Source organism: Acinonyx jubatus, chromosome D3 (assembly GCF_027475565.1).
Source record: "Acinonyx jubatus isolate Ajub_Pintada_27869175 chromosome D3, VMU_Ajub_asm_v1.0, whole genome shotgun sequence".
Taxonomy (NCBI): Eukaryota; Metazoa; Chordata; class Mammalia; order Carnivora; family Felidae; genus Acinonyx; species Acinonyx jubatus.
The window spans coordinates 21,925,557-21,987,587 of record NC_069392.1 but is presented as its reverse complement, the minus strand read 5'-3'; the positions used below and the strand labels follow the sequence as shown (position 1 = coordinate 21,987,587).

Here is a 62,031-nt window from a genome sequence, read left to right as displayed (position 1 = left end):
CAGACAGGGTGGCAAGGTGGTCAGGAGCCCAAATGGTGAAAAGAATTAATTGGGGCTATGCAGGGGTGAGTGTGCTTTTACACCATTGCTCACACAGACGAGAAGAAATAGGGAAAGGTAAACTCAGGTTTCATTTTTTTTTAATTTTTGAAAAAAAAATTTATTTTTGAAAGAGAGAGAGAGAGCACAAGTGGGGGAGGGGTAGAGAGAAGGAGACACAGAATCTGAAGCAGGCTCCAGGCTCTAGGCTCCAAGCTGTCAGCACAGAGCCTGGACGCAGGGCTCAAATCCACAAACCAAGAGATCATGACCTGAGCTGAAGTTGGACACTTAACCAACTGAGCCACCCAGGTACCCCAAACTCAGGTTTATTTTAATGCTGTTTGGTATCCTTGGAGTCTTGCCATATGAGAACTCCAACCTTTAAATATTTCTGGAAGAGGGGCACCTGGGTGGCTCAGATGGTTAAGTGTCTGACTCTTGATTTTGGACCAGGTCATAATCTCACAGTTTAGGAGTTTGAGCCCTACATTGGGCTCTGTGCTGACAGTTAGGAGCCTGCTTGGAATTCTCTCTCTCTCTCTCTCTCTCTCTCTCTCTCTCTCTCTCCCTCTCTCTCTCTCTGCCCCTTTCCTGATCACACATTCTCTCTCTCTCACTCAAAGTAAATAAACATTTAAAAAAATATTTCTGGGGCACCTGGGTGGCTCAATCAGTTGAACATCCAACTTCAGCTCAGGTCATGATTTCACAATTCATGAGTTCGAGCCCCACATTGGGCTCTGTGCTGACAGCTCAGAGCCTGGAGCCTGCTTTGGATTCTGTGTCTCCCTCTCTCTCTGCCCCTCCCCTGCTCTCTCTCTCTCTGTCTCTCCCTCTATCAAAAGCAAATAAACTATAAGAAAATAAAAAAATTTTTGAATTAAATATATTTCTGGAAGAGACCTTGCTTGGGAGTTTGAATCTGAGTTCTGCAGCTGAGAAGCTGCATGTAACACCCATGGGCAGATGGCAGCAGGACTTCCTGCCTCAGTGTCCACATCTGAAAAATAGAAGTGGTTGTGCAGTTCACAAAGTATGTGTGAAATTGCCCCCAAATGGCAGCTATGATGATACTCAGTGCTGGTCAAGCTCATTTGAGCAGCTTCTCTTTGGCCTTCCCACCCCCATTACCTCCCCTGGGGTAACTTGCCCAGGGCTTGCCCTTCAGTCTGGCTGTGGGGACCCACCAAACGCCCTTGACCTGTGGTGCCTCTTTCTCTGCAACCACTCAGCCTAGGCCACTCCTTGGGCAGGAGGTGAACAGTTCTGTTGCAGGTGGCCTGTCATTGACCCGGCATGGCCCTCTGAAGAACCCCTTCCAGGAGCCTTCACCCTGTATCACAAAGCCCCAGCAGGTGACTCTCCAGGTACTGCATGGTGAGTCTTGGGCTGTTGTGTATATGCGTGGGGGGGGGGGTGGAGTGTGGACCCCCGAGGATTGCCTAAGGGGGAGGTCAGAGTGTGGTCTACCTATACCATCTTGTGTCTGGCCTCAGTCTCCTGCCCTTGGTGGAACAGGTGCGCACCCATTTGGTAGATGAGACTGGGGTAGAGAACTGAGGTTCAACCGTCTCTTTGAGCCTCCATCATCCTACCTGTAAAATGGGTCTAGCAAACACTTCTAGGACCATTCAGGAATAAATGGAATTATGGTTGTGACCTAACAGGCATGCAGTATATACTTGTTAGGAGGTGGCCATGACTACTTACCAGGAATAACCCTCTTCCCTCTCTTCCCCCAGATGCCTTGCCACCTCCCCATGTAGAAGGCTCATGGCTGACTCTTGAAGCCTACATCCAGCTTGTGTCAAACTAGGCCATGAAATTCTACGTGGATGAGCGTGTGGGCTCTCAGAGCCATTACCTGAACCACTCCCAGAGAATATACACCCTTGTCTTCAACTGAGGGTCTAAGAGGCTACAGAGGGAGTAAGAGGGAGGGCAGGGGCTTATCCCTACCCTGATGTCTTGCTGAGCTGGGCCATTGGTGTGATAATGTAGAGGGGTCTATCTTGTTGTACTTGGTCATTGGTGACCAGCCTTTTTTTGTGTCTGATCTAAACTTGTCTGCGTCTGAACCTGCCACCTGGGCTGTGAGTTTGGCAAAGGATGGGCTGTCCTTGCTAGCCAGGATGCAAGCTGTTGAGTGACTATAGAGGCCTTAGGGTCTTGTCACTTGTGGCTGATTTTGTAACATCTGCCGTTTGCTCAGGCTAAACACAACTGTCCTTGAACTCTGGTAATGGGGTGGACATTCTTTAATGAGGCTTTAAGGAGCAAGAAGGTCCCATAGTATGAGCTTCTCTGTGGATTCACAGGAAACTTGTTCCAGCCAGTCTCTGAGTTGAAGATCCCTGTGGTCCCCTTGGCTGTCCCCCGGGTGCCTCTCAATAGGCCCCAGATCTGGCCCTTGGTCCAGGCAGGATAATGAGACACTACAGTTCAGCGTGGAGGCCTTCATGCTCAACAATGATGTGGAAGAGAATGAGGCGAGGACCATGCCTCAGGCCCAGCTGGAGGTGTTGGGGACTCTCTTCCTGTTACTTTGCTTCCTTTCCCAGAGCTATTTTGGGCAGAGCTGGAGGTCAGCCCAGGAAGGGAGTGCTGGATCCCCTGATAGGGTCTACAAATAAAAATATAGGATATCCAGTTAAGCTTGAATTTCAAATAAATAATGATTTTTTTAGTATAAATATGTCCCAAATATTGCATGAGACTGATTTATACTAAATTTTGAAAGATTTAACTGGGTGCTCTGAATTTTATCTGGCAACCCTAACCCCTGAGAATGGCAGTGGGATAGGGATCCAGAGTTGGGATAACACCCACAGCACTGGCTTTGGCTGCAGCTCTGACCATAAGGTGAGTCCCTCAGGGTCTCACATTTCCATGTGTGGGATCAAGTTTGGGATCAGGCCTGGCTCAAGGATTGCATGTTGGGGGTGGGTGTTGGGAATTACCACTCACCCCAGAGAGATCTTGATAAATGTGATTATGAGTGAAGGAATCTGGGTAACCATGGCTTCTGTCCCTCTGGATGCTGAAAGCCTGGGGCTACTTGGAGCTTCCTTCCTTTTGTATCTTCCTAAGATACTGTCATCATGGGAAGTACAGATGTGCAACAGACAACTGTCACTGCTTGATGGTTGTCCCGAAATGGCACTGGAATTTCCTAAGTGTATGTCTATTTATAAAGAGCTATACTTGACACTTGACTCTTCGCTTTCTTTCTTTTCTCGATTTACTTGTTAACTCATGCATAGAACAGGAAATGAAAATCATGAAATCCTGAGAATCACTAATATTTGTATATATGCTAAGTTAGTGTTTTGTAAAATAGAATTCTTTTTTTAATGTTTATTTATTTTGAGAGAGCATGCGAGAGTGCATGTGAGTGGGGGGTGTGCAGAGAGAGAGAGAGAGAGAGAGAGAGAGAGAATCCCAAGCAGGCTCCGCAATGTCTACACTGAGCCTGACGGGGCTCAAACTCACGAACTGTGAGATCATGACCTGAGCTGAAACCAAGAGTCGGACACTTAACCAACTGAGCCATCCAAGAACCCCTATAAAATAGAATTCTATGTGCCATTACAGAATTTGTGTCTGGCCCCCACTCTCAACATTAAGCACATTTCTCTGCATAGGAGAACATTTTTGTATTCTCTTATGAAAGTTAACAGCTACATAGAACCCAGTGTCTGACCAGGTTGTAGCTTAACCAGGGCCCTGTTCGAAACCAGGACTGCAGTGAGAAAATACTCATAGATAAGGGAAAATAAGAATTTTCTTTCCCTCTAAGGACCTGTAATAGACTGGGGCTGTGCCTTCCACAGACTGGCCTGACTTCCTCCCTGCAGTGCCCAGCTCAGGGAGATAAATAAGATACAACATGGTTCTACACGTGGGTGGCTGTCAGGGGCCATGGGTGCCCAGGAGGAACCTCTAAGTGGGTGTTGGGGTCCCAGATTCTTCCTTAATCCATCCTTCCAGGTGTATATCACTTGCTGACTGAGCACCTGGAGTTGGACAAGACCCTTTGAGTCTGGTCGGAAATCCTGTTTTTATAACACTTCCTCATAGAGGTGAGTGTTCTCTGTTTCAAGCTGTGGGACTCTGGACAATCCCTTTCACTATTTTGGGTCTCCAGGACCCCCATTTCTAAAATGAGCATGTTTGCTGCCATGATATGTGGGCCTTAAGTCCTGGAAGCTGGCCAATGGAGAGAGGTTGAAAGGCCTCACCTGGCCCTGTACTGGGATGCTTCATCTGGACCAGTGGAAACCCTTACCCTGGAAATATAGGTGGCCTCTCCCTGGTATAGGCAAACCAGGGAGAGGAAGGTCCAGGGAGGCCAAGTGATGGCCTGCTGTCACCCAGCTAATACTGTCATGCTGGAATCGGACATGGGGTAGACTATCCCCCTCCTACCTTCCTGACTGAGCGTGTCTTTCTGTCTGGACCACTGGCAGCTGACAACTGACAGATAAGTGGGAGAGCTGTGTGTGTGACTGCTGTGACTTTGGCTGTTCCCACCCAAAAAGAGGCCGGCGCTGTGGTAAGGCAGAGCGGGACCAGGTTAGAGGGGCTATTGGGGGCCTTCGGCTTGTGTGGGCAGATGGATGTTACTGAATCTGCCATGGGCACAGCCCCTGGGCTGGGAAGGTAGCAAGGTGGTGAGTCAGGGGGCAGGGGCCAGGAAGAAATTGTAGCTTGGGTGGGATGGGCTGTGGGCTGTTGGGTAACCCATGTGGGTGCCTTGAGGAGGAAGCTTGCTCTGGTGAGGGCAACCCTGCTTGGTGCCAGGACCTCATGATATGTATACTAATAACATTCCCCTGCCCTCCTTTACCAAACAAATATAATAAGTATGTAACCATCCAAGACAATTTAGAGACTTCAAAAAGATCTAAACCTACAACTCAGACCATTGTTAACTAGCATCTTAGTGTAACCATATCCAGACAGCTTTTGTTGTATATACACATTAATATAATGGTCCAGTTTTTATTCTGTATTCCAGTATTCTATAATACTCTGCAGACAGCTCTGTAGGTCAGATATCTCTTTTACATTTATGACCGTACGAACCGTGGAATGGAGGTATTAGAATTTATTTGGTCCCTTGTGGATGGATATTTGTGCTCTTTAGTATTTTCTCTTAAACCCTGTTAAGTGACAGCTCACTGTCCTTTGCCCCCTGCCCCCATTTAGTAGTTGAACACACACCTGCTTAGGAGTTACCTGGCTCCGAGTCTCTGCCAAGGGCTGGGAGGGGAGGAAGATGCCAGGGCTAACAGCTTCCCCTCCACAGAGTTCCAGGTGAAGGGAACACCCATATGATAGTCGTGGGGCCACTGACAATCAAGAAGCTGCTGATGTCATGGTTTAAAAGTAGGTGCAGGGCTGGGAGGCAGCCTAGGCCCCAAAAGGTCTGGTTCTACCATCCAGGTTCGTGGACACTTGCTCTTGGTCCTGATCTCTCTGCCCTATCTTATCCCAAGCCACATCCTGTTTTTCCCCACATGTTCCTGGTTTTTCTTTTTCTCCTTTGAATAACTCTGGGCTCAAAGTCTGCCCCAGCTGTCTTGTGTGGCCTGCCCTAACCTCCAGGCAGTCCTGAGCCACTCCCTGGCCCCATCCTTCCCAGCCTCTTGAAAGACACTGAAGCACTTGGTGGCAGTGGTGCTGGCCTTCAGCTGTGTCACTCTGCTACCGATCCTGTTCCTACTGGCCCTGAAGAAGTTAGTCCAGGCCTTTGCGCTGCACTCTCCCCTTGGCTGCCTAGGGAGCATGCTGGCCGACCCAAGATGCCAGGAGTTGAAACCAGTGGCTGAAGCAATGGAGAGACCCTCTTCTGAGGAGGAGATTGATATAGTGTCCCAGTCTTCCATCAAGGAAAGCTTGGAGGCAGCAGGCCCTTCAGAAGACAACTAAACCACTCTTTTGCACACAATAAAATTTTCTATTTCTCTAGTGCTCTTGTCTTGGGTTAACTCTCTCTGGCTGGCACTTGTGTATGTTAGCACCGTGTGTTGGGGGTCGAACTGGACCTCTTAACTGCATGGTGTGAAAGTGGGCTCTCTGGAGAGGCCACTGCAGTGGTGGCTTCCTGAGGAAGGTGCCTGTTTGGCACCATTTGGCTTGTTCTCTGCCTGTGGGTTGCCCTGGCCTGGGGTCTGCATGGTAAGTGTCCCAGACTGCCAAATTTGATCCCTCTTATGGGAAACAGCCCGTAGCTACCAAGGGAAGCTGAGGCCTTTCCTTCTCAGTCAGTTCTGGGCCATTGGAACTGAAAGGTAATTGACCTTCACACACTGTAGGGAGCATGCAGACCTCAGTCTTTCTGCCCCTACACTGCTTGCCGACCACTGCTGTAATGGGGTGTCCGTCAGCCAAGGTAACAAAGTAGGGCCTTTTCCCCTCCCCCTACACCACCTCCTGGACATTCAGAACTGGAGCTAAGTGGTCCCTGAGTGAGGCTGGGAGCTGGGGAGGGCTATTTCTCCACTGGTGGTGGAAATGAGGTGGGAGCTGATTTGCCATGGCTGGGTGTCAGCAGATGCTGAGGGACACTTTTTGGTTCTCAGCTCCAGCCCTGGCCTGGGCTCTCTGTGCTGCCCTGTCTTTTGGTAGCAAGTACCCTTCTGCTCAAAGTGATATCCCTGAGCAGCAGTAGAGGAGGTGAGGCAAATGAGGGCATCCAGTGGTGCTTATGGCTGCCTCAGCTTCGAGGGTGCAAAGGTCCACCCCCTCATCCTCTTTCTGACTCCTCTGCAATGTGGGATCCTTTCCCTCAGGGGCAAGGGTGAGAGCGCCATGTCCATCTACCATGCACCACTGATGCCTGAGCCAACCTCTCCCAAGGACCCCTTGGCCCACATTGCTGATGCTACTACAGTCTTCCAAGACAGTGAGCCCATCCTCCTCCTCCCTTTCTCCCTTGCTTCACCCTCCCTTCTCCCTCATTTGTAGGGTGGCCAGATAAAATACAGGATGTCCCATTAAGTTTTAATTTCAGATAAACAATAAATTTTAAGTATGTCCCAAATATTGCATTTCCCCCCATAAATCTGACAACCCTCTCCTCCTTTTCCTCTCTTTCTCCCTCCCTCACCCTCCCCACCTCTGAGAGTTGGCAGTCTTATTCTGGCATGTTGCTGTAGTAACATGAATTTGGTGGGAGTGAGCAGGTGGGGAGGGTAGCCTTAACTTCAGTGCTATTTCTGCCATGCATGGGCCAAAGGAAACAAGGCCAGTGCCTTTTGGGAGCTCAGTTTCCCATCTATAAAATGGAGATAAAATCCTGTACCTGTAAGCGCAGATGGAAAGTGCTAGCTGCTGCTGAACGTTTGCTTGATTGGTTTCAGAGTCAGGCCTCCCACTCTGGCTCACTCCAGCAGCCTTGGTCCTGGGCAACCCATTCCCAAGGACCAGTTAGCCCTTTGGTTCCCACCCACCCATGTTCTCTGTGTAATTTGTTTCCTCCTGGCAAGAGTTGTGTCAGGATGTAGGGCTCAAGCCAGTGAGGGACTCCAAGTCCCTGACTTGGAGTAGGAACATCGGGGAGACCCTACTTCTCCCTCAGTCACCCAAGGCCATAGTGGGTGTCAGAGGGTCATGCTTCTCAGAGGCCATGTGAACAGTGGACAGCATGCTAGGTTTAGAAGCATAAGGTTTAGAAGCATAAAGTTTAGAAGCTGGCCCATTTTCCCATGAGTTTCCTTGAACAAACATTATGCAGTTGAGTACTGGTGGGTCTCTATTGCCTCAGCTTCCCAATGGGCATAATACATATTTTGTCCTGGGTGTCAACTAAGGACACATCTACTGGAAGCTCTAGGACAAACAAATCATTCCTTCTCTCCTTCTTTGTGTAAGTAGGCTCTTAGGAAGTGGTATTAAGGGACAATTAAAAGCAATGTCTTTGGAATAAAGAAACAACAACAACAACAACAAAAACCCTGGATCTTGAATCTGCCACTTAAGAGTTGTATGACATTGGGAGTGACTTCACCTCTCTAAGCCTTAGTTTTCTATCCATAAGATGGCCATGATAAGTGGTCCCAGGGAAGGTTTGAGTGTGAAATGGGCTAAATTCATTAAGCACTTGGCACCATGTGTGATATGCAAGACATCACTTATCAGATGATAGCTGCGATTTTTAAATTTTTACTGCCAGGCAGCAGCTAGAACCAGATAGGACTTCCTTTGCTTCCAGTAAAATTTCTTTAATTGTTTAAAATATAAGCTGTGAATTCCAAGGGAAAAGGGTAAGGGTCAGAGTGATGGGTTGGGAAAGCTGTGTGCTGAGTCAGACAAAGCCTTATGCAGGCATCTCCTACCTACCTGAGGGGGCAGCCACTCCCAGAAACCTGGGGGCTAGATCGCCTGGGTCCTGCAGGAGAGTCCCCTGCTTCCACAGCCCTGTCTCTGTCCGAGGTGCTGAAACCTGCTCCGGGTAATGTTCCTTCTTGTCAGGCATACCCGTGAATTACTTGCTCATTACCTTAATTCAACTTCACAAGTATACACTGAACATCTACTGTATATGGAGTAGAAGTAAAAAGAATTTAGATATACCTGTAACCCACGTGGCTCATAGATGATAGGGAAGAAATTCAAACACACACACAAATGCCTTAGAAGAAGTGAGGACAAAAGCTAAGGATTCATTTCCTATTTCTTGGGTTTCAGTGACATTCACCTCTTGCTTTTGCCTTGCTTCTTCCCCTATGCAATCTTGGCATCCTCCAAAACTGTGCCTCTCATACCTTTCCTGATCTAACCACAGCATATAAGTCTTCCCCAAGGCAGCTTTTTCTCTACACACTAGTCTCAGTGTCAAGAGGAGTAATGATCAATTTCTGAGGGGATAGTATATAGATAGACAAAGGAGAGGGTCAGGGGTCTCTGAGAAGTTAGGGGGCTGCCTAGACAGGGGTGAGCTCCTTGTCATACTTCTGCATGCCCTCGTCTGGGAGCAGCACCTCCACTGTGAAGCTGACCTTCTTGGCGTGAACAAAGCTATAAGTGTTGTCAAAGCGCAGGACATCTGGGGGAAAAAATGGACAGATGGGTAGTTAGATCTGGCTTCATACTCCCCATGTCTCTGCCCTGGCCACCAGAAGGATGACAGGCTCTGTTCCTAATTGCTGTGTTTGCTAAGCTGGGGCAAGTTCTCACTACTCCTGTCCCTTTCCCATGGGAGCTGTCACCCTTGAGCCATGTCTGTAAACAGACACTGACCTCCTCTTGGCATGTGCCCAGGCTGGCTTTAGTTGCTCCAACCGACAATGAGAACAATGGCCATTCCATCCTATTGTCTCTACACCTGGACATCGCATGATAGAGGTGTGGGGTGGGCAGTTGAGAATGTCAAAGGCCTCTCAGCCTCCTTGGATAAAGTGAGATACTGGATAAGGCCTGTGCACACCCTCTACTTCCTCACAACCACCCCAAAAGACAGGGTTTGTAACCTCTGCTTCACAGATGAGCAAGCTAAGGGTCTGGATTGGTAAGATTTTGCCCAGTGTAATGCAGCTACCATGAAGCTGAGGTGGGACCCTGGCATCACACTCAGCTCTGTGGCTCTGGACAAGTTGATTTACTTCTCAGAGCCCCAGTTTCCTCCTGCAAAATGTTGCATCTGCCCTATTCTCTGCCTGTGTCCTGAGTGCTCTCACTCCCTGCAAGGCCTATGTGTCTCTGGCTCTTGGTGTGTAGCAAATGCTTGAGAGTGGGGCCTGAATGAACAACTGTGTGAATGAATAGCACTAACCTAGGCTGTATGTTCCTGGGGAAGGGGGTGGTCACTGATCCTCTTTTTCTCCCTCTAAACTGTGAGACAGGTGGCCTTCCAGAGCTGGGGCCCAGCCAGTGTAGACTTACATACACCAGCTTCTGAGCAGGTGAGGCTCCCGTCTTCAGGCACCATGTGGGCATTGTAGCGCTGGCTGGGCAGCACTTCTGTCATCTCCCCAGCCCTCTGTCGCTCCCCCATCTTGGTCTTCAGGAAAACACCAAAACCAATGTCTGCACCATCGGATGAGAACTGCCACCTGGATGAGCGGGAGGAGGACAAGTTTCTGCTCAGTCTGATGGGAACTTGAGGGTCTAAGACACAGCCAGGGATGGGTTGGTGGCCTGGCGCTTACCTGAGGACACAGCCTGGGAACAGAATCTCATATTCCACCTGGTGTGAGGAGCCACGGTTGATCTGCACTGAGTGCTCATACTGAGTCTTCACTTGGTCCCGCACATACATGGACTTGGGGATCTCCCCACCGTAGTTAATCTGCAGACACAGGACAAAATGGGCTTGCTTCTCTCTTTTGGCCATTGCATTGTTTGTGCTGTTTCATCTGCTTGAGATGCTTTCAACATCTTCTGGAAGTATCCTGCTCACCCCGTCTTCTCCCACCCCCTGGGGAACCTTCCCTGACCCTACAGGGTCAAGGCCTCTTCTGGAAACTTCCCCTTCCAGTTCATCCCTCTGAGTCAAATTTTCCTCATTTCTTGTTTGCCTATACAGCTTCTGAGAGCTCGGTGATGGTAGGGCTGGGACTGTCTAGCTCAATACCTGGCTCACAGGGGTTTCTCCATAGACATTTGTGGAATGAATGAATGGGTGAGAAAGGAACTCAGCTCTATTCCTTTCCCCTCCCCTGTCTGGGGCTCTTCATACCTTAGTTAAACATTTGGGGTTCCCATCTGGGTCAGTCAGAGTCCCCCCAAACTGAACAGGCAGTTCCTCGGGACGGATTAGTTTCAGCAAACCGTCCTTCCAGTTGCCTGTGGGCAGAGGGGTTGAAGAGTTGTTACCAGGCATGGAGGGGACTTGTCAGCCCCTCAGTCCCACCAGGGGGACCTGAGCTTGGGGAGAAACCCTGCAAGGATTAGGCTTCCAGGGCCAATTCCTCAGCTTCCCAGGCCTCAGACTGCAGGAAGTGTCTTCCAACATTATGTTGCTATGGAAACATGTTTCCTCCTAGGTGATGGGTTGGCACATTTTTGAGGGTCTTCCAGTCACGAGTAGTGAAGATAAGAATTATCTAATTGTCTCAAGAAGACTTTATTTTTTAAAAATGTTTATTTTTGAGAGAGACAGAGCGTGAGTGGCGGAGGGGTAGAGAGGGAGGGAGACAGAATCCAAAGCAGGCTCCAGGCTCTGAGCTGTCAGCACAGAGCCTGACGTGGGGCTCAAACCCACGAATCATGAGATCATGACCTGAGCCAAAGCTGGATGCTTAACCTAGTGAGTCACCCAGGTTCCCCTCTGAAGGAGACTTTAAAGCCTTATGAGGTCAAGGACCTTGTGGGGGACCATAAGTGGCATTTATTGACCTTTCCTTCTCTGAATCACATCTTCTCTTCTACTGTTCTTCCTCATCCTCCCCAGCCCAAATTGGCTTTAGAAGCACTGAGGTGTTGAGTGTTGAAAGGAAAATGAGGCTCATAGGCTCATTGGTTGATTGACTATCAACCAAACTGAAACTGATAAGGAAGAAGGTGTGAAGGCCTTAGTCACCAAAGACAGGGAATGAAGCAGAGGTAACTGGAAAGACTTTGTCATGTAAAATACATTTTGCTTCACTTTTGGGGACACATTTCTGAGTCTAAGTGGCACAGAGCTCAGGGGATAGAACTGGAATTACTTACTTCCCAATACTATAATTTTTCTGCGAGTGTCTTCACTCAGGAAGGGCTTCATGAGGTTGTAGCCCACAGGGAACAGTTTGGTGGCTGGAGAGATATAAGCAGAGATAATGGAGGAGAAAATAATTCCATTGGGCCATTCTCTCCATAACATTCATAGCCAATCATATGGAGGAGTCATGAATTGGAAAATGCCCTGCACCTGACAAACCATTCAACAACTGGTCAACCAGCCAACAAGCAAGCAAGCAACCAACCACCCAATCATTCATCCAATCTATCAACAAACCAACAGAATGGCCAATCAACTTATCTTCTATTCAGCCCACCAGTCAACCACCAACCAGTCAGCCAACCTACCAAATAGTCAAACAACCAATTATCAAATCAGCCAACCAGAAAACCCATCAGCCTGTTAAGCAACCAGCTAACCACCCAGCCAATTACCTTCTGCAGCCAGCAGAAGATCTAGCCAAACAACAAACCAGTCAGCCAACCAACCAATCTGCCAACTAGCTACTCACTTACCTACTCAACCAAAAATGCCAGCTGATCACTCAGTCGACCAAACTAACAACTATACAACAAACCAACCAGTCACCCAATCAACCAACCAACCAACCAACCAAACTATCCAACCAAACACCAGTCATTCAACTAGACAGCCAACCAACTTGCCAGTAAACTAGACAATCAACTAAGCAGCTAATCAACAAATCAACCAATTAACCAGCCAACCATCAAATATCCACTCACCCTTCCATCTACCAATCCACTCAAACAACAACACAAATACCTATTGAACATCCACATGGTCCCAGGCCTACAAAAGATACAACAGAAGTGGAAAATCAGAGGCCCTGCCTTCAAGGAGCAGACAACTCAGGAAAAAAACCAGGATGAACACACATAAGACAACTAGAGGCCTCCAGAAGACAGCAGACAGGAGAGGCCAGACTTGAATGTTCCAGATGCCAGTACCACAAGCAGTTTGGGAATGGAGAGATCAATGTGGGTGGGAGAAAAGAAGGAGGATTCCTAGAAGAGCTAGTGTTGGAACTGCCTCTTCTTGCAGTAAGGCCAACCATAGAAATCGCTATTTATGGAGCACTTACTTTGTTCCAAGCACTCTAAGTGATTTTTATGAAGCCAAGCAACCAACCTGCCTCACTACTACCCAGGAAAGAAGGCACTTTTGTTGTTCCCAGGGCTCAAATGAGGAAACAGAGGTACGAAAAAGTGAAATCACTTGCCACACCTTTCACAATGAGCATGTACTTCAGGGTCTCCGGGTAATTCTCTTCAAGGAGGCCAAAGAACTGTGGAACCAAGAAAGACCCCATCAGAGCCTACATCTCATCTTCTCCTATCCCCATCACCTTTGCAATCTCCCATCTGGAGTGTTCAAAGAGAGATAGAGGGTTTCCCTTCTTTTCATCACCTCCACTGGCCTCTGGAGGACAGCTTCGCACCTCAGACTATAACAACCACATTTTAATAATAATTATTTTTAGAGTAAATCTTATAGTAATTATAGTATAGCAATATTAATGACTATTATATATTAAATGTTCATTATTTGCCAAGCACTGTGTACACATTTTATATATCAACTCACTGGAATATCCCCACATCCCTTTGAAATGCAGAATATCAGTGTCCCCATTTTGTAGGTGAGGAAACTGAAACATGGAGGGGTGAAGTGACTTGCTGGAGTCACAGAGCTAGGGATGACAGAGCTGGGAAGGGTTGGCAGAAGGTGGTCCTGGTGGTGTCAGTACAGTGTTGAATCTGAGGCCTGATTTGTGGGCTCTTTCAGGAAACACATTAAGGCCATTTAGGTCCTGAGTCACAGTGCTGGGGCCCAGAAAGTCCACTGTCTTTTACCAAATCCTGGCTCTGAGTGAGCAAGAAGGTCACTGCAGACCGAACTCATCATTAAAGTAGGCAGGGGTCACCCAGGGGCCTTCTCCTCACCTCTTGGTACACTTCCACCAGAGGTTTCCAGAAGTGCTTCAGTCCCAGGCCCTCGCAGTCAAATATCATCACAATGGTCTCAATCTTCTTTCCCAGCTGCAAGGATGAAAACAAAGACCAGTACCCAGGTTTAGGGTGCAGGCTCAAAACTTGGGAAACGGTGACCCTAGCACATGACCCCTCAGAGATTCTTCCTGTCCCCTACTCTGAACAAGTGAACAAAACAGTGAATGCATTTACCCACACATCCACCCACCCATCCATCCATCCATTCATCCATTATCCATTTATAATCCATCCATCCATCCATTTGTCCATTCATCCATTAATTGGCCCACCCATCCATCAATTCACCCATCCATCCTTTCTTACTGCCATTCAATCAACCATTCATCCCTCCATTTGTCCAACTGATATTTATGAAGCACCTATTTTGTGCCAGACACTGAGAGTATAACATATAATACTCAATAATCCACAGTTCTGGTCCTCAAAGGGTTCACAGCCTGCTTAGAGAGACTGACAAGCAACTAGATCACTATAAGTTCTGAGATAGATGCTGCAAATAAACAGCACAGGAACTGTGAGAATATATGTTAACCCATATATGACGGGGACATCAGAGAAGGTGACATCTAAGTTTGAGACATGAAAGATAGAAGGGAAAGAGCCAAGGGGAGTGTGGGAGGTAAGGGTGTGCTGGAAGTAGAGTTATCCAGACAGAAGGAACAGAAGGGGCAGCCTCAGAGGGAATACCAGTAACTAGGGTTGAGAAATATGCATGAGGCTCTGTGTGCTGGGCCATACATTTGCATTATCTCATTTAATCTTTGCAACCATTATTTATTATTTATAGGTGAGGAACAGGCTCAGAGAGGGGAGACCACTCTCCAAGACCACACAGCTAGGAAGCAGCAGAGCTGAACTTTAACTCCAGAGTCCTTTGATGGCGATAGTAGAGAGCACAGGTGTATTCCTGGGACCATGTTCCCTGGCAGCCTCACCTCCCCACACAGGAGCTGGCCTTACCCGCTCTGTCTGCAGGTCACACTCATGCAAGATGCGCTCGCAGTCCCTCATCTTGGTCTTAAGCAAGTCCTGCTTGGTGACTGAGAAGAGCAGGCCCTTTGGGTCAAGCGGTCCAATGATGTCATACCACACGGGGCAGCCATCCCGGTCATAGCCACACAGGCCTCCAGGCATGTACTTCTGGATCACCTGGGCATGGAAAAGATACACAGAACTTGGCATTATTCACCTCCTGGAGACCCCCAGACTAGGTTAACTTGGGTGGCCCAAGCCTACACACAACATGATACAATCACTGTCCCTTCCCTGAAGGTGGCACTATTGTCCAGGTGAGAAAACTAAGGGACCTTCAGAGGAGGGCCTTACAATGAGTACATGGCAGAGCCAGGCCTTACCTGGGCCTGGCTGAAGGCTTCTGGAGTTCTTAATGTTCTGGAGTCCCCCCCCCCCCCCACATCTCCCACGTTCTTTTCCATTGAGAGAAGTTAGGTTTAGTGATGGGAAACATGGATTCTGAAGGTCAACATGTCTGGTTCAAATACAGACACTACTGCTTCCTTGTTGTGCATCCTTGAACAAGTGACACTATCTCTCTGAGTCCCATTCCATTCCCTCTTCTGTAAAATGGTTTAGATACTTCCTCCTTTAGGGGACTGTTGGGGAAACTCCCCAGTATCAGTGACTGGCCCACAGTTCACGCTCTACAAATGCAACCATGTCCATTGTTTTACTAAGGTGCCAGTGGGTGGCACTGTTCTCTCCAACTCCTTAGTGGGTTAAGTTTCTTTCCCACCAGACAGGATGTTCTGAGCAAGACCCTAGAGGTGAGGGCTCAGAGGCACAAGCTGACTGTGGTGGTGAAGAACCCAGCTTCATGAATTCAAATCCCAGCTCCACATTGGGGCTGTGGGACTTTGGGTAGGCTGCTTAACCTTTGCTGGACCTCAGTGTCTGCATCTGTAAAATGGGGACACTTGCACCCACCTCACTGAGCTGTGAGGACTAAATAAGTTCATGCGGCTAAAGTTTTAACTCAGGTCAGAATCTCATAAACACCCAGGAAATATTCATAATTATCATAGGAGAGGTGCCTGTAGGCCTGTGGGCAGTTCCACAAGCTTCCCAGGCTTTCTGGCCTTCACTCATGCTTTCCAGTGAGCCAGAGGCTGTTTGAATGCTGTGTCTGTAAAAACTTGGGATGTGTGTGTGTGGGGGGGGGGACGGTTGGCTCACCTCTGGGGGCTGCCAATCAAGGATGTGATCAATGTCCATGGACTTCCGGAACTCCATGTACTGAAAGAGAGAGGAGAGGTAAGGTCTCACAGGCTCCCAGCACCTCTGAGATGGGGCTCAAGACATGGATTGCCCCCCGCAAAGCCTTTCCCCAAATCTCCGGGGGTGGATGCGTCTCACCTTGCGGAGCATGGCCTCCGATTTCTGCAGGTCAAAATTTCGAGCTGTGTGAAGATGGAAGGAAGGTGTGAGGCGACATAGAGGCTACCTTGTGGTTACCTCGTCCTTGTTCTGGGCTGTGAGGAGCTAGGCATGGCACTGGGGGCCCGGGGAAGGACCTTCATTCTCTGCACCGTCCCTTCTCCTGGACCTGAACATATGAAGTGAGATGGCATGGCTGGATTCTGAGAGCCATGAGTTGTTGTGGAACAGTTGGGACAAGGCCCCTCTTGCTGCCCCTCAACCTGATCCGCCCCCCACCCCCCAACCTCTGCCCTCACCTCGGAGCCAGCGCAGAAGGAAATAGTCATCAGGATTGGGCAGGGCAGGCAACACATCCTGCACATTTTCTCGGAACTGGGAAGGGAGATGCTGGTTAAAGTGGCTTCTGCACTTAGCCTTTGCCTCCAGACCCAATAATTATTTTCATCATCCCTTCTCTTACACATGCAGTCTGGTGCATAATGGTGGAAGGATGGGTGGGCAGATGGGTAGAAGGAGAGATGGATCATTGGATGGATATATGGATAGATGGGTAGGTGAATGCAAGTAAGGATAGATGCTAAGTAAATGAATAGAAAGAAGAATGAATAGAGGAATGGGTGGGTGGATGGAAAAAGAAGGAAGGAGAAATCAATGGATGGAAGGAGAGAGAGATAGTTGAGTAGAGAAAGAAGAGATTGGTGGGTGAATAGAGAGCAGGGGGGATGGATAGATGGGTGGGTGGGGTGCAGGGTTGGATGAAAGAAAGGATAAATGAGTGGGTGGGATGTGGGCAAGTGGATTGGAGTATGGAGGTATCCATAGTTCTTTCCATGTGCTGACTCACCAAGGCTTCTGCCTTTTTTCATTCCATTTTCTACAAAAGCATGGTTAGTGATTACGTGTCCCCTTCCCCATTGACCATGGGGATGACAACACACCCTGCCCTATCTCGCTCTTCCAGACAGGTTGTCTTTCAGGGTCCTGGGGAAGGAGGGGGAACAGACTCAGAGGTGCAGACCATTAGCATCCTTAGTCTCCCACCTAAGGGGCCTGGGAGGGATAGGAAGGGGGCAGCTGTTTGGTAGAGCTCTCTAGTTCTGGTTCCTACATGAGAAGTCAAGTTTGATCTGGCGCACACACTATTATTGCTTGGATGCGGTACTGTTCCATCAACTCCTGCCCTGGACAGAGCTGATGTCACTGGCCGCTTTGGAGCATGGCCCTGGGTAAGGTGACAGTAAAGGGAAAATAACAAAGACACTGTAAGCCAACAGAGTGGGCCAGGGCTCTGGCCACCTCCTCCCCTTGCCCCTCAACCCTTTTCTTCTGGGGGTCCAGGGAAAGGGTCTCTCACCTTGGCCAGGGTCTCTGCCTGCTTGGGGCTCAGGTCTCCGACTCGGCCACTCATGGTGTCTGGTTGCGGCTGGAGGAGTGGGGGACGCTTCAGGCAGAAGCCAAGCTTGATCTGTGGCCCTGACCCAGCTAGAGCCTTTTGCCCCACTCCTGGGTGTGGCTCCAGGCCCCTCCTCCTTAGCCAACTGTTGGATTGCACGTTACATAATTGGGATTAAGTGAGGTCCCGTGCTTGGCTCTGAGACAGGTCTGGGGGGCAGGCGGGCACAGGATAGCATGCCAGAGGGCATGGTTGTCCAGGCTGGGTGCCTGTAAAACCTCCATCCATGCTCCCAGACCTCTAGAGAAGGGGGCAATGTCAGGAGGAGTGAGGACTTCTCCCTGCAGGCACTTTTTCTCTCCCATCCTCAGTCTCCCCATCTCCCTAAAAAAGAGACCCCACACCTGGAGTTATGCAAAGGTCACCCCCTACACCCAGCTCTGACTGGTAAGAGTCAGGGACTTGGCCAATCCAGTAAATAATTCATTCAGTTTGTTGGGGGTGGGAAACTCACATCCTTTTTCACCAAGCATCCATATTTAAGAAGAGACAGGCTAGGGCAGAAAAATGGAACTCAAATGTGTCCTTGCTGAAGGTTTGTTTTTTTCCACAGGATCATAGGATTTCTATGATGCAATGCTGACCCTGAACCTTCAGCATGAGGAAGGGCTGAGCACCCCCATCCTGTTGCCTGCTTTCCCATCACTGCGATCCCTCATGCCCTGGGCCCTAAGGGAGAGGTGGTGCATATTGATAGTCTTGGGGGACAGTCAGGGTGTTTTTTGAGATTTTTTAAATGTTTATTTATTTAACAGAGAGTGTGCACAAGCTGGGTAGGGGCAGAGAGGGAGAGGGAGAGAGAGAGGATCCCAAGCAGGTTCCATACTGTCAGCACAGAGCTCAACACAGGGCTCAGACTCACAAACTGTGAGATCATGACCTGAGCCAAAATCTGTCACCTGATCTAAGGAGACAGAGTCAAGTCGGATGCTTAACCTACTGAGCCACCCAGGCACCCTTCGGATTTCAAACGCCTGATCAGTGAGGGGTGTCCACCAAGTGTGCGAGGTGATGAAGGAAGCCCAGAGGATTTCCCTGCCTTTTGATTTCTGTCATGCTGCTTGATGTTCCACCATTAGAAATGCCTGCGAGGCCCAGCCCTCCTCCCCATTCCTCTATGAGACATCCCCTTCAGGATAACATCTCTGAGTGTCGCTTGTCTCATTTATGGAATGGGGCTATCAGTGCTTGCCCTGTCCTTATGCAGTCACAGAGAAGATCTAAGGAGACATATAGACTGTCAAGGGTCATAACATCTAAGGGATTACTCTTGTCCAGCTGCCAGAAACTCCAAGAAAGCAGAGGCCACATTGTCAATAGCTACCTATAAAGAAACTAGAAGTGCATCTGCTTGAGATCACAGCATATCCATGTGGTCACCTCTTCCAGGACTTGAGGTGGTCCAGGTGGGCTGAAATGGCCCCTGGACTAGCCCAGGGCTCTCCCAGGTTCCCTGTCTGTAAGCATCCTGTGTTCCCATCCCTGGACTATCTTGGGACTTCTTTAGGCCAGCTGACATCAGTTAGTGCTGCACACCTTCTTTGCTCTGGGCCCTGATAGAGTCTGGCCCAGGAGAAGGGGGGACATCTTTGGCCATCTCCTTCCATCTGAGGCACCTGGCCAGGCATACTCAGGAGCAGTTAGGTAACTCCACACCTCAGCCCCACCCCACTTCACATTCCAGCGTCTTTCTGCAAAGCCCCGGCTGCTGTCCACACCCACTTCCTGCCAGACTGGTGGCAGATGGAGATTGGGTTTCTCCACTGCTCTCTCATTAGCCCCTAATCCTGCCTATTTCCCACCAGTCTCCTTTCTCTCCCTCATCCCTCTAATGTGAGGTGCCCCAGTTATTTCTAGGGACATCAGAGGCAGGGCAGGGAGAGTCAGGAGGAGTGCCTATTGCGCCCACAGCATCATCATTCATAGCAGCATCCAATAGAACTTTCCACAATGATGGAAATGTTCTGTATTTGGGCTGTCCTATTGGACATATTTGGTAGCTTCTAGTTAGATAGGAAAATGGTTAGTGAGGCTGGGAAATATAAGTGTGAATTGAATTAAATTCAATTTTGATTAATTTTAATGAATTTTACTTTAAATCACCCCATGTGGTTTGTGGCTACCATATTGAACAGTGCAGGTTCACTACACTTATTGAAGGCTTATCCCATGCCAAGCTCCATCCTAAATGCATTACCTCGTTGAAGCCTCAGAACACCCCTAGGGGTAGGTACCATTATTAAGCCCGTTTTACAGACAAGCAAACTGAAGTATAGAGAAGTTAAGTAACTTAGCCAGAGTTAAGCCCAGGCAATTAAGTGCTCTGTTGTTGCACAGTCTCAGCTCCAGGAGTTTCCGTCCTAATCAGGGAGAGGACCCAGACACAGAAGTCACCCCAATGGGATGCAAGTGGTATTTGAGCGAAAGGAAGGATGTGAGTTAGTGGATTGGAGTAGAGGAAAGGGCATTCCAGGTGGAGGGACCAGCATGGGCAAAGTCATGGGGGTGGGAAAGTGAGGAGTGTGTGCAATGCTGGAGATATTGCAGTAAACAAGATGGATTAGGTCTCTGCCTGCATGGAGCTCACAGTCTCCCATTTGTGGAGCATTTCCTCTGAGTATTATTACATCATTATGGGACCATTTGGAAATAGATGAGGGTATCCCCATTCTACAAACAAATGGAAGATCAGAGAGATTAAGAAAATTTTCTGAGGTCACTCAGCCAGGAAAAGGGGAGCCAAGATATGAACCCAAGCCTGTTTGATTGTGGAACCTGCAGCAGAACCACAGCCCAACCTCGCCTTTCCTTGGAAGGCACATTTGTTCCAGGCACATTGTGTCTGGAACACTGTAAGTGCTCAATAAATGGTCTAAATCATCATTGTGTGCTAGGAAGCCTGGGTCCACACCCCTCGGGCTACAGAGTGTTTTGAGGCCAGCAGAATTAATTTTCCTCCTCTGAAACAAAGGCCCTGGCAAAGGAGAACCTTCAGCCCCCAAACCCAGTACATGTCTTCTCCAAGTAAATCCCCAGATTATGTTTAGCTACTAGCTTGCCAAACTCTCAGGGGAACATGGCAACAGCCACAGAAGCAAACAGTGGCAGGGGGGCAGATGGGGCCACCCACACCACGCCCTGGAATCCCTCCTTCTAGGCGGTTACTAGGAAATGTGAAAAGGCTGCCCCTCAGGCCCCTTGGGCCCCAGCATGGTCATATTTCTGCCCACCTTCCCCTAAATAAGTCATACCAGAACCAGTTGGGTGAGTACAGAGGGGGCCCAGGAGAAGCATCACCATGGGGTGACTGTTGCTGGGGAGAGGCAAGTAGGAAGGGTTCAGATGGCTGTAAGGTGAGATGGGGATGGCCTGAAAAGGGGAGGTGGAGGGGAATTGGGGGTGCCTCACCAGAGTTCTGATGACACTCTGGGTAGCAATCTGAGACAGTATACTTCCCATCTATACTTTTGGGCAGTTTTGTCTCCTTCTTAAATTAAAAAACTTTAGGAGTGCCTGGGTGGCTCAGTCAGTTAAACATCCAACTTTGGCTCAGGTCATGATCTCATGGTTCATGGGTTCAAGCCCTGTGTTGGGCTCTCTGCTTTCAGCGTGTAGCCTGCTTCAGATCCTCTCTCTCCCTGTCTCTCGGCCCTTCCTCCTCTTGCACGCTCTCTCTCTCTCAAAAATAAATAATTTTTTAAAAATTTAAAAACTTGTGGTGTTATAATTCACATACCATAAATTCACTATCCTTGAAGTGTAAATTCAGTGATTTTTAGTATATTCACAAGGTTGTGCAACTATCACCACTATCTAATTACAGAACATTTTCATCACCCCCCCCAAAAAAACAACCCCTGTACCCGTTAGCAGTCATTTCTCATTCCCTGCTCCCCTACTCCAGCCTTTGGCAACTACAAATCTACTTTCTATCTCTATAGATTTCCCTGTTCCGGATATTTCATATGAAGAGAATCATAGAGTCTTTTGAGACTGGCTTCTTTCACTTGGCATAATGTTTTTAAGGTTCATCCATGTTGTAGTACACTTGTCCCAGCACTATTTGTTGAAGAGATTATTCTTTTCCCATTTAACGGTCTTTGTACACTTGTTGAAAATCACTTGACCATAGTTGAGTGGATTTTTGGACTCTCAATTCTATTCCATTGGTCTGTATGTCTATCGTTATGCCAGTACCACATTGTTTTTGACTACAGCAGCTTAGTATTAAATTTGAAATCAGGAAGTGTGAGTCCTCCCTAACTTCATTTTACTTTTCCAAGATTGTTTGGGCTATTCTGAGTCCCTTGTGTTTCCACATGAACTTTGGGATCAGCTTGTCCACTTCTGCAAAAAAAAGCAGTTGGGATTTTGGTAGAGATTGCACTGAAATTGTGGATCACTTTAGGGAATATTGCCACCTTCACAGTATTAAGCCTTCTGAAACATAAACATAGGTGTCTTTTCACTTATGTAGTCTTTAATTTCCTTCAACAATATTTTGTGGTTTTCAGTGTACAAATCATGCACTACTTTAGTTAAGGTTATTCTTGAGTATTTTACTTTTTGATGCTGATGTAAATGAAATTGTTTTCTTAATTTCATTTTTTGAATGTTCCTTGTCAATGTGTAGAAATACAACTGATTTTTGCATACTATGCTTGTATTCTGCAACCTGGCTGAAATTGGCAGCTCTAATTTTTTTTCTGGTACATATTCCTCATTGTTTAATTTCCTTTCTTGATCAAAGAATAAAATTAAGTATAACAGTGGTGATGATGATGTTGGTGGTACGGTTGCTTCTGATGTCTGCACCATGGAGTGCCAAGAGCCACGGAGAATCAAAACTCTTGCTGGAGGAGATCTCAAAGAACTCTCTGAGTTGGTGACAAAACTGGACTGGTCAAGTTCATAAGCTCTTTCCTTCCTTCTCTCATATGCTGCTTATCATAGGAATGGGTTGCTATGGTGATAGTAACATGGGGGTGGATAGTGAAGGAGACTGTAAAGTAGGGTAGCTTATACACTTTCCAGAGCAGGAGCTGGCATATCCCTTTTCACAATACCTGGGGGCACCATAAGAGTATTGAGTGTTCTGAGTTCTTCATGCCAAACTGCTCTCTGCTTTTATTATCACCCTTGGGAAACCTGGAGTGTTCAAGAGTACTGTGGGGGAGGCTGAGTCTGGGGGTGACCACAAAAAAACCACCCAAGCAGCTTAATTCCTCTCCCAACATTGAGCAAATAATCCCCAAGTAGTTCAGAAATGGATGGTACTGAAACATAGCCTGGGTGCCTGGGTTTGAATCCTGGCTTCACCTTTAATGTTCTGTATGATTTTGAGTCTCAGTTTTCTCACCTGTAAACTGGGGCAAATAACATCCCCCTCTTATAGGGCTACTGAAATGGTTAGAAGCCAGTAACCACCCACTGCCTGGCTCACAGTAAGTGACCAATAGTGCTGGCTTTTATTTTATTTTTTTAAAGTTTATTTACTTTTTAAAGTAATCTCTACACCCCAAGATCAAGAGTTTTATGATCTTCCAGCTGAGCCAGCCAGGTGCCCCAATAATGTTGGCTTTTATAGTTATTGTCAGGCTGGTCACCCAGCCTATCATCCACTCCAGGACGAAGGCACAGCTAGCCGAGCCACTCCTTTCTGGTTCCTACTCCTCTGTTGTGTGGCTGTCCAACCCTCTCGTTGGGTCTCTTGCTGGTGCTGAGTCATGCTGTTATGCTCCGCTTTTTGGCAATGCTCCTGGTATGACCCAACTTCTGGGAGTGGATGGGCAAGGGAGACACCTTGCTCTGGAGTCAAACATCCTAGATTCCAGTCTTTTTTTTTTTTATTTTTTTAAATGTTTATTTATTTTTGAGACAGAGTGTGCACTGGGGAGGGGTGGAGAGATAGGTAGAATCTGAAGCAGGCTCCAGGCTCTGAGCTGTCAGCACAGAGCCCAACACGAGACTCGAACCCACAACTGTGAGATCATGACCTGAGCTGAAGTCGATGCTTAACCGACTGAGCCACCCAGGCACCCCCTGAATTCCAGTCCTGATGCCATCACTGAGCAAATAACTGTCTCTGAGACTTACTTTCCTCCCCTATATAACCAAGATGACTATATTTATTTGACAAGGCTGCCATGAAGATTAAACAAGATAGCACAAGGGCAGCAGGCCTACATAGGTGCTCAGTAAATGGTTATCTATTGTTTTTGCAAGGCTTTATTGAGCATCTGGGGAGTATAGCCTGGACTGGTGGCTGGTGGGGAATAGGAGACAGACACAAGGCAGATAATGACTCTACTGCATGATAAACACTGGCCCTGTTGCTCCAAGAGCATGCAGAAGAGACTCTAACTCTGCTAGAGACTAGGGGGGTTGGATAGGAAAAGAAGGCCCTAAGGACCTTGAGGGTGAACAGAACAAGAGTGGGAAGGGAGTCCTAGACTGAGGGAACAGCATGAGCAAAAGCAGGGACGCAGAAACCAGTCTGATAGATTGAATTCAAGTCGTTGATAGAATTCAAGTCATTGGGTGAAACTGCAATGAGGGTGTCATAGCCAGGTCACAGAGAGCCTTATAAGCCACCAATGAAACTGAACTTTCCCTGGGGGAGAAATGAGGAGCCAGTGAAGGGCCTATACAGGAAGTGATGATCAGATTTTCATTTCAGAAAGATTTTGTCTGGCTGTCCTGTGGACTCTCATGGGAGGTGGTAGGAATGGGCACAGGGAGACTCATGGACTCCTTTCTAATAATCCAAGCAAGAGATGATGGAGGCCCTGACTAAGGTGGCAGGCACGGGATAGAAGATGGAGCCCGCAGGGGTTTAGAAAGAAAGCCAGGCAAGTGGCAGAACCAGGATCTGAACCAAGGTGGGACCACCTCTTTCTGCTGCTCCAGATGGGCCCACAAATAGCTCAGGCCCAGTGAATTTTGCCTCACCCCGCCTGTAAAACCAGCCTTCGTGAGCGGGATGCTGAGGGGCCTGGTTCCTGCTTCTGCCACAGGGAAAGAGACACAGTTGGCTCAACACTACCCCCCGGTGGCTAAGAGCAGAGATCGCCAATGTTAGCTGAATGCCATCAGCTCAAGCCTGCTCTCTTGAGGTCACCAAGTGTGAAGCCTGCTCACCCAGTGTGCTCAGTTAGCACCTGGCCTATCTGGATTGGTGAACACCATTTCATGTCTTTTTTTCTTTGAGTTTATTTATTTTGAGAGAGATAGTGCGAGTGAGGGAGGCACAGAGAGAAAGAATCCCAAGCAGGCTCCACACTGCCAGTGCAGAGCCCAATGCAGGGCTTGAACTCATGAACTGTGAAGTCATGACCTGAGCTGAAACCAAGAATCAGATGCTTAACCAACTGAGCCAGCCAGGAGCCCCTGAACCCCACTTCACGTCTTACCTTCCCCTCTTTATGTTGTGAGACATGACAAATCACTTCCTGCCCTAGGCCTCCCCCTCCTCATTAGTAAACAGGGGATGATGCTTCCTGCATCAGCTTGGGCCTGGCACACGGTAGGCATGGAGCGGAGCTGGCACTATCCCAACCCACAAAGAGGCAGCTTCCTCAGGCTCTGGTCAGTGCCACTGTGCCCCACTGTGTGCCCTCTGGCCCAGGCTGGACCTCCCTGGCAGGAACACACCTGCCTGCATTGGCCCTCTCCTCCCTTGCAACACAGGGCCGGGTCACCCCTGGCAGCTAACCCAGGTGCTGGCTCTAACTCTGCCACAGGATTCTCAGCCTTTGGCCAAGGCACTCCCCCTCACTGAACCTTCGTTTCCTGACTATAATCCCTGTCTGCTTCAGGGATGCATGTAAAGGAGCTGTACAAACTGTGGAGGACCATGGCCTGGACCCCTGCTGAAGACTTGTTCTGGGCCACTGTGATTGTCCCACACTGGTGTCCCTTCTGGCCTGGGGACTTGGAACGTGAGCTGAACTGAGGTAGAGTTTTGGGGGCAAGGGAGCCTTTCCAACTGCCCTCAAAAAACCCTAGCGGTACCCCCCTGCTTATCCGCCTGCCTGCCCTGGAAGACTGTGGGGCTCTCCAGTTAGGAGATATGCCCTGGGGAAGGACAGGCCCCGCCCCCATTCCTCTGGAAAGGTAAGGCCTATTTCCAACCACCTCATTTTGAGCAAGAGTTTTGATCCATGGCTTCCTGCCAAGATTTTGTCATTCTTTCCTGACGAACAATAAGTCTCTGTTTTGTAACCTCCATTATGAAATGGTTTTATTAACGACTACCTAATGTGTACTCAGTTGTTCACAAGAAATAGCAAACATCAGTGACCTATTACCTGCGTCACCCAAGGGCCCTCCTGGCTTTCCTCTGGCTTCAAACACCCCACGGTTGCCCTCACCCCATTCCTCAGTCTGGAAGGCTCGCCCACACCCTCAGCTCTCCCTTCAGGGGTTCCTGCCTCGGGCAAAGCATGTCTGATCCCCCATCAGACTTTTTTTGCTGGATGCTCCCCCAGAATTTGGCTCCTGCCCCACCAAGCTGCCCACCTGAGAATGCCCATCAGAGTCATTTTGGCCTCCCTCAATACAGGCAAGCTTCCTGCTCGCAAAGTCGGGTAAGCCCAGCATCCCCGGTGTCCCCAGGGCCTGCAGTGCCTGGGCACTGGGGACAGACTCAATAAACATTGACGAATGAATGGAAGGAAGAAGCAAATTTTAGGTGAGCCAGCCCCTCTCTGGGCTACTTCTTTTTTTTTTTTTTTTTTTTTTCTGTAAAGAAGTGATGGTATTGAGTAAGGGATGGAGTTGTGGAGGACATGCCCCCTGTCCACCTTGCCAGATAGGAGGTCCTGTCCTCACTTCCGAAGGTGACCACTGTACTCACTGCTTAACATGAGGTGCACTCTGCCAGCTCCGAGATTCATCACTGGTTCCCTGCACCCGACCCCTCTGTGACTTGCTACTCCCCAGGCAGTCCCGTGCAAATTAAACCCTTGGGCATGGTGTGAGCCAATCTGCTACCTACAAGGAAACCAGAGGCTGTGCTGATGGTGGAAAATGAGCGTGGGTGGTTGGAAAAGCAAGGATCAGGGTTCAAATCCATGAACACCTTGTTTTTAGGCCGGGGTTGTGAGGTTGAAGGGAGGCATTGTGAGCCCCCAGTCAGGACAACAGGTGGGCCCAGGGAAACCTGTCAGGGGAAACCTTACAACCCCCGCTGGCCCAGTGGGAAGATGGCTCTGGAACACCCAAGTGTCTCTGCATCTGGGGAGGCTGTACAGAGGGTGGCCACACAGTGCAGTGGGGGTGTTGGGAAAGCTTCCTGCATCGGGGATGCAGGAGCGGCACTTGGACACAAGGATGTCTTGTGATTTTCACCCGACAGCCCCAGGCTATCTCCTTGGAGCTGGCACAAAAGTTTTTTTCTTGCCAAACTCCTCAAACACTGTTGGGCCAGGAATGCCTCAGTGCACCAGCTTTTCGTATTTTATTTCCTTTAGTTAGTTTGCTTTTCACAGCAGCAGAGCCCCCTTTTCAGACTATGTGCTGAACCATGGGTGATGCGGCTGCCACAGAGGGCAGGCCTGGGGCCCCAAGGACCTCACAGAGCTCACCTGAAGACCCACCTTCACAAGCCTCATCATTTTCTTACCTGGGAAGAACAGGCCCTGGGAAATCAGGAAATCTATTAAATAGTGAAAATGAAATCACAGACTCTGAGAGCAAGAAGGGGGCTAGAACCGGGTTCTTATTCACAAAGCACCTGGATGTTGCTGTTTGCTGAGGCTTCCGGTCTCTGGCAAGGGTCTCGATGGCCAGGATGTTAATCCTTTGCAGCAAGGATCCCCTTTGACAGGGACATCTGACCACTCAGCAGCTTCACTGGCTCATTCCGGGCAAGGTCTGCTCTGCTGGGTGCGGTTTGTCCAGAAGAGCGGACTGCAGTCCTGACTGTGGGCGTGGGGCACCAGGAGAGCCAGCCTTTAGGAAATGGAAGCCATCACTGGCCAGCTACGGAGTCGCATTTGGGGTGGGTTGGTGGGGAGCTGGCAGACACTAGCTGTCCCTCTAGTGACACACAAAGACGGAGGAAAAGCTTGATGTTTCTCCAAGAAGTAAATCAAGTCTGGGATGAGCACCCTGGGATGGCAGCCCCACCCAGGTGCGTTCTACCTTATTCCAGCATGTTCCACCTCACTCCAGCTCTGCTACCATCCTGGTCCTTACTCAGAGCCAGAAAGAACCCAAGCTGAATGTCAGCTGGATCACAGCAGGTGAGGAGGAGGCGGGGGTCACTGAGAATTCCGAGAGACTCAGTCTTCACCCATTTAGCTCTGTGTGGCTGAGCGTGGCTTTTCCTGATGGTTATCCCCGCTGGGCCTCATGCTCCATTTCTGATCTTCCCTCCAAAGCCAGTAAGGAGACTCTGAAGAGGCTTTGGTGCCCTGCCAGAACCAAGACCCTCAGCTCCACCACCCGGCTGGTCCCATCCCTCCACCCAGCTGCCTCCAGCTGGCCTTGTCTATCGGTGTCGAGCCCCCACATGCAGAGATGGGGGCTTCCCTGCTCTTCAGACTTGACGCTGTGCTCGCTGCCTGGCCTGGGACTCATGCACACGCCCCCAAGCCGGGTCACTAGGTGTGGGTGAGTCCTGAGACGGTGGACCTCATCAGGAGTGACATAAGGGCAGCTTCTGTGGGCAGGACCCTCCCTCAGTGGCTCCTGGTTCATCCTCAGCGTCCCCATTCTCAGTCTCTGCAAACAGGAGATCAGGTGCCTGTCTGAATCCTCAAGGTGGCCTATGAGCTGGATGTCCCCTTCCTGCTCTGCCACCATGCCAAGTGAGCCCACGAAGAGCCGAGATGGTGATGTGGGGAGGGGGGTGGCTCCTCCAAACACCACGCTGCTCAGGAGGGAAAGGGACAGGGAGGGGGTACTAAGGGGTTGAAGAGCACAGGGACTGAGAGGTATCAGGGGTCTTCATTGCGCTGGGGACGGTCTCCTTGCCTCAAGACCCTGAATCTTCTCTTCAGAGGTCTTGTCTGGGAGCAGCACCTCCACAGTGTAGCTGACCTTCTTGGTGTGTATCAGGCTGTAGGTGTTGTCGAAGCGCAGTACGTCTGCAAGGACGGAGAAGTCGTCAGGTGAAGTAAACCCAACTCATCTGCGCGCCTGATGCCCTTGAGAATGGGCCCAGGGCTGTGGGTGTTGGAGGGTGAGCCACGACCCAGCCCCCAGCCCCCAGCCCACTGCTCAGGACCATCTCCTTGTGCTAACTAACGGAATAATAATAACCAACCGGCACGCACCAACCCCTTCTATGCACCAGGCATCACATCTGCACTCACAGCTGTCTGAATCCTCGAAGCAGCCCCACAGAAGGTACTATCACCCCCATTTTAAGGATGGGGAAGCTGAGGCCTACAGAGGTTGATGGAACTATCTAATGAGTGCCGAGCTAGGGAAGGGAGGGACTAGGATTCCCTTATCCTGATGCTCCAACCCAGAGAGGAGCCCTGCTCTCGCCAGAGGAGGGGGCTGAGCTCCATAAGCCACTTTTCCGTCTCGCCTTTCAAAGAAGGCATTCCCTTCAACGCCAAGATGCAAAGTGAACTCTGGGAGGTGGTAAGTCATCCAGATTTCTTGGGCTCCACCCTTCTAATTCTCCCTTTCCACAAAGGTGAACTAGGTATGTATTAAACCAAAGCATTAGTAAAACCTGTGCTCCTCAACCTTGGGTTCCCCTTCTCCTAGCTCTGTTGCTGATTGAGGCGGGAGGTCAGCACGGTTCCTGGGGAATGTTCATCTGGCCTGGGTGGCCTGAGAATGAAGGATAAGCACATGGAAGAATCATCTCTTTGGGACTCCCACAGTGGGTCTGCTTATGCTCCTGGGCAGGCTGGGACCCCGGAAGCTAAGCGCACGGCTGTTTACTTATCTGTCTCTTAGCTTGTTGAGTGCTGTGTAAGGGCTTCCCGGGAGTTGAGTTTATGGTTCTGGGCTATGCATCCCACTTTCCAAAATGCATCTCTGCCTTTGTACCCACATCCAGGGGCCACTCACCAGATCCAACACCCTGAAGCCAATTCCCCGGGCAACCACGGGATCTAGGAGCTCACACAAACCCCGACACCCTCCCCGAGAGCCAGAAATAGAGGGCAAACAGGACAGCCTGGCAAGAGATATCAGCTCATTTCTCTGCCAGAAGGAGGAAAACAGATTCCAATGAATCCTACAGCTCTTACAGACGCCGGGCTTGAGGCAGGCGAGGTTCCCATCCTCAGGTACCAGGTGGGCTTTGTAGCGCCGGATGGGGAGCACCTCCACCATCTCCCCCGCCCGCTTCCGCTCACACGTCTTGGTCTTCAGGAAAACCCCGAAGCCGATGTCGGCCCCATGAGATGCGAACTGCCACCTGCAGGGGACAGGGCCCTACTAATGACCACCCGCTGGGGCTCCGGGCCGCTCCCAGCTGGGCCCAGGTGTGGAGTGGCCGCCATCCCTACCTGAGCACACAGCCCGGGAACAGGATTTCGTTCTCCACCTGCACGAAGGAGCCTCGGGCCACCGTCATCTTGTTCTCATACTACATCCTCACCTGGTTGCGCAGGTAGTAGCTCTTGGGCACCTCACCCCCATAGTTGATCTGTGGGTGAGGGCTGCTGAGTGAGCACTGACCCCAGCCATCAGCCCTCCCTTCTCACCCTCTGGGCACCCGGTACCTTGGTCAGGCACTTGGGGTTGCCATCAGGATCAGTCATGGTCCCCCCAAACTCCATGGGCAGCTGCTCAGGGCTGATGAACTTTGGCAGCTCCTGCTTCCAGTTGCCTGTAGGAGTAAGGTGGTGGTGGGGAGCTGTGGGGAAATCAGGGATGCTCAACAGAAGGGAGAGGAGCCAAGTCCAGGGAGGAAACCTGATGTGACCTTGGCTTGCTCCCCTATGCACCTACTGCAGAGAACACCCAAATGCTTTATATGGCCACTCAGGCTGGGGTCTCGGGCTGAAATATCACCTGAGTGTGCAAAGGCCAGCAGGGGTCAGGCCAAAGTCAGTACCTGAGTAAAGAGGATGAGCCAGGGAGAAATGGGGCCTTTCACATTGACCTCTGCTTCTCTGGTAGATGCGGAGACAGGTATAGCCAGGACACCAGGTCACTCAACTCCCAGAATCACTATCTTCCTTTGTGTTTCCTCACTCATGAACATCTTGACCAAGTTGAAGGCCACAGGGAAGAGCTTGGGGGCTGAAACACATGAAGCTCCTTTGGGAAGCTGGGCTAGAGAACTTGGAGGTATAGTCATGGCCAAGGGCATGGACAGGGGTTGGATAGATCTAGATTCTGCTATTTCCTGCTGTGTGACCTTCAGCTAGTTACTCACCCTCTCTGAGTCTTAGTGCTATTAACTAGAAAATGGAGAAATTTAACCAATGTATGCATAACACTTGGCATAGTGTCTGGCTCTCAATAAATGGGTACCTCCCCTACCCAGTTGGAGGGTGCCAATAATGTGGATTTCCCAATGGTGACTCTTTTTTTTTCCACACTCACAGTTTTCCCAAGTTGTCTTGGAATTCTCTGGGGTACAAGTTGATGTGGCATCTGCGTTAGACCTCACGTCCCACTTGAATTACTTATACTTACTGGGTGCTTTCTATGGGCCAGACTCTGTGTGACTCCTCCATAAAGTGTCTCATTTAAACTCACAGCTGCCCTATAGGGAGGTGCCACTGCACCCCTATTTTACGGGTTGGGAAAACTGAGGCTCAGTAAGGTTAAGTAGACTTGATCAAAATCACAGAGCTAGCTAGATTGGAAAGCAGATCATCTGACCCCAGGACACACATGGTGGCCCCCTCACTCTACAACCATCACAGACAGGGAACACGCCCACTCAGCGCACGTCTGTCAACCAGTGTGATCCACGAACTGTCTGTTGCCACCAATCCACACCCAGAGAGGTAAAGAAAATAAGGGTGTACGTTTAGAAACAGAACTTATTTGATATTTGCTGCCACGCACCAGAGCATGAGTTTGTATACTCCAAAAGTATCGGTCTGTGAAAGGCTGACTGAAAAAACAAAAAACAAAAACCTGACCTTCTCAAAGCATGGCTTGAGAAGTCCTGTACTGGGTGATTTGTCCACTGTTCCCCCCTATTCCCCTTCCCCCTTCCCCAAAGAGTCATTCCCATTATGGGCTCACCTCGAATGACAATTAAATTCTTCAGCGTCTCAGGATAATTTGCTTCCAGGATGGCAAAAAACTGTGGCAAGAAAAGTCTTGTCAAGGTCACACTCCAACACACTCTATGCCTGGACTTGGTGGCTTCTAATCCTGCTGAGACCAGAGCCCATGCCAACCCCCACGCCCCCGGCCATCCACTTCCCCCATGAGATGTACTTCGTTCTCTGTGATGTTCGTGCTCCTCTTTCTTCTTGGAGGGGGAAACCCCAGGCCAGCTTCTCTGGCTGCTCTGGGGGCCTCTGGGGGGCCAATTCCTCCTCCATGGATGGGAAGCTGGTGTGGAGAGTGGCTCCCCGTTAGCCTCGAGCCAGCTGCCTACCTATCTGCTGGTAGATCTCTACAGCTGACTTCCACAGGTGTTTCAGGCCGAACCCCTCCAAGTCAAACACCATCAGTACCATCTCGATCTTCCTGCCCAGCTACATGGGACAGCACAGATACATAGGTCAGACAATAACTCCAGCCAGGAGGTCCTGGTCAGGGAGACCTGGAACTCACTGCTCCCACCCTCCAGCTACCCTCAACCCCAATTGCCCACAGCGTTTTCTAAACAGAGCCCACCCAGGATCTAAGAAGATACTGCATCTGAGCACTGGCACAGTCTCCTTTATCCCACTGTTTGCTCAACACGATTGCCTGGAATTAGTTAACTGTAGAATTAAAGATATCACTCATCGCTCGTTGGGCATCTTCACGTACAATAGCACAGTGTCTGCAGTCCCATGGTGTGTCAAACCAGAGCTACACTGCTGGCAGGCTGTGTGGCCTTGGGTGGGTTTTTAAGCGCTCTGAGCCTTGTTTTTTTCCTCTGTGAAGGGGGGATAGTTCCAGGTTCTGACGGAATTTCTGTGAAGATTCAGTGAGATAACTCACAAAGAGCCCCGTGCCTGACACACGCTGGTCCCTGGTAAATATCAGCAGATGTTATTACTAGTATCATCATCACCACAATTATCAGCTCCAACTGGAAACGTCCATGAAGTAGAAGATACTGTTGTGACCCCATAAGGTCAGCCACGTTGCTCGAAAGACACACATCTGTTCAAACTAGGCACTGAATAGGGTGCTTTGCAATTTTCTTAGGCTTGCCACACATCTTTGTGCAGAGGGCCTACTTTGTGTCTGACACCATGACAGACACTGGGGATGCACGCCCGGTCCTCGTCATTAGGCAACTCATCCCACAGTGACATCACAGCTCCCTGCCAGTGTTCTTCTTAGGCTCATGTAGACACTTAGACTCAAGGCCAACAGATCATGCTCGGCATTGGATTCATTCTGAAGGGTATGAACCGGGAAACACAGAGCCAGGGCAAAGAGAAGATCTGCACAGGTGGGTGTGGGTCCTTCTTGGCTTGGAATCCCAATGCCCCACAGAACTCAATATTTTTTTCTGTAGTAATTCCATATTAGCTTCTAGGGATCCACAAAGGATGCACCAAGTTTCAAGGGTCACTGTTCTTGGGGATACCCAAAGCAATGTCTCCCCCGTCAGGTGTTATAGTTATGCAGTTTACAACTGGGAACATCTTTTCCATAGGCAAAGCTGACCATCCACTGTTCTAGAGTTCCCAGGGAAGAGAACTAGAGCATTCACTGCACCCAAGGTCAACCTCTCACCCAAGGTCAGAGGGGAAAGGGCTTTGGTGTTCCTTGGCACCTGCCAGCAGAGAGTGCCACGCACATGTTAGATGCTCATGGATGGGTAACTTTGGGAGAAGCCACGTTCCCCGAAGGCCCAGAGTGCTCAGGCCTGGGGAAAAGCAGAGACAGGGTGTCCTTCCTACCTGGTCCTGGTGCCACCCTTTAGACAGATCGGGTCCACCATATGCTTCCCATCCTAGACCCAGTCACTTACCTTTTGACTCTGCAGCTCACACTCCCGCAAAAGCAGCTCACAGATCTTGATGCGCTTCCGGATCAGCTCTTCCTTGGAGGCTGACAGGAGAAGACCCTTGGGGTCAAGGGTCCCAGTGATGTCGAACCACACGGGGCAGCCTTCAGGGTCATAGCCGCTCAGACCACCAGAGTCGTACAGCTGGATCACCTGGGCACGGGGGTGAGATCTTAACTCAAACCAGTCTACCAGGCCATGTCCCTGCTCCATCAGATGGCTGGATGTGAGGAGGTCTGAGGGACATCTGCCTGTCTTGGGGGTGCTGCATGGGGCTCACCTCTGGGGGCTGCCATGTGAGGATGTTGTCCAGGTCCTGTTGCTTCCGGAATTCTATGTGCTGCAGAGAAATTGCAGGACCTGAGGACTGCCTGCTACAAAGGTCTTGAGGGCACCTGAGGGCATCAGGCCAAGTCCCTCTGCCTACAGCCCCAAGACCCTGCAAGAGCATCCCCAGGCTCTAGTCACAGAACCGGGAATGGCAATGCCAGGAGGAGGGCTGTGGGAGACCCGGGTCTGATGCATAAAGGGATCCAAGGAGGAAGGGAGGAAACACGAGAACAGGACAGGACAAGAGTCCCCACCCTTTGTCGATGATCCCTGGGGTACAGTGTGTGGGAGGCAGGACACTCATGAGTATGGGGCCTCACCTTCCGGAGCATGTCCTCAGATTTCTGCAGGTCAAAGTTCCGAGCTGCAAGAAGAGCCAAGGTAAGAGGAGGCTTGAGGCCGGACTAGAACTCACAGTTTCCTGAAAACTCATGAGGAAATAGCGGGGGTGCCTGAGCCTTTCATGACATCCCGAGAATACACTGGGGGGTCTACACATTATTTTTAATTTTTTTTTAATATTTATTTATTTTTGAGAGAGATAGAAACAGAATGCGAATGGGTTAGGGGCAGAGAGAAGGGAGACACAGAATCCGAAGCAGGCTTCAGGTTCCGAGCTGTCAGCACAGAGCCCGACGCGGGGCTTGAACTCACGAGCTGTGAGATCATGACTTAAGCCAAAGTTGGACGCTCAACGGACTGAGCCACCCAGGAGCCCCCTAGACATTATTTTTAAAAGCAAGGATCTTTGGGGCGCCTGGGTGGCTCAGTCCGTTGAGCGTCCGACTTCAGCTCAGGTCATCTCACAGCTCGTGAGTTCGAGCCCCACGTCGGGCTCTGTGCTGACAGCTCGGAGCCTGGAGCCTGCTTCTGCTTCTGTGTCTCCCTCTCTCTCTGCCCATAACCCATTCGCATTCTGTCTCTGTCTCTCTCAAAAATAAATAAAACATGAAATAAATAAATAAAAGCAAGGATCTTTAATCCTGTAGAAGATGTTGGAGGCCCTTGATTTCAGTATCCCGGACTTTTTAAACTGTTCATTCCAGAGGCTGATCTAACCTGTAATATTTTACGTCCCCATGGGAGCACAGACCTCCTCAGTGTTAAGGCTAGTGAGGAGCATGGACTTTGGAGTCAGACAGACTTGGGTCTGAATTCTAGTTTTGTCCTTTTATTTGCTGTGCAACATTGAGCAACTCACTTACCTTCTCTGACTCTTAGTTTTTTAATCTGCTAAATAGGAATAGTATCTTTTTCAGGTATTCAAAGGATGACATGAGATAAAACATGTAAAGTGCTTGGCACATTACCTGGCTCCCAGTAACTTCTTAGTAAATAGAAACTATTGTTGTGACTACTTCTTGTGAAGAAATAAATTCCTTTTAATTGAAAATGTGATGCTTGGGGCGCCTGGGTGGCGCAGTCGGTTAAGCGGCCGACTTCAGCCAGGTCACGATCTCGCGGTCCGTGAGTTCGAGCCCCGCGTCAGGCTTTGGACGGATGGCTCAGAGCCTGGAGCCTGTTTCCGATTCTGTGTCTCCCTCTCTCTCTGCCCCTCCCCCGTTCATGCTCTGTCTCTCTCTGTCCCCCCAAAAAATAAATAAACGTTAAAAAAATTTTTTTAAGAAAATGTGATGCTTTATTTTAAAAACAAAATTTCTAAATTTAGAAAAGAAATTTAACTCCTCCCTTATAGTCTTTACACCACTGATTACTTTTTTTCTTTCCTTATAACATTGGCAAGGGTCTAGTTCTATTTAAACTGTAATGTTGTTTGACATCCTTTCCTTGTTCCTGGTTTTATTTATCTATCTATCTATTTTTAAATGTTTTATTTATTTTTGAGAGAGAGAGCACGAGAATGGGAGGGGCAAAGAGAGAATGGACAGAGGATCCGAAGTGGACTCGTGCTGATAGTAGTGAACCCAATGTGAGGCTTAAACCCACAAACCATGAGATCATGACCTGAGCTGAAGCTGGATGCCAAACCGACTGAGCCACCCAGGTGTGCCTCCTAGTTCCTGATTTTAAAGAAAACGAATCTAAACCTTCTACTTAAGCATAGCATGTATTGTAAGAGTTTTGCTACATAAGCATTACCAAGCCAAGCCAAGGAAATTCCCTTCTATTTCTAGTTTGGTAAGACTTTTATTTTGTTTTTATATTATAAATAGGATTTGAACCTTTTCAAATGTTTTTCCTGCATTAAGATAGCCACATCATTCTCATTTTTAATTCTATTAATGTGTGCAATGACACTGATAGATTTCCTAAAGTTGAATTCTTCCTGCATACCTAAGATAAACTCCCCTTCACCATGCTGTGTAATTTTAATACCCTATCGGATTCTATTATGTAATGTTTTACTTAGATTTCCTTACATCTACATTAATAAGTGAAACAAGCCTAGAATTGTCTTTTATTGTCCTGATCTCATTTTGGAATCAAACTTACTCAAGCCTCATAAAGTAACTTTCACTTTTTTTTTTTTTTTTTTGAGAGAGAGAGATAGTGCACGTGAGCAGGGGAGGAACAGAAGGAGAGAGAGAGAGAGAGAGAGAGAGAGAAAGGAGAGAATCTTAAGCAGACTCCACCACCCAGCATAGAGCCCCATGCAGGGCTTGATCTCACAACTGTGAGATCATGACCTGAGCCAAAATTAAGAGTTGGAGGCTTAACTGACTGAGCCACCCATGTGTCCCAACTTTCAATTTTTTATATATTTTAAAGCAACTCAAACAATTTATAAAAGTAGGTATTAGCTAGTCTTAAAACTTTGGAAAAATTCACCTGTAAAGCCACTGGGGTCTGAGTTTTGGAAGGAGGAAAGCTTTTTAGTACCACTTATGTGTCTTTAATATTTATTGGCTTTTTACTTTTTTTTACTTTTTTATTTTTAAACTTTTTTTAACGTTTATTTATTTTTCAGAGAGAGAGAGAGAGAGAGCGAGCGAGCATGAGTGGGGGAGGGGCAGAGAGAGAGGGAGACACAGAATCCAAAGCAGGCTCCAGGCTCTGAGTTGTCAGCACAGAGTCCAATGCAGGGTTCGAACTCACGAACTGCGAGATCATGACCTGAGCCGAAGTCGGACATTTAACCAACTGAGCCACCCAGGTGCCCCTTTAATATTTATTAGCTTTTTAAAAAATCTCTGTGGTGTCTATAGATTTTTTTACTGAGAACCAGGGTGTTTTCTTGTTCTATAGAAAGTGGTTTGGGTGCTGTTGATGGACCCTCACAACTTTTTTAGTAGCACCTACTATGTGTCAAGCTGGAGGTATGTGGCAGGCACAGTCCCTGCCCTCATGGGGCTGGCATCTGAGTGGGAGAGATGGACACAGTCATGGAATGGAGATAAAGAAAACAAAGGGAAGTGACTTCAGAGAGAGGGTTCTCTGTCTGGACTGAGGGGGAAGGTTCCAAGTTCAGCCCCAGTGATCACTCTCCCTGTTGCCTGGGTCTTGAGCTAGTGAGGCAGGAAGTGGCTACAGAGGTGAAGTTGAAGGGGACAGGGCCACATCAGCAGGTCTGCCACAACAGACAATGGGAGGCATCAGGACACCTGGTGTCCTTAGGTGTGCTTTTCCTTAGGTCGTTTTCCTTTCCCGTGACCCAGCAGCCTACAGGGTCTGTGACTTCACTCCTTTCTCAAGGACACACCAGCTACCTGAAAAGTTGGTTTTTAACCCCAGAAAGACTCCAAAGGAGGAGAGAGGTCTGATGCTGTATCAAGGGGCTTCAAGAAATCTACTGTCTGGGGGCCAAGGTGGGACTAGGCACGAGCCATCTGAGCACCACTTGGATCTGACAGCCCAGAGAAGGGCTAGAGGAGTAAGGATGGGGTCAGGCGTTGAGACCCGGCCTTGTGTGAACCCTTAACCCCACCCTGCTCACCTTGGAGAAGCCCTGAGCAAGAACCCTGCTATATCAAACTTCACAAGATCCAGGCAGCCCAGAACATCTCCAAGACGATTGCCACATCACAGAACCATAATCTATCTCACTGCTGACAACCTTGTCTTGAACCTACAGAATGAAAGTTTTCCCTGGGGCAGCGACAGCCTCATCAAGGGTAAGAAACTCCCTTGGTGACCAGGAACTCCACCCCCAGAGAAGAAGTGGATCTATTTCTCCCCTGGTTTTTGAGAAGCTAGCTTGGGGTCCAACATACCCCCATCTCACCCCCAGTATCATGTGATGGTCCCTTTTACATCTGTCCTCCCAACCCTTCTTGGATGAACAAAGCCTGACCAATTTTCAGAGAAATGATTTTGCTCCTTCCTGTGTTAGCCAGAGATGTTGGGATTGTGTGATTTCTGAGCGATTTCCTACAGTGTTGGTTCCTCCCTGTAGGTCGGGAGGCGATAACTACCATCCCAGAGATTCTCAATGAGGTGTTTTTTTTTTTTTTACTTAAAAAAAAGGAATCTACTGTCCTCACTCCTTCTTTAGCCCAAGAGAATGACATGGACATAACTTGTCAAAAACAGAATAGAAATTGCCACAGCCGAGAGTGCCTAACAAGTTTAATGTGGCATCCTAGATGGGATCCTGGAACAGAAAAACTCAGGAAATCTAAATAAAGTAGAGATTTTAGTTAATAGTCACGTATCGATATTGGTTCATTAAGGGGCACCTGGGTGGCTCAGTCAGTTAAGTGTCCGATGTCAGCTCAGGTCACGATCTCACAGCCCATGGGTTCAAGCCCCACGTCAGGCTCTGGGCTGACAGCTCAGAGCCTGGAGCCTGCTTCAGATTCTGTGTCTCCCTCTCTCTCTGCCCCTCCCCTGCTCACACTCTGTCTCTTTCTCAAAAATAAAATAAAAACATTAAAAAAAAATATTGGCTCATTAATTGTAACAAATGAACCATAGGAATGAAAAATGTTGATAGGGGAAACTGGGTGCAGCGTATATGGGGGCTTCCTGTACTATCTTCGCAACACTCCTGTAAATCCAAACCAACCTAAAAAATAAAGTTTGTAGAAAATGGTAATTTTAAAAAGTAACCAAACAGAACAGAACAGGAGGGAGGGAGGGTTTCCTCTGTGCAGGTGCTGTGCACGCCCCTGACCTCATATCTGACTCACAGCGTCTTGAAGGTGGGAAGCAGTTTTACACCCATTACCCAGAAGAGAAAAGTAAGGCTGAGACACAGTGGGTAATTGCCATAGGCACACTGCTAGCAAGGGGCAGAGCTGGGATTCAATAGCATGTGTGCCTGAGTCCAAGGCTGGTTATTATCACCACACTGTGTGTGCACTTTCCAGCCCAGCTTCTGAATTCTCTCCCATTTCAAGTTCAAAATCCATCCCATGGGGTGTGTTGAGTTGAAACGAATTTTTCCCTAAGGTTTCTGTTATTCTAATTTTACACCACTGTGGCAATTCCTAGAAGAAACTGCTTCTTTACTTTTAACTGCATCGACTTCCTGAAGTGTTTGCCGGGCACCTGCTCAGTTTCCAGGTTCCCCAGGGGGATGACACAGCCCTGTCTTCAAGGAACTGGAGACAGACCCAAAGGCAAGTCATGCAGAGTATATTCAGGGTTATCAGACTCAAAGGCCTGGCCAGGCCAGTCATCCTGAGAAGTTCCAGGTGTGAACTCTAACCTCACCTGGACCATATGCCCACCCAGTGCCTGGCATTTGACACTGACAACAACCCTCGGGGAGGTAGCCCCATCCCCACTTTACAGATGAAGAAACTGAGGCTCAATGGGTTTTTTATGCCATGCTGATTTGGAGGGGAGCTCAGACTCCAGTCCAAAGCAGGCTGATTCCAGGGCCTACGTTCTCCACTGTCTCCCAAAGCCCCACCCACTTTCCTGAAACCCTTCTGCCCTCTCTCCCTCTCTGCCCCCTGACGCTGCCAGCCTCACCTCGGAGCCAGCGCAGGAGGAAGTATTCGTCAGCATTGGGCAGGGTGGGCAGCAGGTCCTGGAGGTTGTCCTGGAACTGAGGGGGAGATACAATGGTCAAAGGGGCTCCCATGACCCCTGTGCTCCCCACCCCATCCCTGCCCCTTCCCAAACTCAGTCTGCCAGTCAGTACTGTCCAGGGACCCTGCAGGGTGGGGGACCCTGCACAACTAGCAGCAGCTGCCTGGACCTTTTTGCCACCTGAAAATGGGGCACCCCTCAGCCCACCATGGCGGGAAGAGTTGGGTCCTTCTCAAACTTTGAAGGTTCTACACCTCCCCAAGATCCTCATTCTAGAGGTCTGAGGTAGAGCCCTGCCATCCCTATTTTCAGAAAGATCCCTGGAGAAGTTGATGTGAGCAAACCAGAACATCGTAGGAACCTTGCCCTCAATATACCGTATCTCGAGGGTCTAAATTTGGAAGCAAGTTACTTAACCACTCCGAGCCTCAATTTCCTCATCTGTGAAGTGGAGATAAAGATAAACTTGTGCTAATCAAAGGAGTGTGCACAGGTAAAGCACTTAGTGTCAGTCCTGGCTTGCAACAGGTGCCAAAAAAATGTGGGCACTCAGCAAACTTGGGCTGCCCAGAGCTCTGGACAGTGGAGTCTTTGTGGAAACAACCCCAGGCAAAGGTCAGCAGGGAGGAACTGAAATAGAAGCCAGGGATGCCTCATCAGGCGCCATGGAGGCTGGAGAAAGAGGGGGGCTGACCTGCTGCCAGAGCTTCTTCCTACCGACAAAGTTTGTGGAAGCCACTGAAAGTTTGGGCACGGGACTGAGGCTCAGGTCTGGGACGGAGAAGAGACCTCACTTCCATGGGGACTAAGGGAGCTGAAGGCAAGTCCTGGAGGAGTGGGTTTGCAGGGGGACCCGTGCATGGGAATTTGGGATTAGAAGTCAATGCTAGCAACGCCACAGGAAGCTAGCTGGACAGCCATCCACCAAACCTCCTTTAGCTTCATGGATGATGTTTCAAATAAGAATGTATTCGTGTATTGCTCACATAATTAAAAGCGAATAATAGGATTAAACATCTCCAGTGTAACAAGTCACATGAATGACAGCACGTGGTATCATCACCCCCAGTCCACCCCCAGGCTCCTGGAATGGAGATTCTTGCACATTGATCAACTGCAACCTCTGGGCTTCGAGGAGGTTTTTTAGTGGGAGCGAAGGCAGTAACAATAACGGAGAAACAGTAACTCTGCACCCCTCCGCCCTTCCAGATTACCAGAGTCCCTCCTTTGAAACTCAGGATGTGCCTGCCCTAGGGCAGGAGGAGCAAATGTCACATCCCTGCTTTGTGGATGAGGACACTGAAGCTGGCGGTGGAGGGTCTTCCCCAGGGACAGAGTGGGGGAGCTATAAGGCTAGGAGGACTCCACAGTTTCCAATCCCAACGCCACTCCATCTTTGGAAAGCACATCAAGTAATAGAGAAAGCCACTAAGCAGGTGCTGGAGAGGGTCTCGAGTAACTTGAAGAAAACACTATCTTAACAAAGATGCCATAGGGAGAAAGTAGCCTCTGGCAGTGCGACCAAAGGTGGTAAAAACCAGGCTTCAGAAAAAGCTGGAAGGAAACGCTCCTAGGCATGGTTGTCTAGACCTCTGGGACCATGGGTGACTTCTTCTTTATCCTACTTTTCCCTTTTCCCTAAATTTTAAAACAACTACCACTCATTTCTTTTAAGTAATGGAAAAAATAAGAATAAACTCGTTTTACATTACTTAAAGCTCTTTGACCCACAAGCATCACCATCATAATTCACCCCCAAACTCCAGGTGTCCAGCCCTTCCCATGAGCCTAGTGGCTGGGGCTTCCTTGAGGTCATTGCCAGTGGGGAGGGAGAGGGCTAACCAGGGGACTCCCCCTCCTCCTTCACCTGGGGACACCTCCTTCAGCTCAGGACCCTCAGCTCCTGGCACCTCCTCCTTGACCTGGCAATTCACTCAGGGACCCCACTCTTCACCTGGGACCCTTCTTTACTTTGCTAGGAATTCACCCAGGATTCCCCTCCTTCATCAGGGATCCTCATTCTTCCCTGGCGGACCCTTCCCAGGGTGGGAGTCACAAAAGAAACTATTTTCCACAAGTCTGAAGCTGTCCAAAGTGTGAACCAGGCCTGTAACCCTCACTCCCCTAACCCGAAGTCACAGTTTCTAGGCCTTGCCATCTGCAAACCAAATTAATGCTGTGGCACCTAAGACCTGAATATGCTCCTCTTTCCCCATGGGGTGCCACTCTCAGCTGCAGCCTGCAGGACTGTCACCAAAGCTGGCCCATTCCTGTTTAATGAAAACATTGACAATAGGAAGAAGCCTTGGACCCCCGGGGAGCCAGAAAGGCACAAAAAGAAACCAAACAAATGTTGCGATTCCGGCAGGAGATCTGCTAGTCTGTCTGCCCCAGACTGCCCAGAGGAATGGCAGCACCACCCTACCCCCACAACCAGGGGACAAGGGCCAAAACCCAGGGGTCCGGAGAGGGCAGGAGTGCAAAGCCGGATACCCGCGCGCGGGTAGCCCAGGGAAGGGCTCAAGTGTGCTGTCCCGCATAAGGCCGCCTCAGCAACTGCGTCCCGAAGGGGGCGGGCGCTCTCTTGGGTCCCTTTTCTGGAACAATGGGGGTTCCAGACCTGGTGGGCAGCATCAGGCAGCTCGCCCCCTCCCGAAGCCTTCCCGCCCTCGAAGCCCCTCACCCTGGCCAGCGCCTCCTGCTGCTGGGGGCTCAGGTCCCCGACTCGGCCGCTCATGGTGCCGGTGGGTGCAGGGGGTCGCGGGGCGCTGGTGTGTCTGGAGTCTTCGGCCCGCTGCCTGGCCTCGCCGCCGCCTGGTTTTGCCCCGCCGATCAGATGTTGGTCCCGCCCCGACGGGAGAGGACCAGCCCTGCCCCGCCCCGCCCAGTTCTCCCCTCCCCTCGGCTTGTTTGGCGGCGGTGGCCAGGACTCACCCTACCCGGGGCTGGGAGGTGACCGGCTCCAGAGGGTTCCCGGAGCGCAGACTCCAGGGGAGGGCTGTAGGTGTCACCACCTCCAGGTGTCCTCATCCCAAGGCTTCCACAGGATCCTGCGTGGTAGGGGAAGGGGGGCAGGCATAAAGGACATGTGGGCAAGTTCTGGGGAACACACCTAGATCCTCCCCCCCCCCCACACACACACAATATGGAGGGACCTTCTATAAACCTGGCTCAACGCTCTAGGTGATCCCCAGGACCTTCTGCCCTGAGGGACGCCATCCTCCCTCCCCTGGCCTTGAACACAGGCTGTGTGGGCCCTGTCTGTGTTCACTGGCTGATAGAAGTCTTTATGTGCCAAATGGTTCCAGCCTTCAAGATGGTCAGGAGGATTAGATAAGATGATCCACCAGGGGTTAGCCTGGCATTGCACCACCAGTCAGTGTGCAATGTTAAGAATATGGTATCATCATTATTATTATTGATGCGTTCACCAGAGCAGGGAGCTGCAGAGGTGGAAGTTCTGGGATGGCCCCACGCTGGTGAGCTCCTGGGTAAGATCTACAGCCTGAAGGCTGGCGAATGGGAGGTGGCAGTGGATGGCTGGAAGTCCCAGGTGGGGTGATGGAGGAGTCAGGAGGCCAAGGGTGGGAGGCGGCTGACACAGGTGGCCAGGATGGCATCCAGGAACCAGGCAAAGGTCATGGAAAAGGTGAGAAAACAGCTTGGCTGGGCAGGAATTTTCAAGAGAGGAGCAGGTGGAAACTGAAGGAGGAGGTAAATCAAGCCACCAGAACCTTTCTCCCTCTGCCCTCCTTCGAGGCTGAACCAAGTTCTAGACCTGTACTGACCAATCTGGTTGCCATGAGCCACATGGGGCTGTTAAGTATTGGGACCTTGGCTCGTCACTCTCGCGGAATAGAGATGTGCCGTAAGTGTAAAATACACGTTAAATTTTGAAGACTTAACACCCCCAGAATGAAAGATTTCATTAATTAATTTCTTACATTGATTATAATATTGGAATAATTTTTTTGAAATATTGGGATAAATAAGATATATTATTAAAATTGATTTCATCTGTTTCTTTAAAATATTTTTTATAATTTAGAATTTTTTTAAATCAATAAGTTTTATTTTTTAGGGCAGTTTTAGATTTACAGCAAAATTGAGTGGAAAGTATAGAGATGTCTCATATATTCTGTTCTCCCCACCACACGCACAGCCTCTGCCACTATGGACAGTCTCTACCAGGGTGGGACATTTGTTACAACTGATAAGCCTATACTGACACATCATTATCACCCAAAGTCCACAGTTTACATTAGGGCTTACTTCTGGTGCTGTACATTCTGTGGGTTTGGACAAATATGTAGTGACATATATTTACCATTGTGGTACCATACAGAATATTTTTACTATTTTCACTAAAAATCCTCTGTGCTCTTTTCTTTTTAGTTTTTAAAAAAATGTGGCTACCAGAAAATTTTCAATTGCATGTGTGGCTCACATTTGTGACTTGCGTTCTATTTCATTTGGACAGCACTGCCCTAGAGGGATTTAAAATCTTAATTAAAAAAAAAAAATTGTAGCCTGGGTGGCTTAATCAGTTGAGCGTCTGACTCATGATTTTGGCTCAAGTCATGATCTCAGGGTGGTGGGATTGAGCTCCATTGTGGGCTCTGTGCTGAGCATGGAGCCTGCTTGGGATTCTCTCTCTCCCTCTCTCTCTCTCTCTCCCTCTGCCCTTCCCTCTCCGCCCAAATAGAAAAAAACAAAATTGTAAAAAGCTAAAAGAAAGTGAAACTGACAGCCCATCTCTGGAAGGGCATGGTCTTTGTTTAAAAGCAATGACAGGGGCGCCTGGGTGGCTCAGTCGGTTAAGCGTCCGACTTCAGCTCAGGTCACGATCTCGCGGTCCGTGAGTTCGAGCCCCGCGTCGGCTGGAGCCTGCTTCCGATTCTGTGTCTCCCTCTCTCTCTCCCCTGTTCATGCTCTGTCTCTCTCTGTCTCAAAAATAAATAAACTTAAGAAAAAAAAATTTTTTTTTAAATAAAAGCAATGACAGGGGTGCCAGGGTGGCTCAGTTGATTAAGTGGCTGGCTTTGGCTCAGGTCATGATCTCACAGTTTGTGGGTTTGAGCCCTGCTTCAGCTTCTGGAGGCTGGCCTGGAGCCTGCTTTGGATTATGTGTGTGTGTCTCTCTCTCTGCCCCTCCCCTGCTCATGCTGTCTTTCTCTCTCTCTCAAAGTAATAAATAAACGTTATTTTTTTTTTAATTTAAAAGCAATGACAGAAATCACAAAGGGGACAGTCGATTTGACTACATACAAATGCAAAAATCTGTTAAACAAGACACACAACTAGGTCAGCATTTGCTAATGTGAATTTGTAAAGATAATATACAAAAATTGATATTTTTATAAAGAATCCATGTAAATTAATAAGAAAAATAGTAAGGCACTAAGAAATGGACAAAGGACTCAACACACTGTCAGAAGAGGAAATGCACAGGGGAAATAATCAAATGGATAAATGCTCAAATTCCAGGTCATCAAAGAAATGGGTATACAAGCAATGAGATACTTTTTTTCCCCTGGCTAAATCAGCCTCAGAACAAACCAAACCACACACACACACACACACACACACACACACACACCCATCTTTTTTTTAAATAATCTGATAATAAAGGAAGAAGCTGGGGGCACGTGGGTGGCTCAGTCAGTTAAGTTCTGGACTTCAGCTCAGGTCATGATCTCACGGTTTGTGGGTTCAAGCCCTGGCCAGGTTCTGTGCTGACAACTTGGAGCCTGGAGCCTGCTTCGGATTTTGTGTCTCCTTCTCTCTCTGCCCATTCCCCGCTCACACACTCTCTCTCTCTAAAAAATAAATAAACATTAAATTAAAAAAAAAAATAAAGGAAGAAGCTGGTGAAATGGAGATATGTATACATTGCTGGCAGGACTGGTAATTAATTCAGCTTTTCTAGAAAATGACCTGACAATATGCATTGGATCCTTCAATAGTTCACCACTTTGTCCAATAACAATCCTAACTAACAGAAAGGATTTTCTTTTTTTTTTTTTAAGTTTTTTTAATGTTTGTTTATTTTTGAGAGACAAAGAGACAGAGAGTGGGGGAGGGGCAGAGAGAGAGGGAGACAGAATCTGAAGCAGGCTCCAGGCTCTGGGCTGTCTGCCCAGAGCCCGACATGGGGCTCGAACCCACAAACTGTGAGATCATGACCCGAGCTGAAGTCAGACGCTTAAATGACTGAGCCACCCAGGTGCCCAACAGAAAGGATTTTCAACTTAAAGTTATGTGTGCATTGTTAATAGGAAAATTGGAAACAATTTTTCCAGAAACCACAGTGCTTAATGTGGTTGATGAAGAGTTTATAATGACACAGAAAAAAAAATACCATGGAACAATTTGGCAAAGATGAGACCACGTTATATATGCCATATGCTTCCAGAATAGACAACAAAATCTATTCAATAAAAGGAAGCCCAGGCAAGGAATATGTTCCCAACTTTTCCCAGTCTCCGAGAAGTGGGGAAAGTCGTATTTTTAAAATGCCACAAGTAACAAGTCGCCTTCAAAGAGAAGCCTTTACTTAACAGCACTTATAGGCATTTCCCTTGGGCCGGGCCTGTTCCAAGGGCTTTGTAAATATTAGTTCAGTACTGTCCAGTAGATAAATAATGAAAACCACATGGGTAACTTTAATTTTTTTTTTAAATTTATTTGAGGGAGAGAAGGGTGGGGGGAGAGACAGAGAGAGTGAGAAAATCTTAAGCAGTGTCCACACCCAGTGCAGAGTCCTTCTCGGGGCTCAATCTCACAATCATGAGATGGTGACCTGAGCCAAAATCAAGAGTGGGATGCTTAACCGACTGAGCCACCCAGACACCCTCACAAAGGTAACTTCAAATTCTCTAGCAGCCATGTTAAAAAAAATCTCATTTTAATAATGCTTTATTTAACACAGGGTAGCCAAAATATTATCATTTTGTCACCTGTAAACACGATCCATAAAGAAGATAATTATCTCATTAAAAAATTAATAGTGAGATATCTTGCATTTTTTTTGTACAAAGCCTCTGAAATACAGTGTGTATTTAGTATTTCAGCTTAGTATGTAGTATTTCATTTCAACTCTGACCAGCCACATTTCAAATGCTCAACGAGCCACATGTGGTGTTTTAGATTGAATTGTGTCCCCTCCCAAATTCATATGCCGAAGCCCTAATCCTCAGTATCTCAGAATGTGGCCTTACCTGGAAACAGGGTCATTGCATATGTAATTAGTTTAGATGAGGTCATACTGGAGAAGGATGGGCCCCTATTTCACTGTGACTGGTGTCCTTAACAAGAGGGGGAATTTGGATACTGACATACCCACGGGGAGAATATTGTGTGAGGGTGAAGACAGAGATTGGGGTGATGCTTCCACAAGCCAAGAAATGCCAAAGATTGTGGGGAAACCATCAGAAGCCAGGGGAGATGCAGGGAACAGATTCTCCCTCAGCCCTCGGAATGAAGCCTGCTGACATTTTAATCTTGGACTTGCAGCCTCCAGAACTGTGAGAGAATAAATTTTGTTGCATAGGCCACTCAGTTTGGGGTGCTTTATTAGGGCGATCCTAGCAAACTACCACAGGTGGTTAGTGGTTGCCTTCTTGAACAGTGCGGGGTTGGTTCATGTGGTCCTCCTGGCACATTCTGAGATTGGCACTGTGATCACCCCCCTTAGGGACCAGGAAACTGAAGCTCAAGGAGCCTCTGAGGTCTCAGAGCCAGCAAGCAGCAAAGCCAGGCAGGCTGGTGCCGGTCCAGGCACTCATCGCCCATGTCGTGTCCTTCTGCCTGCCGAGCTCCGTGCTTCCAGGTTACCCTCAAGTCCTGTCATGCTAACAGGGGCAGATGTCCTCCCCCTGACCCTGTAGCACTATGCCACCTCCTCAAACGTCATCTACTGGCTGGTTGTGGAGTACTTTCATTCTTTTTCTTTTTTTAAAGAATTTTCATATTCTTTATTCATATATAATATATTTAAGTTTATTTATTTACTTAGAGAGAGAGAGCAGGGGAGGGGCAGAGAGAGAATCCCAAGCAGGCTTCGCACTGACAGTGCCGAGCCGGACTTGGGGCTGGAACCCCCAAACCGTGAGATCGTGACCCGAAATCAAGAGTCAGACGCTGAACCCACTTAGCCACCCAGACGCCCTGGAGGACTTTCATTCTAACCATCCAGTGCTTTGAGGGACAGATACTTCCCCTCTTCCATGGTGTGCCTGTCTCCCCCTGCCTTCTCAAGCTCATTCCCGTGGTCCCCCCTGACCCATGGGCTGAGAAGCTAAACCACAATGGTGGTATCATCATGGTATGTAACCCGAATCCCACACTTCCTGACCACTCACTGCACTTCCTCTCCTGCCCACCTTCTGGGTGCTCTGGAAACTCCTGGCATCTCTCAGGGGCCATAAGTGCTCTGCTTGCAGTCCTAATTCAAGCCTAAAACCTACCAACTGAAGGAAGTTCTGTGGGAGTGAATGGCATCTCTGTTGTTGGAGTGGGATCATTCTTTGCAGGAGCCCCTGCCTGCTCTGCCCCTCCACATCATGGCTAAATCAGTCCTACCCGTCAGACCTGTTGGCTGGACAGATGCCACTGAATGTCTCTCCAAATATGTAGGATGTGGCTTGGGTTACCCTAGGTGCAGAGTTTGGAAAGGAGTATCTACCTGACACAGATGCCCAGGGCAGGTGTGGCCTCATGCCTGAGCCTGCTTGGGAAGTGGAGATTAGGCTTTACAGCAGCTGGGGGAAAGTTCTGCTGGCTCCCACCACCAACTCAGGATGGCCCCAGGAAAAGGTGGGGTCTGGTGTGGCCACATATCCTCTACGCTCTAACTCTAAGAAGGGAGGTAGTCACAAGGGTCTGGGAGAGGGAGGGGTGGGCAGTGGGAGCCTGACGGACAACCCTGAAGACCTGGGACCAGGGAGGAAAAACATGGCTTAGGGGTCTGGGACCACAACTGCATTTCTATCTTTCTTCCCTCACAAAAGCCAGGAGGTCTCTGGCCCTTCCCAAGCCACAGAACATCAGGTAGGGAGTGTATAGAGCTATCTCTCTCCCCTTGCTGCTCTCTCCTGCCATAGAGCCTTTGCACACGCCATTCTCTCAACTTGAATACTCTCTCCTTGCCTCCTTTTCCTGCACTGCCTCATTAGTGCTGCCTCAACTTCTCTGATCCCCAGTTAAATGCTCAGACAGAACCGTGCTCCTCTATTCCAGAATATTGTTCTCATTAGACATTGCTTGATTCGACTATTTGACTCACCCCCTTAACTGTCAGCCCCATGAAGACACAGGCCATATTTGTTGTGCTCACCATTGGACCCATGTGCTCATTTACATGGGCAGCAACTGAGAGGCTAGTAAGACCCAGAGCTAGGATTTGAACCCTTATTTGTCTATACCCAAGGCCTGGATCTTTAACCACTACCTGTTTTGGATCCCTGAAGATAGAGTGTTTTAGTAAAGACATAAGCAAGAACTCTGCACTAGGGGGGTCCTGAAATGTCCCCCAGAGGAGATGGTCTTTGGGCTGGGCCTCTAAGGTGGGAACGGGAAGAAGACATTCTGGGTAGAGACGAAGAAACTCATAGAGGTAAGAGAGGGGAGAGGGGCCATGAGGGCAGGGACTTCAAAAAGATCGAGGTCAGGTCATGAAAGAACTTCAGGCCATGTTGGGGACTTTGGGCCATGTCTTGTCGTTGGTGGGGAGCCTTTGAAAGTTTAGAGGGGTCCCTGGATGGCTCTTGATTTTTGCTCAGGTTATGATCTCATGGTTATGAAATCAAGTCCTGCATCAGGCTCTGTGCTGGGCAAGGAGCCCAAGATTCTCTCTCTCCCAGGGCACCTGGGTGGCTCGGTTGAGCATCCAACTTTGGTTCAGGCATGATCTCGCAATTCATGAGTTTGAGCCCCACATCAGGCTCACTGCTATCAGTGTGTCAGCACAGAGCCCACTTTAGATCATCTCTCCTCCTCTTTCTGCCCCTCCCCTGCTTGCACTCTCCCCAAAATAAATAAATATTAAAAGGAAAAGATTGTCTCTCTCCCTCTCCCTCTGCCCCACTCTCAAGAAAGAAAGAAAGAAAGAAAGGAAGGAAGGAAGGAAGGAAGGAAAAAAGAAAGTGATAGCTTTAGAGGCAGAAACTGATGATTCTCCCTGTGCCAGGAAGATAACCCTGGGCCCAAGTGAAGAATGACAGAGCAGATGTTCAGAGCAGGAAACTGGTCAGGAGGCTATTGCATAAATTCATGGTGGATGTGGGAGAGGAAACAGAGAGCAAACAGTGATCAGGGACAGGTCAGAGTCTCACCTCTATCCCAAACCGGCACCCTGTTGGCAAACTTGCTTGGGGAATATGAAGGCTGAAAGTTGCTCAGTGCCTGACTGGTCTGTGGGAGTTATACTCTACCTGTAAATTACCAATTCATTACAAGTGGTAATTTTGAGCACTTCAAATACTTTGAACAGCAAAGGCAGAAATCCAATGATTCTCAAAATTGCTACAATAATACTTAAGCTTGTTCCTACATATTCCACTTGAACTTCATTTGTTTATTGGTTATTTCTATACTTCTTTCATACCTTCCTATAACATAACCACAGGGTTACAGCTCTATAATTTGACATCTCTGCTGAATTTCAATGTTACACTTTAATTATTTTGTTGGAGTTGTAATTTGAATAGGCCCAGGTGAAAATGTAAATACTTCTTGGTGTCACAGTTCTGAGTTACAGGCCAATTAACTGGTCTAGGGGAGCACGGAATCTGGGGTTTTCTCCCAAGGGGATTAAAGCCAGACTGAATTGACTGTCTATAAACTTTACTTGTTACCTCAGTCAGACTTAAAGTTCACACCTTTTACACACGGTTCACTTGTTTGTTTACAACTTAAAGTGCCCTTCCTTTCTCCAAAATGGCTTTTTATGCTTTTCTGTTATTATGAATCATTGGTCTGGTTTGCTTTTTAAATATTCTGCTTCATTGGTTGAGCTATTTGGAGGTGTCCTCTCCAAGGAGATAAAGGATCAGTTTGGCTCAGGGCCCCCCCGTCCCTTGGGAAGATTTCGTGATGTCATCATGTTATATAGCACTGCCCAATAGAATTTTCCCCAATGATGGACATGTCCTATGTCCACGCTGTGTAACTTGGTAATGCCAAGGAGCAACAAAGCCAGACACTAACTAGTTAAGGCAAACAAAATTCTTGTATTTTTAGGGAGGTAGCGGTGCTAGTTGGAGTAAGCATCCTCCCTCCCATTCACTCCCAGCCCCCAACTTAGGCTTTTACCTCCCACAGGAACTGGGAGCAGGATCAAAAGTCATCTTCTTGAATGTTTGACTTTGAAAGAGATGGCTTTCAGGTCCTTGATGCAATAGTTTTGGGTGGTAGATGATTTACCTCTCAAAGGGGTAGAGAAAGGATTTATAATTGCAAGCTTGTCAGTGGGCATTTTAAGGGAATTGGGGCAATCCTAAGGACGGGCACAAGCAGCTAGAAGCCATGCTGAACTTGGTCAAGGAGAAAGTCTTTGCAGCAGCCACTAACCACATGTGGCTACTGAGTCCTTGAAATATGGCTAATGAACTGAAGAACTGAATTTTTTATTTTAGTTGTTTAAATTTAAATCATGGCTGATTACCACTGTATTGGACCACACAGTCTTAGAACATACTATTGACACATCCTTCTTCTTGGTTATTGTGTGTGGCCCCTTCTTTGACCCCCTTCTCACCTATTATAAAGTCTGACTTTATAAAGTTGGTCAGCCCTTCTGTTCTTTATGTAGTTCTTTATTTTTCCATGACTGTGTGGCCAACTCGTATCTCCCCATGGATTTTATTTCTTTGCATGTGTATTGCTTATATATTTGAGATGAAGGAATACACAAGTGTTATTTTACTTTTATTTACTTATTATTTTTTGAGTAAACTCTCTCCCAATGTGGGGCTCCAACTCACAACCCTGAGATCAAGAGTCACATGCTCTACCCACTGAGCCAACCAGGTGCCCCCACAAATGTTATTTTTAAAAAATTTCTTATTGGAGTAAAATTTGCATAACATAAAATTAACTAATTTAAAGTATGCCATTCAGTGGCATTATTTGTCAAAATGTTGTCCAACCACTACCTCTACCTAGTTCCAAAACATTTCATCAACCCAAAAGGAGAAACTCTATTAAATTTTTTAAATGTTTGTTTATTTTTGAGAGAGAGAGAGAGAGAGAGAGAGAGAGAGACAGAGCACAACTGGGGAGGGGCAGAGAGAGAGGGAGACAGAATCCTAAACAGGCTCTAGGCTCTGAGCTGTCAGTACAGAACCTAACACGGGGCTTGAACCCACAAACCGTGAGATCATGACCTGAGCCGAAGTCGGATGTTTAACTGACTGAGCCACCCAGGTGTGGAGAACCCCCATTAAACAATCACTGCCCATTTCCCACCTTTCCCTAGCTTCTGGCAACCACCAATATGCTTTCTGTCTCTGGATTTACCTATTCTGGATAATTCACATTCAATGCATCATACAATATGTGATCTTTTGTGTGTGGCTTTGTTCACTTAGCACAATGTTTTCAGGGGTCATCCATGTTATAATGTGCATCAGTACTTCATTCCTTTTTATGAATGAATATTATTCTATTGTGTAGATATACCCATTGTATTTATCCATTCATCTATTGATGGACTCTTGGTTGTTTTTACCTTTTAGCTATTGTGAATAGTGCTGCTGTGAACCTGGGTGTACAAGTCTTTGTTTGAACCCCTGTTTTTCTAAAACAATTTTTTAAATGTTTATCTATTTTTGAGAGAGTGAGAGAGACAGAGCAGTAGCAAGGGAGGGGCAGAGAGAGAGAGACACAGAATCCAAAGCAGGCTCCAGGCTCTGAGCTGTCAGCAGAACCCAATGCAGGGCTCAAACTCACGAACCATGAGATCGTGACCTGAACTGAAGTCGGATGCTTAGCCGACTGAGCCACCCAGGCACCCCTGAACCCTTGTTTTTCAAGTCTTGTGGGTATCTACCTAGGAGTAGAATTACTAGGTCATATGACAATTCTATGTTTAAATTTTGAGGAACACAGGGCCGCCTGGGTGGCTCAGTCGGTTAAGCAGCCAACTTTGGCTCAGGTCATGATCTCACAGTCTATGGGTTTGAGCCCTGCATCAGGCTCTGTGCTGACAGCTCAGAGCCTGGTGCTCACTTCGGATTTTGTGTCTCCTTCTTTCTCTGTCCCTCCTCCACTCACTCTCTGTCTCTCTGTCTCTCTCAAAAATAAACAAACATTAAAATTTTTTTTTTAATTTTGAGGAACACGATTTTTTTTTTTTTAAAGGCAGAAGCACAGACAAAGAGCCCAGGACTCTGGAGTCCCTGCTCTCCGCAACCCCAGGTGTCCCATCTGGGAAGTGTCAGCACATAGGCCCCGTGGGGCCTGGCCATCTCCTCTAGACAGGACATGTTCAGTGGGAAGGCATAGAGAGACAGGAAGAGAGGGTCTTTGGAATAGAAAGTTAAGCCCAAGTGTAGCGCAGGATTGAGGAGACAGAGAGACAAAAGGATGAGTAGGGACCCTTTAGAAGAGGCAGGAGCTGTAGAATGAGCATCAAGGACTTGGAAGAGCCTTGTGAGTGGAGCCACACCAAAGCCTCCCCAGTCCTTGGCAGGGGGACTAGTTTTCTGAAGCCTGAACTCGGGAAGGCTCAGCCCCTAGGCCCGTTCTGGTGGTGAGGCTGGTCGGACACCCATTGCTTGTTGAGTTCAGGCTGCAGGACATGGGGGGCTTCTGCTCACAGAGGCTGCCTTTGACTGAGAGCCTGAAGCCCAGGCCCAGGAGACCATGGATGTGACAGGAGCCCCTGGGGTTATGGTGCAGAGGACGAGCCTCTTAGCAGAGCATCCCAGAAATTCATCAGAGCCTTACGCACAGCAGAGGAGGAGGAACTTGGCATCGTTTATTCATTCAGTATCCAACAGCTCCATGCCCTGCACTGGCCCAGTGCTGGAGACGGTCAGTGGAAACTGTGGATGGGAAACATCAGGAGCTCCTGCATGTACTGCCAACCCTCAGCTGCCTACAATGGGTCCTTCAGGCCAGAAGCCCACCCAGGTCTTGGCCAAGGGCCATGTGTGCTCCCAGAAGAGGACCTCTAGGCTTCCTTTCCTCTCTGCCCCTAAGGTACACTAGCAGCCTCTTATATGGCTGCAGGGTGGTGGTGTCCTGGAGGCCTGGGGTGAGTGGACAATCCCAGGCCTGGCCAGGGCAGCAGGGGTGGGGGGGACATGCACTGCACAAGGGGGCTTCTTACCCTGCTGCCAGAGTCATTGCCTCATGGCCAAGATTGCAATGACACCAGAATGGGGGATATTCTGAGAGCCGGATAGTTCGCAGACCTAATGCCCAGCATCCAGAGCCCAAGTGGGTGGCTGCAGTCCCCAGTGGGTGGCTGAAATTTGTTGAGTTGGAATAGATGCAAGATCATTTACTAAGGATGATTCTCCCAGGTCTGGAGGGGCACTCACCATCCAGAGCAAAGAGTCTATGGAAAGATGTGTAAGTTCACAAGCTAATGGCAGTGGAAGCAAATGGGCACTGAATCAGCACAGGCTGGACGGGGCCACAGAGAACATAAGACACGTGCCCCGGATCTGGCCAAGCAGTCCCTGCAGGGGGGAATGGGGGACGGCTCTCTAATGGCCTGAGGAGAGCAGGTATTTTGAGCTATTGGCTGAATTAAGAGAAGAAAGTCCAGGAACAGGGTAAGTGAGAAGGTAAAATTCAGGGGCAGATATAAAGGGGGTCACTGAGTCCTATGTGCAAGAGATCAGGGTCAGGGTTGGCCACACTAGGACGCCAGCAGCCAGCTGGGGGGGAGATGGTGGAGGGCACCAGAGTGCACTGGGAGATCAGAGCCAGGGTAAATAACAGAGGGACTTTTGGGCTAGCCAGGGGGAGAACAGCAGGAGAGATGAAGCTGTCTGGGCAAGGCTTGTGGGACAGGGGCAGGTAGGTGTCTAACACTTGTTATCAGCACCCATTAGTAGCTGCTGTTCCCCACCCACTTGCTCTGTGCCTGTGGCTCTCATTTCTCCTCATAGCAGCCACTCTAAGTACTGTTGGCTTCCCCACTTTCCAGTGAGGAAACAGCCTCAGAGAGATCTGGTTAAGGTCAGACAAGTGCCAGAAAAAGGACTTGAACTTGGGTCTGCCTTATCTCACAGACTGTGCCTTATTTTCGAAAAGATGCTCAACATCACTAGTCATTAGCAATGTAAATTAAAACCACAGAAACATAACCACGTACCTTCTAGAGTAGCTACACCAGAATAACTAGTAATACCAAGGCCCTGGATGTGGAGCAAACGGAGCACTCAAACACTCTGGTGGGAACGCAAAGTGATGCAAAACAGTTGGCCAGTTTCCTACAACATTAAACCCAACCAGCAGCTCAGCGGTGATCCCACCCCTGGGCATTTACCCTGGATCGATGAAGACAGGATCACACAAAAACCTGGCGCAAATGCACCTAGCAGTTTCATTAGTCATTGCTCCAAACTGGAAGCGCAGCTAGTCTTCAACTGGGAAACGGATAAACACTCTGTGGTGCATCGGCACAACAGAATATTACTCAGCCACAAAAAGGAACCAACCACATGCAACAACACAGATGAATCTCTGGGCAGTATGCCGAGTGAAGAAAGCCAGCTCCAAAAGGCCACATACTGTATGATGCCATCTGCATGGCATTTCGGAAAAGTCAACTGCAGCGTTACAGAACAGATCAGCAGTTGTCAGGGCTGGGCTGGGGGAGGGGTTGACCACAAAGGTGATGAGGGAACATAAGGCAAGCTGAGGACAAAGCACAAGCTAGCGAACACCACCCCATTCTCCCCCACCCCATGAGATATGTGTGATGTTCCTCAGGCACTCCTGGCTGCCCTAAAGCTACGAGGCAAAAACAAATGGTTAACTGATGGAGATCACAGTCACATAGGACCTGAGTCTCCGTCAGTTTACAAATGTCTTAGTAAATTACAAGAAAAAGGCTATCTTATCAATAGCCTCATCTCCAGAAACCTATAGACTCAGTTTCCTGGAGCCCCAACATCACCCTCCCCTCCATAGTGTTGTGGGGAACAAAGACAAGAAGGAAATGGTAGGTAAAATTAAATTTCTTTATAACCTGTTGCTCATTGACTTAAGGCATATACAGAGTATAACATTTCTCCAGCAATTCCCTACTGTCTTTCTCTTTTTTAAGTTCATTTATTTATTTTGAGAGACAGAGAGAGAGAGAGAGGAAGAGAACAAGTCGGGGAGGGGCAGAGAGAGAGAGGGAGAGAATCCCAAGCAGGCACTGTCAGCATGCAGAGTCCTGTGTGGGGCAGAGAGCCTGATATGAGGCTGGAACTCTAGCCGGAGCCCAAGGCAGGACTCCAACTCACAAACCATGAGATCATGACCTCAACTGAAGTCAGCCACTTGCTTAACTGACTGAGCCACCCAGGTGCCCCAACTGCCCACTGTCTTAATGTTAATGTCGTACTAGAGGGAAAACAACCTTACCGGGACAATAGCAAAGCCTCCATTATCTTAGAAGCATATGAAAGTCCTTTTACAGGCCTCCCTTTTGCCTTTACCTCCCCCAACTCCATAGTATGTGATCAGTCACTCCTCACAACCCCAGTGAAGCCCTTTCTGCCCAGGGGTCCTGTCCCTGTGCTTCAATAAAAATCACCTTTTTGCACCAAAGATGTCTCAAGAATTCTTTCTTGGCCATCAGATCCAGACCCCCACCACTCCAAAACCTCATCAAAGGGATAGCAGGAGGGAATTTGGGGGGTGATGGAGCTGCTATGTGTCCTGATTGTGGCAGTGATTATGGGACTGTATGCATTTGTCAAAGCTCCCGGGATTGTATGATAAAAAGAAAGAGTCTCACAGGTATAAATTACTAAGTACATGCCCTCACTCTGACTCAGCACTGCCTGCTGGAGAGAAAATTTGCACAGGGGGAGAAAGGCAGGCCTTCTAGGTGAGGAGACAGCTTGAACAAAGACAGAGATTTGGGGCAGGGGAGGGTGAGCCTGGAGTGGAGGCTTTGGGTGGGGGGACAGTGGGAGAGGAGGCAGGTGGGGACAGCTGTGGACATGTCCATTATCTGGCCAATGGCTCTGGCCTTCGGCCCACGTTTCAAGAAGACTGTAGCAAGGGCAGATGCTAGAAGCAGATGGGGTGATGGGTGGGATATGGCAGATCATGGGAAACCCCTCGACCCTTGCCTTGGCTCCCCAGTGCCCTCCCCTCCCCCACTGAGCTGCAGCCCACATGGCACCTCCAGCTAACCTCCCTCAACCACCTCCCCTCCCTGCCAACCCCAGTTCCTTGGTGCCGTCTGTGTGAGATAACATGGTAGAATCATGGAGGATGGTAAGAACCAGCCAATCAGGAATCAGTTGAGTAAACTTGCTACCAAAATTCTGGGACAGATTGTTGAGTAGGGGTGGATTATGGTGAGCCCTTAAAAATGAAGGCAATGACCCCTAGGAGCCTATGTGGGGTCCCTAAGAAAGACCTGTTGAATGCCCACATTTCCATATTTGCACAGGTGGCCATATTTGGCCATGTTTGCCAAGTGGCCAATGAAGGAAGTAGTTTGGCTGGCAACCATACTGACAGCAAGCGGGGACAATGTGTGTGAGTAGTGGAATGCTTAGGCCAGAATCTCTGTTGAGATCTAACCTAATGCACCTATGGGACCTGACATCAGCTCAGTCCGAGGCTGAGTCTAAAATCTTAATGAAGGGGCGCCTGGGTGGCTCAGTCAGTTAAGCCTCCGACTTCAGCTTGGGTCACAATCTCACGGTTGGTGAGTCTGAGCCCTGTGTCGGGCTGTGCGCTGACAGTGCAGAGCCTGCTTGGGATTCTCTCTCTCTCCCTCTCTCTCTCTCTGCCCCTCCCCTATTTGTGCACTTGTGCTCTCTCAAAATAAATACATAAACTGAAAATAAAATAAAATAAAATCTTAATGGAGAGTTTAGATGGAGAACCAGACAATGAAGACATTCTCAGATGCCCTAACACTGGAATGGAAAGTTTATGAGTCAAAATTTCTTTCTAGATGGGGAAAGCTCTAAGGTTGAATTCCTTTTTTAAAAATATTTATTTATTTTGGGCAAAATGCCAGTGGGGGAGGGGCAGAGAGAGGGGTACAGAGGATCTGAAGCGGGCTCTAACGTTGACAGGTTGACAGCAGTCAGCCCTATGTGGGGCCCGAACTCAGGCACCATGAGATCATGACCTGAGCCAAAGTTGGAAGCTCAGCCCACTGAGCCACCCAGGTGCCCCAGAGGCTGAATTTCAATTCAGAGTGGTGATTGCTGTATTGCCTTGTCTTCTGTATTAACTGTATCAACCTTGTCTTCTATTTTCTACATTCTGATGCTCTGACATCTGGGGCCTTGCTGACCCTGGGAGGAACTGTGTCTCCTAGGGATAGCCAGTTCCTAGAGATAGCAAACAACTCACCCAGGATTGCGCTTTTCAAATGCAAACCAACTAATACAGAACCTACACTCCAACTACCTCCAGTGCTGGCTCTAGCACTTAGGGCCACACTATTTCCTTGCCCTGATCACCCTATTACCTGGGGCAGTCCCTATGCCCCAGAGCCTGCTGACATTATGCAAACTAGCTAATCCTAATGATTTCCCCGCCGCACCCATTCCTTCCAGGGAAAACCATAACCAAAACTCCCGCCCAGTTCCTCTCCCCCTCTACCTCACGAGGAACCCTGACGTTTATTCCCTTTGTCGATTTCTCCATGTGGCTTTCTGTGGCTTGGCATCTCCATCTCCTCCTCTTGGGAACTGTGAGTAATAAATTATCTTTTCAACGGCAATTGTTTCCAGATCTGTTGGTCTTACTATACCTCAAGTGTTAGAACAGTAACTCATGACTTGGTATTGGCTCATAGAAAAGAGCCTAGAGTTTTCACTGAGCCTGAGGTCCCAGGAGGATAGAGTGTTTTGGTTGCTTTGCTGTGGCTGTCTAGCCACCGGGATATGGTCCCAGCAGTGACACGGTCCTTATACGCTGACCCACTGTGACAGATGGGCTGGGAGCAGCTGTTGTAGGATTCCCATCCCTGGAGAGGTTGGAGGGGGTCTGGCTAGGGAAGGCTGTGAATTCACTGTGGACCCAGAGATCAAAGGGGAGGCTGTGGGAGCCACAAGGTTTGCCCAGGATCTCTCCGTCTTCTCCACAAAGGTTTGGTCAGTGAGCAGCACCTCCACAGTGGAGTTGATGTGTTTGGAATGAACTAGGCTATAAGTGTTATCAAACCTCAAGACATCTGCATTGAGGGACAGACATTCAGACAGGGTGACCCACCCAGGACCTCATCCTCCATGGTGTAAATCCTTGTACCAGGACCCAGACCAGGGAGCCATTGTCATGCCTGAGAGCCTGAAGCCAGCTATACATTGTGTCTACCGGAGCCAGGGGCCCCCACGTGGCAAAGCCTGGATGCACCTTGAGGCGCCTGCCTCCAGCCCCCCAGCTCCTAGTGGAGCTGTTCGCTGCCAATACTGACAGATGCCAGCCTCGAGGCAGGCGAGGCTCCCATCCTCAGGTACCAGGTGGGCTTTGTAGCGCCGGATGGGGAGCACCTCCACCATCTCCCCCGCCCGCTTCCGCTCACACGTCTTGGTCTTCAGGAAAACCCCGAAGCCGATGTCTGCCCCATGTGATGCGAACTGCCACCTGCAGGGGACAGGGCCCTACTAATGACCACCCGCTGGGGCTCCGGGCCGCTCCCAGCTGGGCCCAGGTGTGGAGTGGCCGCCATCCCTACCTGAGCACACAGCCCGGGAACAGGATTTCGTTCTCCACCTGCACGAAGGAGCCTCGGGCCACGGTCATCTTGTGCTCATACTGCATCCTCACCTGGTTGCGCAGGTAGTAGCTCTTGGGCACCTCACCCCCATAGTTGATCTGTGGGTGAGGGCTGCTGAGTGAGCACTGACCCCAGCCATCAGCCCTCCCTTCTCACCCTCTGGGCACCCGGTACCTTGGTCAGGCACTTGGGGTTGCCATCAGGATCAGTCATGGTCCCCCCAAACTCCACGGGCAGCTGCTCAGGGCTGATGAACTTTGGCAGCTCCTGGTTCCATTGCCTGTGGGAGGAAGAGAGGGGACCTGTGGGGTCTCAGGAAGGCTTGAAAGAGGCAAGAGACGCCAAGCCCAGTGCTTTCCTGTGGCATACTGCTTCCTAACCCTGGCATGCTTCTGGTGCCCCTAGGGGAAGAAGCTAAGAGACTGTAAATCTAGGCTGGGGGTTTACTATATGCACCTGTGTTGACCAGTTCCTGCCCCCAGGTCTGCCCCTCTAGACCCAGTACCCTGCCCTCATCTGTCCAGGTGTTGGCCCCTTGGCCATCTTAGCAGGGACTCAGACTAGCACCTCATGGAACCCAAAGCTGAGGAGGGGCTATCTCTGACCTGGGATTCCTTTCCCTTAGAGACTGAACTTCCAATCAGCCTCTCCCCTCAGCATCTACAGCTCCAGCACCCCCAGAACTGGGGGCAAGCTTGTGTCAGCTCTCCCACAAGCTGCTCTGAGATAGCCAATGGTGGTCCATAGACAAAGGAAATGTTATTGTAGGAACAAAGTAGAAGAAAGCAGAGGTAGGGTCACCTGGGTGGCACAGTCAGTTAAGCATCTGACTCTTGATTTCGGCTCAGGTCGTCATCTCATGGTTCATGAGTTCAAGTCCCACACTGGGCACCTTGCTGACAGTTCAGAGCCTGCTTGGGATTCTCTCTCTCTCCCTCCCTCTCTGCCCCTCCCTCATGCTCATGTGGTCCCTCTCTCTCAAAACAAACAAACTTAAAAAAAAAAGCAGAGGAAAATATCTAACATATCCTACAATAGGTATGAACTACTGAAACATAAAAGCAATGGAGAAACCAAAGGAAAAGCCCCATGAATGTAACATAACACAAAGTCAAAAGCCAAAGATAGCAGGAAAACTACAAACTGGGGAACATGCCACAAATATGACAGAAAAGGTCAATGCACTTAATATGTAAAGAGCACTTATAAATCAATAGCAAAAATACTTTTCTAGAAAATGGGCAAGAGATACCAGGAGGCAATAAATAAACAAAAAATTAAAACATCAATTAGCATTAAGAAAAATTCTTACCACACCAGTGATAAAAGAAACCCAATGCAGTCCCTTAGATTCAGAGCAAGAATGTCATCACACATCATGTAGCCTCTGGGAAACTCTGGTGTATATACTGAGAGGATGAGAGTGAAAAAGGCAAATAACATCTAGATATTATTATGAAAATAGTTTAGACCTTGAGGGCCCCCTGAAAGGGTCTTGGGAGCCCTCAGGGTTCCAGGACCACACTTTGAGAACTACTGGTTCAGACTGTGAATGACTTAAAATACATAAGGAGGAGGGACACCTGGGTAGTTCAGTTGGTTAAGGGTCTGACTCTTGATTTTGGCTCAGGTCATGATCTCATGGTTCATGTGATCGAGCCCCGCGCTGGACTCTGCGTTGACAGCAACACAGATCTTGCTTGGGATTCTCTCTTTCCCTCTCTCTCTGCCCCTCCCCTACTTGTGCATGCACACACACTCTCTCTCTAAAATTAATAAATAAACTTAAAAAACCATAAGGTGGATAACCCAAAAGGTCACATCTCCACACTGTCACCAACCTGTGACTTTGAGCCATTCCCTTCTCTGTTAGAGTTCAGTTTTCTTGCCTCTCAGTTAAGGCAGCCCATGACCCAGTGGCCCCACCTCTTGAGATCCACCTGAGAAAAACACTCACACATTTGTGTAAGGAAAGTGTGTAGGTTTTCCACATTGAAGAGTTCGTAATAATGAAACATTGGAAACAACCTGAATGTCCACCCCTAGTGGCCTGGTTATGTAAATGCTGACCCCTCTACCCTGTGAAATACTATACAATCATTAAAAAGGACAAGGTGTATTAAAACATTC

The 62,031-nt window shown here is 48.8% G+C and overlaps 3 protein-coding genes across 3 annotated transcripts; all 3 read right to left on the bottom strand.

Moving 5' to 3' along the window:
- Window positions 1–8,245: 8,245 nt before the first annotated feature.
- On the bottom strand, window positions 8,246–17,652 carry LOC106983293 (SEC14-like protein 3). Its single transcript, XM_015081460.3, has 12 exons — window positions 17,495–17,652; window positions 16,437–16,512; window positions 16,117–16,160; window positions 15,937–15,996; window positions 14,704–14,892; window positions 13,675–13,770; window positions 12,956–13,016; window positions 11,701–11,784; window positions 10,727–10,833; window positions 10,197–10,336; window positions 9,931–10,100; window positions 8,246–9,094 (listed from the first exon to the last, which is right to left on the bottom strand). Exons 1-12 carry the CDS (start codon window positions 17,546–17,548, stop codon window positions 8,973–8,975), a joined length of 1,203 nt encoding a protein of 400 aa, XP_014936946.1. The 5' UTR covers window positions 17,549–17,652; the 3' UTR covers window positions 8,246–8,972.
- Window positions 17,653–27,030: 9,378 nt separating this feature from the next.
- LOC106983324 (SEC14-like protein 4) lies at window positions 27,031–42,837 on the bottom strand. The gene is given in 12 exon segments (XM_053206014.1): window positions 27,031–28,686; window positions 29,812–29,981; window positions 30,073–30,212; window positions 30,289–30,397; window positions 30,730–30,811; window positions 31,772–31,835; window positions 32,140–32,232; window positions 33,672–33,860; window positions 33,988–34,047; window positions 34,358–34,401; window positions 39,918–39,993; window positions 42,661–42,837. Coding segments are annotated over 12 exon segments (1,221 nt in total). The 5' UTR covers window positions 42,715–42,837; the 3' UTR covers window positions 27,031–28,546.
- An 11,764-nt stretch (window positions 42,838–54,601) lies between these two features.
- On the bottom strand, window positions 54,602–60,444 carry LOC106983277 (putative SEC14-like protein 6). The gene is made up of 6 exons (XM_053206479.1): window positions 60,407–60,444; window positions 60,076–60,181; window positions 59,860–59,999; window positions 59,599–59,768; window positions 59,246–59,358; window positions 54,602–54,667 (listed from the first exon to the last, which is right to left on the bottom strand). Exons 1-6 carry the CDS (start codon window positions 60,442–60,444, stop codon window positions 54,602–54,604), a joined length of 633 nt encoding a protein of 210 aa, XP_053062454.1.
- Between the last annotated feature and the right edge of the window lie 1,587 nt (window positions 60,445–62,031).

Excerpts from the sequence above, each read along its gene's own strand:
- LOC106983293 (XM_015081460.3), bottom strand. The coding sequence starts at position 17,548 with ATGAGTGGCCGAGTCGGAGACCTGAGCCCCAAGCAGGCAGAGACCCTG. Across the intron at positions 15,997-16,116 it reads CGGAGGCCATGCTCCGCAAG|TACATGGAGTTCCGGAAGTC; the intron begins GTGAGACGCATC and ends TCTCTCTTTCAG. Across the intron at positions 10,834-11,700 it reads AAAAATTATAGTATTGGGAA|GCAACTGGAAGGACGGTTTG; the intron begins GTAAGTAATTCC and ends CTCTGCCCACAG.
- LOC106983277 (XM_053206479.1), bottom strand. The coding sequence starts at position 60,444 with ATGGCCAAGGGGCCAACACCTGGACAGATGAGGGCAGG. Across the intron at positions 60,182-60,406 it reads CCTGGACAGATGAGGGCAGG|GCAATGGAACCAGGAGCTGC; the intron begins GTACTGGGTCTA and ends TTCCTCCCACAG. Across the intron at positions 60,000-60,075 it reads ACCCCAAGTGCCTGACCAAG|ATCAACTATGGGGGTGAGGT; the intron begins GTACCGGGTGCC and ends CCTCACCCACAG.